Genomic DNA, 53,135 nt, shown 5'->3' with positions numbered 1-53,135 from the left:
TCTGCATATTAATTTTAATTTCTAATTACTTAATCATTGATTAGAAATTTGTTGCTTATGTTTCTACGCATATTTTGTTCATACTTTATTTAATAACAGAAACCCAAAAACTCTTATCATATTAAATCACTTTTTAATTTGCACTAACATTTCATAAAAATAATAAAATTCAAATTAGTAGTTATTATATATATATATATATATATATATGCATTAACCTTGAAACCGTACATGTTAAGAGATGAGACAAAAGAAAAGATATTGTATATGGTTTGCAGGTTTGGTGTTGATTGTAAAGACAAAAACCTCAAATAATCAACCAAAGTGCCAACATAGACGGCAAGCTCACCCTGTTTGTTTTAGAAAACTCTTCTCCATTATATTTGTTTAATCAATTAAATTAACGATTAATATCAATTTTGTTAATTGAGTGTTAGCTCGATTGATATGTGCATTGATGCTAATGTAGAAGGATGTGAGTTTAAGTGCGCTAAAGCGCATTATTCTCCTATTTATCTTAGATCCAAGTTCATCTGACAGTTAATGTTGAAAATAAAAAAAGAAAGTTGTTTTGATTTTGGTTCTGGTTCGCAAATTTGTGACGTTCAAAGTTGTTTCATGAAAAAATTGAACTATAGAAGAGAAGAAGAAAGAGAGCTTCTGATTGATGTAGACAACGCGAACAAAGGACGCCATACAACAACATTTGTAATAGCCTAGTGACTTAAATGAAAATTTTTGAACAATTTGACCATTTCGTAACCTTTTGAAGTTGAGTGATTAAAACATAAACTTATTAATAGTTTAGTGACATTGGGTGTAGTTTATCCTTAAATAAATACAAATATATATTTTTTGTTTCCCAAGGTATCCACTAGAGCAAGCCGAGTGATTAATCATCGGCATTATATAGGCTTATTAAAAGGTAGACACTGGCCATGAGCTTTAAAGTTGATTCATACCCAATGAGAGGATCGTACCTTCGACCATTTATGAAGGTAGGAGAAACCCTTACTGTCTTATTTAACTCGCATGACTAAGTATAAATATTTAATTATATTAATTTTTATGTTTTTTTAATTAAGGAAAGACGCAAATAACATCTAAAGATCAAACTTCTAATTGCAACATGATGTCAACTAAAAGTTCATTTCAACTAAAGTGGTATATATATATATATATATATATATATATATATATAAATCTTGCAGTAAAAGTAAAATTTTATTTATTTACCAACTGCTTTCTTTTCTCCACGTCACTGTCCTTACGTTCCCCAAGTGCTTCATCTTACTATTGCTTTTAAAGCTTTTGTTCAAAAAAAAAAAATATACTCTTGCTTTTAAAGCGATTTGAGAGTTTTTTTTAAGTAGCGAGACCCATTTCATTTCATTGAGAGAAGTGAGTGTGCAGCAGTAAAGTACTCAGACCAGCAATGGACATGATGGGTCCGATGTGGATGATGATCGCAGTCTTAGCGATATTAGGTGGTTTAAAATGGGTCCTTAGGAGAGTAAATTGGTCGGTCTACGAAACCCAGTTGGGCGATAAACGGCACGCTTTGCCGCCCCGGGGATTTGGGGTGGCCTTTCGTCGGCAACATGTGGTCTTTTCTCCGAGCTTTCAGGTCCAACGATCCCGATTCTTTCATTGGTTCCTTCGTTTCGAGGTAAGGGTGTAAATAAGATACATGTATTCGTAAGCTATACGAGTTTAACTCGTAAAAAAATCAAACATGATTTAGTAATCATCGAATCAAGCTCAAGCTTAGTAATAACCTAAACAGCTCACGAATCTTAATTGAACTCGAGTATGAAAATTGATAAATAAACTTAATCAAACTTGAGTAATTTGATCATATTTAACTCGACCTTAAAAATAAATGTTCGATCAAGTTTAAATATAATATTGAGCTTCAAATATTAAATTAAGCTTCAGCTTATCAGTATTCGAGTTCATCTAGACTCAATCACACCTCTATTTCCATATCGATCTTTTATTTGCTTCTTAATTCGATTGAATGATAGAGGCTGGCCTTCTTAAGTCACTTTTGTCGTCACGTAAGTTTTATAGTAATAAGTTAGGGCTTATTTAAAGAAAGTGTAATAGTTTAAGGAGTTTTTTGTACATATATATTTTTTTAATTTTTTGATAGAAATAAAATAAAACAATTAATGCAGATTCGGACACACTGGCCTTCATGTTTGGGAACCCAAGTGTAATCGTTACCATGCCCGAAACATGCAAAAGGGTATTAAACGACGACGATGCATTCAAGCCGGGATGGCCTACTTCCACCTTGGAACTCATCGGCAAGAAATCGTTCATCGGCATTTCTTACTACGAACACAAGCGTCTCCGCCACTTGACAGCGGCTTCCATTAATGGACACGAAGCGTTGTCCGTTTACATCCCGTACATCGAAGAAAACGTGGTATGTAGCTTGGAAAAATGGTCCGAAATGGGAGAAATGGAGTTCTTCTTGACTCATCTCCGAATGCTCACTTTTAGGATCATAATGTTCATTTTTCTTAGCTCGGAAAGTGAAGAGGTAATGGCAGCATTAGAGAAGGAATATACCGATCTCAACCATGGAGTTAGATCCATGGCTATCAATGTCCCTGGATTTGCTTACTATAAAGCCCTCAAGGTGATGCATGATTTCTTTTAAGTACTTTCTTATATTTCAATTGCATGCATGTGAAGATTATTAATTCTGAGTTTGGATGGGCGATGCATTTAGTTTCGATTAGTGTAAAAAAAGTGATAATAGTCGGATTAGATACTGTAACATAAGACAAAAAGTAAGCTAAACACACTGCACTGCATAGCATGAATGGCAAATCCTGAATAGATTTCACACTGCTCCAAATGTATAGGTATAGCATTTTTTTTTTGTAATTATAATATTTGCTTGCTCCATTCCACTCTGTTTGATACTTTAAAATTATTATTTTACCCTCATATATTTAGTTTTTTAAAAATAAAGAAGGTAGTTATACATTATAAATAAACACTAAAATATTTTAAAAAGATGTCCATATATCATTTGTTTATTTTATAGGTCATATGCACATTGAAATTATTAAAATAACTAATAAATAACAAATTTTGTGGGGGCGAAGTGTTTATGGGTGTATTCAACATCCATGAAAGTAATGGTGATATTCATGTTTTAACATCTACAATGGAACGAGATGAAAATCAACTTTAAGCATGTTAATAGTGGACTGGTAGTAGATTTGTCAATATTCACTGATACAGTCCCCTAAAAATTTTTATTTTTACGAGAAAGGTTTGCAGCTAAGAGCATAATGAATAATGTAGAGGAATTGAACCACCTTAAATGTTATTATTTTAATTTATCTCGTGTTGATTATATTTCTTCTCACAAATTCTCAGCAATTAATTATCATAAGCTACATGTATATATAGTAATGGGATTTTGTTTGTTTGGGCCAATTCAGGCTCGGAAAAAGCTAGTGGCAGTATTCCAATCGGTGGTGAATGAGAGAAGAAATGAGAGGAAAACAGAGAAGTGGTTAAAGAAGGAAGACATGTTGGATGCATTGATGGAAGTGAAAGACGAGAAAGGTGAAACATTGGAGGATGAAGAAATCATTGACATTATGTTAATGTATCTGAATGCAGGCCATGAATCTTCCGCCCATACCACAATGTGGGCCACTATTTTCCTCCAACAACACCCTCATTTCCTGCAAAAAGCAAAGGTATAGATTATTTTACATGTTGTAACCTTTTTTTTAAATAATGGTTAATATAACTTTTAGTCCTTGAACTTGATAATTAGGTCCATTTTGACACCCATGTTCTTTTTTAGTCCACTTTGATCTTGAGCTTGGTAGTCAAGCCTTTTTGATCCCAAAGCTTGGTGAATGTAAAAGATTGATGATGTGATATTTTGAGATTGTGCCACACCATCACTTAAAAATTTCTAGGGGATGATGTCCCACAATCTCGGTTACATCATCGAATTTTGATGGAATTCAAATTTAAGGATTAAACTGAATAAAAAAATGCTAGTACCAAAGTGGACTTAATTGCCAAATTTAAGAACAAAAGGTTATATTAACCTTTAAAGTAATTAAGTCTTTGGACATTTATAGAGCTAGCACTTAGGCAGTAAAAGTAATGTGTTACAGGCAGAGCAAGAAAGGATAGTGAAAGAAAGATCAACAACCAAAAAGGGTTTAACCCTAATGGAAATTAGGGAAATGAAATATCTTTCTAAGGTACCTCTTTGTGTTGTTATTTGAGTGAATTTTACATGAGTGATTTTTTTAATGATATGGAGAGTATAATTTAGAACCTTTCATTTTAGTCCATTAATTTGATTTTTGAAGGTGATTGATGAAACACTTCGCTTGGTAACATTTTCGTTGACGGTCTTCCGTGAGGCACTAATAGATGTTAGTATAAACGGTAAGTATATTGTAATCCTTTTTAGGGATAAAGTAACATTTAGATTTTGAATTTGACAACTTTTTAATAGCATGGCATCATGAATAAATTTCTCGACTTTTCAGGTTATGTGATACCCAAAGGATGGAAAATCCTAGTGTGGTTCAGAAGCATTCACTTGGATCCTCAAATTTATCCAAATCCAAAAGAATTTAATCTTTCTCGATGGGATGTAAAATTTCATAAATTAAGCTTTTTCATATTTTTTATATTAAATTAACTAATGTTTATTTTTTCTATATATGTATATATTCATCAACCATAAAGCATATATAAAAATAATCTATTTAATTAAAAACTAATTTAAAAATGTGGTGTAGGATTATGCAGCCAAAGCAAGTACTTTCCTTCCCTTTGGAGCAGGAAGTAGGTTGTGCCCCGGAAATGATCTTGCCAAGCTTGAAATAGCCATTTTTCTTCATCACTTTCTCCTTAACTATGAGTACGTTATTTTGTGATGATTTTGTTGGAAAGACTTTATTTGAATGCCACTCGAACCTCAACAGGATTAGTCTTAAACCGTAAAGCGGATGAGTTCATCCTTTGTTATACCCCAAAAATGCAAAAAGAATTCATTGTTTTGGTTGGAAAGCATCCCTTTGGGTTCCATGAGATTGATAATGTATGCTTTTCTTGTGTGGTGTTTTTCAGGTTGGATCGGGTCAATCCCGAAAGTCGGGTTCTGTACCTACCACATACAAGACCTGCAGATAATTGCTTGGCAAGAATCAAGAGACATAACACCTTCTCCACCCAAGAAAGATAACTGGAAATTGATAATGTTTCCTTGTGTCAGAAGCAACATGCTAGAAGCAGAAGGAGCGAAGCGGAAGAGAGAAGATTATGAATGCATTAATAACTTTGTTAGCTCGATACAAATGTATTGTTTGTACATTGCTATTTATGTATTTATACACATAGTACATGTTAAGACATAAAAGGGACACTAGATCAACGCAATTATTCTAATGGAAATCAAATTACAAACAAATCTTAATTGTAATCAATCACTAATATGCAGTATCTCCAAAATTTTCTTGGCATTCTTCCCTGAATTTAAGATGGTATAGTCAAAACTAGTCTGGTTTTGTTCACTGAAGTATGACAGCGGCCGGAAAAATGTTGCTTCGTGAAAAAATCAGCAGGCTAGTTAGATGATCCAATGAAAAGATGACGTATGGTATGAGTGAAATGACAATCTATCTCTATATGTTTTGTTCGCTCATGGAAGACATTGTGAGCACTTGCCTGGCACTGAGAGTCATAGTGCATAGACATAGCAATTGTCTGAGGAACATTCAAATATGCAAGCAACCAATGAAGCCAATGTAATTCAACAATAGTGTCAACAGAGACATGGTACTCATTCTCAATGCTCGAGTAGTAGGCTAACATCTATGTTTTACCCTGTTAAGAAGTAAGAGAATCACTGAGGAATATGCAATAACTAGTAATGGAACGTAGATCTATAGGATCACCGCTCTAGTTAATATTAGAATAAGTTTGTAGTTCAAGAGAAGAATTTATTGAAAGATGAAGACCATGAGACAAATTGTCTTTGACATAGTGTAAGAAGTCAATATATATTAACAATATAATGAGTACTTTGAGTAGTTGTCATGACCTGGTTGACCTAATGAACTGCATAGACAATGTCTAGACGAGTAATAGTAAGATAAATGACACCAGAGATTGTGAAAAAAAGTTAATCAATAGCCCTTGGGAAGCCAAAGTAATGACTATTGTGGAATCAAAGGATTTGGAGCATGGATAAGAGAAACCAAAGAAAGTGGGTGTTGCTATAAAATCCTTCATGAGAAAAGTGATCATGATCATGATCAGGATCATGATCATGAAGAGGAGGAGGAGATGGTCATGTTTGTCAAGAAATTCAAGAGGTTCACAAAGATGAGGAGGAAGGGAAAAGAGGGGATGAATATATAGTCATGCTTAAGAACTTCAATCACATTAAAATTTTGAACACATCCTTTTTTTTCTTGGCTTGATTCTAGCACAATTCACCTTGAATAATGGACTGTTAAAAAACTTCATAAATCGTAAATTAAAAGTGGAACAGTTTTTGCCTTTACATACCAACCAAATAGCTTAAGATAATTCACTAAAAGCATGTCACACTAAATCTACGACAATTCAGAATTATATGGATTGTTATAATAGTCTCAAAAAAAATGATTTAGGGTTCATTCGGATGAGCGGTACATTTACTTACGGTTAATGTAAAAACAACAATGACGATGAAATTAAATATCGTAACATAATACAAAATTACCCATCCAAGAACTCCCTTAGCACACATAAGTAGACGTTGTCAATCTCAACACCAGATATGATAATACTCCACTGGTTTCCAGCTCAAAGTAAGCTTTTAGAGATGAAATTCAATGGGTTATAATTCAAATTTTGAATTTTATAATTGTTTTTTTTATTTTTTTATTATTTAAACCACTCGGAAAAAGTAAAACCATTTTTCTTTTAATAATTTTGGGAAGTGGAATAAATTGGAGGAAGTCTTACTGTTCCATTTGTCAACGTATGGGTAATCCAACTCATGTCATTTTCGTCAGCCATTTGTTTGGAGAAAACTACCTTTCACTAAACTATTAATAACTTTATATTTTGGTCAATCAACTTGAAAAAGTTACAAATTGGTCACTTAGTTGTTTATATACTGCCTGCACCAATCGAAAACTCTGTGTCCCTTTCTCTTCTATAGTTCAGTTCTTTTCGTGAAATAACCTTAAATATTATGAATCTATGAATCAAAATCCAAATAGTTTTTTTCTCTGATTTTCAACACTCGTTAGATCAACTAGGATTTAAGGTAAGCTCTACTTATTGATGGGTATTGATCCATTGTATCGATTATTAAATCGTTACTTAGAGCTGCTTGTTGGACTTCTTAAAAAAAAACCTTAACAACCCAACGACTTAAATGAAAACTCTCGAATAGTTTAATGGCTATTTTATAACTTTTTTTAAGTTGAGTGATCAGTGTAGTTTTACCCTTTCTACTTTAATATACTATGTGGTACCTTAATTTAACTTCAATATTCAATTTAGTATCTAAGTTTTTTTGTCCCAATTAAATTTTGGTACTTGAGTTTTCTTAATCTCAATTAAGTACCTAAGTTTGGTTTCAATGTTCAATTCGACACTGAAATTTTTGTTCCAATTAAGCACTTATGTTTTTTTAGGACATGTATCAAACATTAATCGAGTCATATGATATCTTCGATTTTGATATCAAATTGAAACAAAAAAATCCAAAATACTAAATTGAACATTAAAACTAAACTCCCATATTAAATTATCTCTTTCAAAATCAATTAGCTCTAAAGCTGAAAATGTGGAAAATTTCAAAATAAACAACTATAAATTTATTAATAATTAAATATTCCACACATAATTGACAAAACGATGAAGAAATGTCGAACAGAGTAGATATAGCATAAAAATGCATAACCCTAATTCAATAAAATAATAACAAAATTTATAATCAATTTTAAAAATTAAATTCAATTAATTTATATAATTATATTTAAAATTTTAAAAGATTTGACATTTACAACATTTTCTTTTAAAATTAATGTCAAATCTAATAAATTTTTGACCAAAATCAAATCTAAGCCTGCTTTATTTAAAGTTAAAAAATTAAAGGGCTACCAGATACATACTAATAATATTTATGTAAGGCGTGAATGAAGGGTATATGGATTATATTTAACTTATAAACAACAACAAAATTTAAGGGTTAATGTTGGTTTCAATCCTTGCAATCATCACACATTTGAAATTTAATTTTGCTAAACAGTCCAAAACCAAAATTACATGCGTGGAAAGTTGAATAAGCAAATAAAAATATTTAATCTAGAATTGTAAACCTAGAATTGTAAGGTCCTTCAAATCATAAGAGTAAAGAAAGTTCCATTTGGTTTTAGGAAATAGAAATCATTTCCATTTTCGTTGAAAACGAAAAACATTATAGAAAATGTGTTTCGTTAAAAATATTAAATTTAATTTTGTAAAATAAAAAAATGTGAGGATTAAAAAAAAGGTTTTTCAATTGTTTTCACTATAAATGGTTTGTAAAATTGAAAAAATTTTAAAAAAGTTTTAAATTTAAATGATTTGACCTTTGGTTCAAACACATATAAACATATTTTCATGTTTTCGATATAGAAAATAATTTTTTTCTCTATTTATAAAACATGTTTATCAATTTTGATAGAAAAAATATTCAATGTATAAAAACTAAATTGTAAAGGGATAAAGAATGTAGGGACCAATAACACAATTAAACCAAAATTAATATTTAATTTAAATCCAAAATCGAAATATTCAAACGGAAAATTAGCAAATTAGCTGACTTATGGGTTCCCATTTCTCAGTTTCCCATGTTCCTTGCAATTCCATATTCAATACCTTTGACTTTTGATCATATCTTTTAGTTTAGAGTCGAATTGGACAACATTATTACACCATACATCTTCACCATCACTTTTCTTTATATATATATAAATATATATATGTATGTATGTATATGTATGTATGTATATATATGTATATATATATGCATGTAAGTATATATATTAATGGCATTTGCTTGATGTTTTGTTTTGTTTTTAATCAAAGCACATATTATTGGTAGTTTGCTATGGATAAAATGAATTGTCCACCAGATTTCAGATGCCCCATTTCCATGGAAATCATGAAGGATCCGGTCACCATCGTCACCGGAGTCTCTTACGAGCGGAAGAACATCGAGAAATGGTTCTTCGTCTACAACAAGAAGACATGTCCGACCACCATGCAATGCGTCGAGAGCTTCGATATGACCCCAAATCACACCCTCAAACGTCTCATTCTTGCATGGAAAGAAACACTCGTAGCCCCTTCGTCCACTTCATCGTCTATGCCGCAACCGTTGATCAAGCACGACGAGATGGTTTCCCTCTTCACCGCCCTCGAATCATCTCCTTTTAAAGTAAGTTCCATGAAGAAAATCCGAGCAATAGTCGAGTTAGGTGACGAAACAAAGTCCGATTTCATTCGATCCGGCGGGGTGGAGGCTGTTGTTGGAATGCTAATCAATCAGTTCGACAATTCCGATTTCGTTAGCTTTCAAGCATGCGAGGAAGCTTTAGGTATCTTACACTTACTCCCGTTATCGAAACAAGACGAAAAATCATTTCAGTTGATATCAAAGCCAGATCCAATGAGATCAATAGCGATCATCCTTCAACGAGGTAGCGCCGAAGCTCGATTTTACGCCATCACCATCTTCCGAAAAATAGCCAAAACCGGCTTTAATTGGAACTCTTTAATTGAAGATCAAGGTATCGACTTATTCAAATCCTTACTAGAACTAGTCTACGATGGGATATGCAACAAAGCAAGTTCATACGCACTCGAAATACTTTTCGAAATCCTATCATCATCCAAGAAAAGCCGATTAAAAGCCATCGAAGCCGGCGCCATTTGCATCCTCATCGAGCTTTTACCCGATTCGAACCGATCCAAATCCGAGAAAATGCTGCTTTTAATAAAGCTATTATGCGAGTCACCAGAAGGAAGGATGGCTATGGTGGATCATAGTTTAGGGATACCTGTAATTTCAAAAACCCTATTGCAAGTCTCAAATTTAGCCACTAAACTTGGGGTTAAGATCTTGTGGCAGGTATGTAATTTTCACCCAACGGAAAGGGTATTGGAGGAAATGTTGATGCACGGAGCTGTGAAGAAGATGGTGACATTGTTGCATTTAGAGGGACGATTATCGTCGACTAAAAAAAAGGTGTTGGAGATGTTGAAGATGCATTGTAATTCATGGAAGCGACACCAATGTTTCCCTTGTGATTTGAAGGATTATTTGGGGGTAAAATAGGAAAAAAAACATTGAGAAATGTTTGGTATACATCCTTGTTGAATTTTTTTTTGTCTATTACAGTTTGTTTTGATTGATGGTATTTTTTATTCTTTGAATTATATAAGTATTGTATTTTTTTCTATTACAATTTGTGTGTTTATTTAGTTTTATTTTGAAGATATTTGAATCGGATCAGATTGGTTGGTCGCATCGTTTGAACTGAAAATCATTTTAAGTATTAATCTAGAGAATGGTTTCGAACGATTTAGATCAAGAATCGGCACAATTTGATTGAATCGGTGATTAAATCAACTGAATAATTAGATTTTGAGTTAATAATATATGTTAACGAAAATAGCAAATTTAATAATATAAAAATACGAAAAGCTCAATTAGGCTTGTGAGTTGTTCGTCAAGTATTACTAAGCTCAAATTCGATTCGATATATAGCTTGATCTCAGCTTGATAATTACCGAATCGAATTCGAATTTTCTTCAAATCGAACTGAAGTAATTTGCGAGCACCAATGTTTTGTTTACAAACTTGATAAGATAAGGTACTGAAAAACAAACTATTAACAAATATTATTTAAATCATTTAAAATTATACTACCAACCATTTACGTCTTTCATTGTTTTAATTAAAAATAAGTTTATTTTAGTTAATTGAGTCTTAACTCGATTTATATGGGCATTGTTGCTAATGTAGAAGGATGTAGGTTCGAGTGTGCTGAAGCTCATTATCCTTCTATTTATGAGTGGGGAAGAGACTATGTGTAATTTTAGGCATTGTGTCAAAAAAAATGATCAGAACCTATAATGAAATGCATCAGAGACTAAGGGCTTATTAAAGTAAAAATTACTATAAAGAATTATTAAAATATGTTATTATGATTTAAGATTTTTGATAAATAACCCTTTAAATGATTATTTAATAAGATATTTTTAATATATTTTAGTTATTGTGATATATTTTTAATAATTTTATATTATTAAATTATGTTATTGTCTTCTATATATATATTATTGATCCTAAGCTTAATGATCGAGTTGAGCTCTTACAACTTAATCAAACTTGAGTTCAAGTTTAAGTACGAAAATTAATAAATAAATTTAATTGAGCTCGAGCTTAAAAATATTGTTAAGCTCAAACCAGATATTGAATTTCGAGTTCCGAACCAAATTCGAACTTACCAATAGTTGAATTCGATTTGGCTAGATGACACTCCTAGTGACACCCCATGAAGGTTTACCAAAAGGAAAGAAAAAAATGTTAAAATATGCCATAAACCCCTGTGCTCTTCATAAATATGAAATTTAGTCTCACGACATCTATTTTTTAGTTACATTGCTATCAAGTGAGTATTTTTTTTCAAACTACCGTACCAATGAATTTATCAGTGTTAGCAATTAGACACGAATTTCAAAATCTAAAAAGTAAAAAGATTAAATTCCTAGAAATAAAAATATAAGGACTAAATTCTAAATTTGTAAGAGTAGAGGAATATATCATATATTTGTAATAGATAAATCCACCGCCCCTTTTTTTTCAAAACTGCATACGGAAGAATGAGGTTTGTCAATAAATGAAAAACACTAGGTCAACATCTACTTGCGGTAATGTGATGGTGATGGTTTAAAGTCAAACCCCATTTGTTTAGTTTTGGTTAAACCAATCTGCTTTGAATAGTCAAAATTAAATTGGTAAAGCTTCGTTGCAAAAGAGTTAAGTTTATCACAATTTAAATGAATAAAATTAGTAATAAATAGGTAAAGGAAGACAAATTGGAAGCATTGTGTTTTAGTTGACTTGACTTTTTAGGTTTGAGAGAAAAATATTTATAATATTTAGTAATTAAAATTAACCTGTCAAAATAAACATATTTTATTCTTCAATATATATATTTAAAGGTCACATTCGGGTGAGTTGGATTTAACTATTTTCGAGTTTAAGTTTTTTCGGCTATAGATGTTTTGTGTTTGAGTTTCCTGAATTCAAGGTTTTTAAGTTTGAATTTTGGATTTGGGTTTTTCGAGTTTGAGTTTGGGTCAGATCGGATCAGTTCAAGTTTGTTTACGTTAGATGTAATTAGACTTGTTCATGGGTTAAACTATTTGCCCAGGCCCGAAGGTCTGCCTAAAATTTGGGAAGGTTTGGACAAAAATATTAGACTAGAAAAATGGGTCTGAGAAAAAAAAGGCCCGTTTAAAATATGGGTCGGACTTAGCCTATTTTTAAGTTGATAATATTTTATATTATGTTATTTTTATATATTATGTAATTTAGAACACATTAAAAAAAACTTATACTAAATATATAATACTACTCTAATGTAAACATTAAAACAATGTTAAGATGAATATATAAAAATTTTCAATAAATAAAAAATATATAAAATTATTAAATATTAAAATAAAATAAAATATTTTAAATAATAATAATAAAGGTGGGCCTAAAATGGGCTTACGTTAGTCTTTTGTAAATATGGACGGATTTGAGCAACATTTTAAGCCCATAATTTGGACCGAGCCGGGCTTAGACAAACATAAAGTATGTTAATATCATATTTAGGCCCGACCCGACCCATGAGCACCTCTAGATGCAATTTGTATTTTTTTATTCATAAATGTAATTTTCTACCTAATTTAAAATGGTTAAATCTCAATATGAATGTTGTCCATTGAGCCTTCGTTCAGTTGACATCATTGTTATTACAACAATAAAGAGAATATGAGTTTGAGCATTCTTAAACACATTTTTTTCTCCTTTTTAAGGGTTTGACCGTTGTAGGTAAAAACGAACATTATATTATAAAAAATCTCAATATGACTTTTAAATTTATTATTTTTAAGTAAACTTTTGTTATAATATAATATTTTAAATTATATAATTTTCAAAATCAATATTTGTTAGCATAAAAAATGATATAATATTAAGAGGGATTGAAATTGATTTAAATCATCAAAACGTTTTCCCAATTCCTTTAAATAATTTTATTGCCAAAATTGTATTCTAAAATGTGGACAGCAATGATTTAATATATTGTTAATTAGAGGCTTACAAGTATAAAAATCTCAAGGTTTTTCATACCTGTTTTACGATCTATGTTCGAGGTTCATGACTGTCCCTCCTAAAAATGTCATCTTCAAGGTTCAAACATGTATATCCCATTGAGAATATAATGTCTCTTACCATTGCACCTAATTTATCGATTTTATAAATTTGTTACATATATATTTTCACCGGCATCAATAATAAACATTGCCAAAATTGTGAACAAATACAAATGCATGCAACAATGTCAGCATACCATGTACTTTAGGAGTTTGCAGCCTATGATCTTGGAGGCGACGATAAGAAAGGCTTAGGTGGGATAGTGAGCCAATTGGTGAACCCTTCCAACATTTCTACCACTCTACTCATTGTTGGGCGATTTGATGGGTCAATTTGTATGCACCACAAGCTCACTATTATCATCTTTCTTGCTCTCTCTTGATCATCTTCACTCTCAATATCTTCCAATCCTAATTCTTCATCCAACTCGATACGATTATAGATCCAGTATGGAAAATATATTTCACTTGTTCGATCAACTTCAACACTAATGTTTTTTCTTCCCCCGACCATCTCTAAAACCATCATTCCATAACTATAAACATCAGACTTGTGAGACACTCTCCCGAAGTTTCTCGAGAATACTTCGGGAGCAATATACCCAGCAGTTCCTCTTGCACCTGTCATGGATATGGCACTTTCTTTTTCGAGACACAATTTTGCAAGACCAAAATCAGATATTTTTGGAACAAACTCATCATCTAAAAGGACGTTGTGAGGCTTGATGTCGAAATGCAGAATACGGGTGCTACAACCTCGATGCAAATATTCTAACCCTCTAGCTATGCCAACTGCAATTTGGTACAATTTATCCCACTTTAATCGGCGATCGTTATTCTCTTGAAATATGAACTTCTCAAGTGATCCATTTGGCATAAACTCATAAATGAGAGCCCTACAACTTCTCTCAAAGCAGAAGCCCAAAAGAGAGACTATGTTGACATGAGAAGTTCTACTAATGCTTGCAACCTCATTGATGAATTCTTCCCCATTACTTTGTGAATTATTTAAAATCTTCACTGCTACATGTCTTCCATCAGGTAGCTTACCTTTGTAAACATCCCCATAGCCTCCTTTACCTAATTTGTCTTGGAATGAGTTGGTTACCTTTTTAATATCTGAGTATCTATACCTTCTAGGAGCTAAACATTCATGATCCTTTAAAAAGGCTTCAATGTTCTCATCTATATTATCTGATGAGAATTTTCTTATAAAGTAGTAGAAGGCAAGAATCACCAATACTATTCCAACAATTGAAGAAGCTGCTGCATTGGGATAGATATTAATGTTGTGTGTCAAATATAAATGGGAAACTGTAATTTACTAAAGCAACTATTTTATCCTTGATAATAAAGCACAAATTGTTTTCAAATTTTTAGTTTGTCAAAATAATCTTTATTTATTCATTATATACCCATAGTCCCTTTCCAACTTATAAATAAGAGGATAATGCGTTTTAGTGCATTCAAACTCACTTCCTCTTGTATTGACAACAATACTCATGTTAATCAAACTAAAAATCAATCGTATTTAATAATACATACTTTGCATAATAGCTTTTTTAAATATTAAGTGTATCAACTAAAAGCTACATTCTTATAGTAATAAGATCCTCGCATTGGATTCCATCATTGCAAGATGATGATATGATGAATGAAATATAACACCTAAGGTGTTGCATTATATTAAAACTAATTAAATTGAATAGGTAAAAGTGACCATTAACCTTTAAAAAAGAGTTAAATTGTTTTTTCACGAAAATGATGACGAATACATTAATTTTTAATGTTGTCGTCTTGGAAGCTTGAATGATAGTCAATATGCACATCATGCTAACAGAGCATCATTTGTCTTATATGTCACGTCAATTAGAATTTGTGATTATACTAAAAGATTTAATAACTTTGAAAATTTCTTTAATTCTTTTCTTTGTTAATATTTATATAATTTTATAATACTAGCTTCCGATATCATATGCGAGTTTACGCGTTTAATATTTAATTTTTTAAAATCTTTTATTTTTAATTGCAACAATTAACGTAAAATAATATTTATTATTTGAATTATTGAATATAATTAAAATCTATTAACTTATCAATTCAAATATCATCACATAAAATCCATAAATCATAATTAAAGCATTTTAACATATTCAACCTACAATATAGTTTTGCTTTATGTAATTAATGCAAAATAATATTATTCAACATAATATATGGTTAACTCTAATATATTAATTAAATAATAACTTTATATTAGCACAATTTTTTACTAATAATTGTAATTTAAATTATAATTATCACAACTTCTTTCTTACATCTTATACTTAGTGTTCTATTCAAATAATAACTCTATTTTAAAATTAGCTTAATATTTATTTAACTAATAATTGTAAATTAAATTATAATATTTTTAAATGTGTAATCATCATCATAATTTTTATTAAATTATAGTTATTTTTAAATATGTAATTATTAAAATTTTTATTTTATTTTAATTTTTCATTTTAAAATATAAATTTAATTAATATAATAAAAATAAAGAATATTTTCTTCGGTATATATTTCGATTCCCTTTTATCAATACTTTTCAGAATATAGAAAGATAGGGTGTAGGCTTACCAAGTCCCAGGCCCAGCTTGAACCTCAATTCGTTCTTGTTCTTCGGAGTACAGTGCCAAGCGTGAGGCCTGTCTCTGCAGAAGCACTTGAAATGGCTGGTAGCATTATCAAATCCACACTTACCACCACTCGCCTCACAAATGCTACAGTTGCTCGCCAGCCATTCCACCATAAACCCTCTATTCAGCATGCCTTCAAGACTTCCCTCTCCGCTGGTAAAAGCCACAGGCACCACCACCCTTGTATCACAATATTCCGAAGCGAAATTCAGCATAGGATCGTTACTAAACAGTGCCAACGTCGCATTACTTTCATTTTTAGCAGCACAATGAATATTGTACCGTGAAAGATCACGCGAGGACGACAGGTTGCAATTGAAGAACAAAAACGTTTTATTTTGTAGCGAAGGGAGTAAAAACCGGTCGGATGGAAGGGATATATTACGGATCGAATGACTGCAAATGGCATATTTATCAAAACTAACAGCTCTAGACAAGTGACATGATTGGTTATGATAATAGATGTCATTGATGATGTAGTCACCATCACCAAAGCTAAACGATGGCAGATAGTTATTTCTGCAGTGGATTTCGAAACCCGGATAGCCACATCTAGGATCGTCTCGACCCTGGATGAAGAATGGGAACTTTATGTTCATCTTACCGCAATATCTAGGCACGCTGCATATTCTGAAGTTTTCGTCCACGGCTGTAACTTTTCTTGCTTGGAAAAAGAACGTGAAGAAAACCAAGTACAGCATTGGAAAGAAGGTTGATGTAAGGTTGAAGAAATGAATTTGGTTCATTTGGAGATCTTTGAAGTTTTTGGAAGAGAGTGATGGTGGCGAAGAGGATGGATATTAATGTATGGATGTTGTTAAATTGACCCAAGTAAAGTCGTTAAAGAAATAATTGCATAATGACAGTGAAAGGTATTGAATGCAATATTCAATATTCAAAGAAGAAGATAGATATCCTGCTAAAGAGGAAAGAGCAACTAATTACAATTAAAAGGTATCGAATGCAATATTCAATATTCAAACACATTGGATGCAAATATTCAATGCCTAACTTGATTGTCTGGTGTAAAATGTCAAAAAAGGGAAATTGTTCATAGCCAGAAAGCATAAAGCAAGGATGCAACAGGAAAAACATTTTATTAAGTGATAATCATAAGCTTACAATTACAAAGCTTTAGCAATATTACATTTGTATTTGCAAACAACTCTTCTCTTCCCCCCCCCCCCCCAAATCCCCAGCTAAGGTACCCACGCTTGACTCCCCACTCGTTGGCTCTATGCCTTTCCCATCCTCTTTTAACTCCTTTAGGTAAGATATTGACCTCTAAGTCTCATCTTCAATGGAGTTACTTTTTGAAGATTCATCGAAAAATGAAAGGTCACATCCCCTAATGAAATAACACCAGCCATCTTTGAACGAGCAATTAACGTTTAAATCCAAGTGGCGACCACACTTGATTAAATCAAAGAATAGCCTAAAGTCCATCCTATGTGTGTAGATGAGGCCAAGGGCCACTTGCATAGCCAACATGAAGCCATCCACGACGATAGTCGAGATAGTCACTTAGACATCTTTGAGCCTTTTCTAGTCTTTCTCCTAAGCAGCACACACATGTTGAAGTTGAAGGCTCAATTAATCCTTAACTTCAACATCACGCTCCAATAGAACTTCCAAAGTTTTTGCTTGTCTTCAACAAATTTGCCTTTACTTTCTCAAATAGCTTGGCACGCAAGCAAAGCTCCACATTCTCCCCCTTCAATTGTGAATTTTCCCTTTTATGAGGGAATTTTCCTTTTAGACCCTCCGTAGAAGCTCCCCCATTTGTTGGTACTACTCCATCATACTAGTTATACTCTTTTAAACCAGACGTTCATTTTTTAAAAAGGCATCAGAAAGAGCATAAGAGGTCCCAATAGTCTGATCAACCTCACAGAAGGGGACAATCTCTAGCTCAATACATGTTTCAATTAAGCAGTTTAGTCAAATTAGAAAACTGGATCAACCAATGATGTTGATACCTAGAAAGGTTACTTGCAGAGTTTCACCTTTCTTTGCTTTGAACGGAACCCTCCCAGGAAGCTAGTACTGAATTTAACCCATCCTCAAGAGATTTTACATCTGGAAGAACCACAACAAATACCTCACGGGGTAAGGTTTCTCGCACTTTGTAACACCCCATGCCCAACTTGTTCACCTGATCAGATTATGGAGCGTCACAATGGACCTATACTTAAATTTGGCTAACTTAGTTGCTATAATCAGTCTAAGAATAAAACTACATGATAATGAAGTTTAAAATAAAAATTCTTACAACTAAGGTCTTAAGCCATCGAATATTTAATCTCTTAAATTTATACCCCTAATCTAATTTTTTATATACAATGGGCCCCCTTACAACCCTTAGCCAGGATGATTATTTCAATTGCCTAAATTCTAAAGGCGCTATCCGACCACAATATCATAATTCTTAAGGCAAAGCCTCCAGTGGTACCCCATTTCCTATGTGCATGACTTGATCTATCGGCGATCCCCGCTCTCCGCTCTTTCTGGTTTGGTCCTTCTTTGAAGTCCTTAATCAAACTCGCAAACTCTGGGAACATCAACAAAATTCGTAAGTTCAACAAATTTAATAAGTTCTTATATTGCCTGTAATTAACCCTACGACACATGGGTACTGAATGTAAAATAAAATAATACTCCTTGTTCGCTTAACGCGAGCGTTCTACCTTGGGGTGGTGGACTCCACCGAGCCTTCGAACTACTCTGCTCACTACTCAACCTTCCTCTGGACGAACTCTCCACTGGAACGTGTCGTGGGCACCTTTTCATTTCAGCAAGTCCTATCCTTACTTCTTATTTTTCCTCTCTTTCATACACCCTGCCTACAGAATGTTCGTTGCCCTCTAGCTTACTTGGCTATATGTCTGACCCTCCTGTATTATACCTTTGTATTCCTTTCCTCGTTTATCCGACCAAGGGTCCTTAGGACATACCTTCCTTGGTAGACTCTTTCTTTCCATACCTTAGTTCCGAAGGATTCGTTGACATTTCTGAATTTGCTGATCTTCAGCATAACTCGCCTCTTTGGTGAACCCTTTCTCCTTTTACCTTATTATTTGCAATGTGGGATTACTTCCAATAATCCGTGTAATGGCCCAAATTCAAGGTTATCGGAATAGTGGTTTCGTAACCACAAATTCGATTTAAAGAGAAATATATTTTAATATTTTTGCATGAATATTGACATGATAGGAAAATAGTAAGAAAATATCGATAGAAAAAGTTTACCGATTTAATGGTTAGTTAGAAAAAGAAATTATTGAAGAAATTGGGTAAAAATAAGGTATCGAGACCTCGATCTCGTAAAACCGAGTCAAAAATATTTTTATAATTATTTATGAAATGTTAGTAATATGGTATTAAAATTTCGTTAGAAAATTTTAATGTTTGGGTAGTCAATTAAGTGAAAAGGACTAAATTGAAAAATATGTAAAAGTTACTAGAAGGATTAAATAGCTCAATTGTTAAATGAGGAGGGACATAAATTGAAAATAAGCCCAAAATGAGATATTTTGGGCGGCATACGGTGAGAAAAAAATCAGGAGAATTAAGGGTAAAATTGGAATATTACAAAATTTACTTTAAAAGTTAGGACTAAAGTGGAATTATCTAGATTTCTCTTTATCTTTCTGCATTCCCATCAGCCAAAAACGTCCTAAGGGTTTCTTCAAGCTGGTTTTCATAATTTTTGCACCAAGTGAGTTAATACTTGCCTTTTTCTTGTAATTTTTGTGTTTCTAAAACTTTTACAACTAGGTCCTATTACTAAATTCATTAGTTTTTGATTTTATGAATGAAATTGAAAGTTGCTATGAATATGTGCTGAAATTTTATGATTAAATAGCATGAAATTGAAGCTTTAATTTGTAATGAGATTTTTATTAGGTAATTTCAATAGAAATTGAATTGTAGGACCTAATTGTGAAAAGGTTTGGAATTAAAGTTTAGTACTAAAATTCTGATTTCCAAAGCTTACAAAGTAGTTTAAGAGTGATGGGATAAAGCATTAATTGAGAAAAATCAGCTCAATTGAGAGGTTAATTGAGTAGGGATGAAATTATCATTTATTGAAAGCTTAGGGAAAAATGGTAATTAACATCATGCACTAAAACAGTTTTGGACAGCAGCAGTAGTCTAACTTTGAAAAATCACCAAAAATTGTGGAGATCGAATTAGAGGATAAATAAAATATGAAATTAAATCTTATTGAGTCTAGTTTATTATAAAAGAAATGGTGCAAGCAATGGAATTGTAAATCATGAGATATAATAGATTTTGTGAGACAAGGTCAGAATGAATTCGGGTTCCCTGTTTTGAATTTGGAAAATCATTAAAAATTTTACAAAAATGATTATGAGTTATAATTTATATTCTTAGAATCCTTAATAAGTCTATTTTTAGAAGAAATAAACGGAAGCATCATCCAAATTTTGTACAATGAGATAATTAATTTTTAGTGAAGAGGGGTCGGAACTGTCAAAAAGTGAAACAGGGGAAACTTTAATGAATAAAATGTACTTATTGGATAAACCAAAAATTCTTAAAATTTTATGGTAAGAAGATATGTAAGTGTAGTTTCAGGGAAAATTAGAGGATCTTAATTTAGAGTTCTGTAGCTCAAGATATAAATAATTAAGCGACTATGACTCAGTGAGACAGCTTTGAATGCACCATAAATAATAATGAAATTATAGAGAATGTTACATATGAACATGAAATGTATTAGATTAATAATTAAATTTATTTATTTAGATCTAGAAAGTTCAAATACGAAGCTAGATCGAGGAAAATGAAAAATTCGGGATTAGTAGATTTTTGTTTACGAACAAGTATCGAGGTAAGTTCATGTAACTTGAATTATATTCTTAAATGCTTGAAATATATTTTTCTTGATGTGAATATGATTTGGATGTTTATTGTATGATAATTGATGAAGTATTGGTATTCTTGATGAAAAGAGAAAATAAATCCCGGTTGAATGAAAGGAAAATTCGATGGATCTCTGAAAAGGAATTGATGGTAAAAGGATCGGCGGACGGGTGATCCTATCTGATATAGCCCTCCGAAGAATATGTGGAAAATGGATTTAGCCGGACGGGTAATCCAAATTAGGGTCTCAATTTAGCTTTGGGTGGTAATTGGATCCAAGCTCATTAGAACAATTGTCGTTCAGTGAGATTTAGCTTTGAATCGGTAATCCGGACAATACTCTATGAGTTTATATTATAGGGGATTTAGCCTGGACTGGTAATCCCACTGTAAGGATGAGGTTCGTGGGAGTGTGCTCTGTGAAATGGAAATGTGCGCACATGAATATGAATTGACAGACCCGGATTTGTACACTAAAGTGTACCCCTGAAAATCCATCGAAATTTCGAGAAATTCAATGGGATAAATATGAAAAATAAAATAACAAGGGAATGAAAAATATGGAATTGATGAGCTCATCAATCATTTGTCTTTGTATGAATTTATACGATGTTTACTTAACTAATACAAAAGTTGAGTTTGTATGTGATAGGTATATGTTTATGTGAATTGGATGTGTGCTTGGGTTATTAAATGATAGGTGTAAAATATGGTAAGTATAATTCTTGTTGCATGAACTTACTAAGCACGAAGTGCTTACCCTGTTTCCTTTTCCCCTTTGTAGTGTTAAGAGCTCGGAGGTCGGATTTGGTCAGAGACGTATCACACTATCAACCTCAAGATCTCGGTATATAAAGAAACTTTATTTTGGAAATCAATGGCAAGTATAAGCTAGTAAAGTAAATGTTAATGTGAAATGGATGTATGGTTAGCCATTGGTATGGCTAACAAATTTTGGTTTTGGTATGTGATGAGGTTATCTTATGAATATGTTAAATCTGTCTTGAAAATATGTTGGAATGAATTGGTTGTATTGGATTGGTCTCGGTTTAAAATTGCAGGGAAGATTAAATACTTGTAAAGGGGTTATATTAAATTTCAAAAAAAAATTTATTCGGTAAAATCTAGTAATGCCTCATACCCTATTTTGGCGACGAATACGGGTAGGGGTGTTACAATCCGCCTTATATACAATGCTAACCTAAGACCTTACTTGTCCCATGTGAGGATCACCTAACTTATCGTCTTAGGGCTATACGAGCCTACTAGCTTTGCTTGCTTGTTTCTTCCTTACAGTTTTCATTGTGGCGGTGTACCCGTAATAAAGCATTATTAACTTCCTTACTTGCAAATATTGGATTGTGGTTTTTAAGAACATTTATCAAAAATTTTAAAATGCTTGAGAAGTACCTATATTATAAGGAATAATAGAGGCTCTTCATTTCAAATTCTTACTTAAGATCCACAGATATTTCCTTTCTCTATTTCCATGGAAAGGTCAACTCTCGCTTGTCCTATTTTCTTCTAAACATCGTTGGGACTTTGTACATGTCTTATTAACTTTCCACTTATTCTTTTGGCAGATTCCTCCAGACTAGAGGTACTCATGGTAGGCGGCCCTACCTGGCTTGGTCAGTCCCCGAAATATAGGAGGGTTTGGGTAAAAATATAGCCCGAAAAATGGGCTTGGGCAAAAAATGAGGCCCGATTAAAAAGGGCAGACCTCGGGCACCACTTTTTGGCCGGGCCCCTACCAATATAATAAATATTTTACTTTTAAAATCCTTTTTTAATTTTTAAATTTTAAATTTTTTAAAATACTTTTTAATTTTTTAATTTTAAAATATTTTTAAAATACTTTTTTAATTTTTGTTTTAATTTTAAAATAAATTTTGGTATTTATTTAAAAAACGGGCCGGGCCGGGTCGGGCCCGGGCTTATGAATTTTTTCTCGGGCCTGGCCTGGACAAAATTCTAGGCCCATATTTTGGGCCGGGCCCGGGCCTATGACCTGGGCCGAAATTTTTTCTGAGATCGGCCCGAACCCGGCCCGGCCCATGAGCACCTCTACTCCAGACCCGCTTCCCATACCTATGCTTTTCTTACTCTTCTTCCAACTACGTGGTCTTTCATGATCAGATGCATAAGCCTATATACTTCATCTGAGTTCTTGGTGGACTTTTCGTATTTTTCCCTTGCCGGACGCTATGGGTTTGGTTTACGGAAACGAAGTCCCAGAATCATATTTTCTAATACCACTGACTTTTGGGTTGTTACGTAAAGTCAAGAAAGAAAAAATTAGCATGCAATCACATAAGTTACTAGACAAGTGGTTGAGCACTACATACTCGATAAGGACCTAGCAGGAATTGCATCATACCCGCCTGAAGAAATGCTGACACCAAGAGAAGAAACTGGTTCCTTTAGGTCTGGTTTTCAACATGGGCACCATGTGTGGCGTCCTGAGAGGAATCTGCTACCTACGATTCGAAAGCCTCATATACTACTTGTTAATAAAGTTTCATGGCTCCAACCGTAGTCCTCGAAGATACTTGGCAACAACATCCCTAGAGTCAAAGGTCCATGAGTGCTCATGTTGTTCCAGCACTTAACATTTCTCATGTCATCTAATGGGTCTGCGGGTACATACCCCATTGCCCCTTTGACATGGAGGCAATAATGAAATACTTCTTGAACAATGATGTCCTAAAGAACAACCAAATGACCATTATGATTGAAGATTTCATAAGTGTTGGCCCCATCGTGAATTTCCTCCAACTTCAGACGATAACGAAAGCGGGAGGGCATATGCCTCTTCCATTTTATAATTATTAATGTTAAATTTTATTAAGAAAATAATATTTTAATATTCAATAATTTCATTAAAATAATTAATTATTTTAATTATATTAATAACTTATTATATTATCAAATATAAGTATGTATGTTTAATAATATTGTAAATTATAATATCTGAGATTAAAATTAAAATTTAAAACTACTCTTAATATAATATTATTTAACTCAATTCAAGTTAGTTTTTATTTAAAAATCAAGTGATGTTTTACTCTTTTCAAAAAGGAAAGACGATTTTCAAAAACAAATTGCTTTTTTAAAAAAACTAATAAATTATTTTCCGTTAATTAAATCATTTTCATTAAACAAACACAAGAAAATGTGAAAAAAACACACCTAATTGAAAATTAATATAAAATGTCAAAATTTTAATGATTTAGAAGTCAAACATAATAATGATTCAGAATAAATTAATAATTTAAGTTCTATTAATTTTATTAAAATATACTTTATTTTATATTAAGTTCAAAACTAATTTAGATTCGTGTTAAATGAATTTAAATTATTAATTTTTATAACAAAACCAAATTTAATTGAAATGAAGGTAATTAAATCAAAATTTGAAGTTTAAATTAAAATTGATGAGCTAAGTGTAAGGATGAAATTTAAAATTAATTAAGATTGCATTTGATTGCATGAGGTGGAAATAAAAAATGATGAATACGTAACAATAAAGTGAAGAAATGAAGGAGAAATTCCCTATCTCCATTGCGCCACCAACCTTTAGCGCATGACCCGGACGCGTTTCCCCAATCACAGCAGCTCCGCCAACCACAAAGTTCAATGTAGCCCATCATCACACCCATAATGTACGCAATCTAGGCAACGGCTAACACACATTTTCTTTTAAGTCGTCCCCCATTAAATCAATAATTACAATTTTATAATTTTCAAAATCGCATCCTACACCAAAATACCCCACTACAACTAGAATGCAATTCTTAAGGATATATTGAAAAAAATGTTATTTATGACAATAGATTTTATTAAATTCAACATTTGTGTTTTTAGATCAACGAGACTTACTAAATTATGGCTTTCTACTAAATGATATCTTCTTTTATCCTTGAATTTTCAGTTGCTAAGTGGATGGCACTGGAAAGTTCACTTTCTCTATGAGGCACCAAAATCGGAATTCACTATCATGAGTACTCGTGAAAAATATAATTTATTTTGTATCTAAGTAAATTTTCCTAAATGTCGGCATAGTATCCATATATCAATTGCATAGCACTTGTATATGGGAAAAATCATAAGAGTTCTACTTGAACAGGAGGAGGGAAGATAATATTTTAATAAAACCCCAAAATCTCTCTGGACTCAATGTGGTGGGCGGCACATAGATTAGAAACCCCAATGTGTCATTCACTCTTACATCAAATGGACTTATTGGGTCTTTCATGTATTAGGTAGAATTATATGTGGCTAATTAATTTTATTCTTACTCTGAATTCAATTATTAAAATTTTATCCAAAATTATTGAAAATAAAATAAATAATATCATATTAATAAGATTAAAATTATGAAATAATTACCATTATCAAACAAGATAATTATATTCTGTGCTATTAATTCAAATATTATCCGAATTCAAAAAAATAGATTAGATATACATAAATATTTAAATCTACAATTTGAATTATCAGCAGAAAGAAAAACTGTATAATGAGACTAAACAATAGTTCCCAGTGCCACTACTGTTATATTTACAAATGAGTCTATATTCATGAAAAACTAACTGTAGAATTCTGATTTAAAAAATAAAATAAAAACCCCACAGGTAAAAATCTTAAGATAGTGGTCCATAAAATTAAAATTTTTTGATAAAAGATGATTCTCAATTTGAAACTGAGTAAATTAGCTCATTTTAAAAGAAAATTGGAGCAATTAATCATTGTCAATTTAAAAATGAACAACTAAGAACAGTTAAAGGCGTTAATGTATTTCATCAATTATACATAATTTTGAATTGGTATAGTAATAAATATAGCCTTCGATATTTACATATTTTGTCTTTTTTACTTAATTTTAAAAATTTAACAAATTCAACCTCAATATTTACACATTTACGAGATAAATTTGTTAAATTAAGAACTAAAATTTTAAGACTAACTTCATTATTATACCAACAATTTAGAGTAGCTAGAGAAATCCTTTTACTAATCAGTTAATTTCATACAAAAATTAGTCAACCATCCATACACAATGCTAATTCCATGCAGAGATCAAGATATAAAAACCTACCATCGGCCATAACCAATAGTTTAAAGCTCTTTCGGTACAATATTACTACAATAGATTAGAGAGACAAAAGAAAGGAAAAAGAGCTAAACTTGTTTCATATGTTACTGGAATCTTGGTTCCAAGCTTGCCCTAAACTGTGTATCAAGCTTGAGATTCCTTGTTGAGTGTATCCCACAGGCCTTTCAGCTGAAGATGATGATGATGAAACTTCTAGTACTCTTTTCCTTGTAAAATTCTTAACAACTTCCATTAAAGCAAAATCACGAGCTTCAACCCAAGCTCTTTCCTTAACCCAAATTTCATGTTCTTTATCCAACAAAGCTGTCTCTTGTCTCCTCCATTCTTCTTCTTTAGATAATCTCTCTTGGTCTTTATCTTCAATGGCTTTCAACATTCTTTCCATCCAAACATCTTGTGAATCAATCAGTTTATTCATTTGTGATTCCATAAAGTCCTTCACCTTCGTAAAAGCCGAAACTTCGTTGTCGGCATTGTTTTCGGACGATGAAGTCTCGAATTCAGATGAATTGGAAACACCAAGGCTTTGATCACTTGGTTTCTTTTCTTCTTCATGGTGGTTTCTTTGGTTCATTGGGTTGTTTGATGTCTGATAAAGAACAGTCGGACATTGATCCGTTGTTTCACCGTAAAGGAGTTCAAGTTGTCGGAAAAACCTGTAGTTTTTGCCATCTTGTCTCCCAGCTTTACGTTGTTTGGTTTTCTTGTAGTATTTGTGGAGATTCTCAAATTTTTCTCTACATTTCTTCCCACTTCTTTGGTACCCATATTCCTCAGCCATTATTCTATAAATCAAGTTAATATAACCAAAAATCAAACACAAAGTAAAGTAATTCTATTTAGTCTTAACTCAGTTTGCATCGACATTATTATTGATTTAGAAGAACGTGAATGTACTGAAACATAGTTATTTTCCTTTAAATGATATAAATAATGTGTAAAAAATTTAAAAACGAACTCAAATCTTAACCCTAAAACAATATTATTTAGAACATGCATTCTAAGGCTAATTAAGAAAAATTGAAAAATCGAAAATTGTTTTTTAAAAATATTTATGAAAAAAAATATGGAATTTTTTTAAATAATATAAAAAATTAATACGAAATATAACTTGCATTCCAATTCGAAAATGACTAGGGAAATAACGAATTAGGAGCCCTAAAACGAACCCTATTTTGATAAACAAATAGGGTTCTTAAAGGAAAATGTGTTTACCTAGAGAGTTCATCCCACAATGGACCTTTTTGATTGGCTTCTTTGAACTTAGGATCAAGTCTGATTCTGATCTCAAGCAAAGTGAGAGTCTCTTGTCTAGGCCATCGACTGTTTCCGCCATTCGTGATGTTTCCCCATCGGGGACCTCCAAACAGTGTCGTTGCACTAGGAATAGAAGCTGAAGCAGCAACACCAGTGGTGGGTGAAGCACTTGGGTAATGATTATGGCTAAACCTAACCAAACGGTTTGGCAATGGTGCCATGAAGGGTTCATGGTATGGAACTGGTGAAGGTGAAGCCATGTTTATGTGAGCAAAGTATGGTTCAGTGGGTTCAGGATGGGGTACCGGAAAATGGGTTCTCATTGGTAGAGAACGCCGGAGATGAGGCAGGCCGTTCTGATCAACCATGTCCATTTGGTTTCCTTAGAGTGAAGGAAAAGAGAAAATGAAGTAAGAGAGAGTGAAAATATTTGTCTTAAATTGATAAGAAATTTGATGTTACGTAAATAAAACTAGATTTATACAAATCGTGATAAAATTAAAGGTTTGATATTAGTATTTTTAGTTCGTATATTATTATAGATAATTTTAGTGATGAAAATATTTTTTAATTAAGTTAAGACATAGTTAACATATAAATATTAAATAATACTTTGGTTAAAACGATATGCATGATGTTTTTATTCAAGCGGTATTATAGGAAAATTTTTTATTGGTTTATAAAAATATAAAAGAAAAAATACTCCGTAATAATATAATTACATTTGTAAAAAATGGTTTTTCTATTGGTTTTCGTGTTTGAGTTGAGATTCGATTTATGAGTGTTACCAACTCAACTAAAGACTTTATAATAGAAGAGATATCGAAATCAAGTATTACTAGATTATGATACACGTGTAACAAACTTATTAGAACAATTGATATAAACATAGAATGTCTCTTTAGTTGAAATAATAAAGTTGAGATAAAGAAAATTAAGATGTATTTTTTTATATTTTCATAATATAAAATATATCATCTCAATAAATTCTTAATAATAGCATAAATAAATGGATAAAAAAAAACTAAATTTAGAACCTCAATGTTTAGGGAGTATTTGCTCCACAACTCACTTCGTATATTTATTTACTCGTGTCTGAGTTGTTTATAAATTATATTGGGTTAAATCATTATTTAGGGTTTGAACTAGCCAACTGATCGAATCAAGCTCAAGTCTCAATGCGAGAAAAATTAGTTAGTTGAGACCCAAAGAGTGAAATAACCCAGTTATATTTGAGTAGGTTAGAAAAGAGTTTTGTCTTTTACATATTCAGAGGAGACAGGATCCGAGTCTACCGCAACTTTCGTCACTCTTGCATCGCTTCAGCTTTTCTCTCTCTCGTGGAAATGAGGGAGCCAATGAAATGTTGAAAAATATGGAGACAGTCCCCAAAACTGATGAAACGACTCTGTTGCAGTGCTTCCTATTTGTCTTTTGACCAAACATTAGAACTATGAGTTGGGGACCCCCCTCTCTTTTCATTTCATTGTGTTCAATCACTTGAATTATTGTATTTGATTCAAACTAGTTTCATGGCTTTCTTATTACAAATTATTTATAATTTACCTAAGTTAATAAATTATTACATAATCTTAAATTATATAAAACTATGGAATATAAATTTTAGTAAACGAGATGTAGAATTACTTAAAAGCAGTTTTTACTACGTTTTCATTATTATAGATTTTGTATTTACAAATTCACTTCCTTTAATATTTTTTGTACTTGTCAAAATATTTTTCAAATTATAATAACAAGAATATTTCAAATAAAAAAATATATATTTATGAGCTGATAATTTAGTTATAAAATTCAAATATTTATTTATTCTGCAATTTTGACTTCTACTTAAATTTTAAATTTTAAATCTCGAAATTATTTTATTAAATTGAAGTAAGACACATTTTAACCAAAAACTGATTGAATCAGCAATAAGTAGCAAACTGATTGAATATTTTGATTATATATTGAAATTACATATAACAAAATTTGATTCCAATAGGGGGTCTGGTCCTAACAGGATCCAACATTATAAATATAAAACTTCCTACTTGTTGCAGAGCCAAAGGCAATATAGCTTGTCACCAGCTCAACTACACATTAAACTTGCAATTTTTTAGCATCTCAGGAGGACTATATTGTGGAAGCCATTACCTTCATAGTCAGCATTTGGTAGTAAATCTGTTTGCAGGAAATTTAGTATTTAGAAACCCATATGGTCACAAATCACTAAAAACAATGTCATGGATGCAGCAGGGGATAGAGCATAACTACCTTAATGGTGCCTAATCTTCGTCGAACTTTATCTTCTTTGGAGCAGACTGACCGCTACCCACCTGCAAAAATATTGGTCAGCACAAGTGATTATATACAGAAAATCTTGTTAATTAGAGACAAGAGATGCAATATCTTAACAAACAAAAAGACCGTATCACGGTATCACGATTTCCAGTCGAATTACACCCATATTGATGGTTGTCACAGGTGAAAAAGAGGAAGGACCAGGTTACAAAGCCCCTTCAGCTAAAAAACATCTTTGATGAATAGTATCGCTTTCCATATTGGATTCCTCTGGTAAAAGTACTATGGAAGACCTTGCATTATGCCCTCCTTTACTAAAAATGGATAAATTATTCCCTATACATTAGAACAAAAAGTAAATTGATCCTTTTTGTTAAAAATTTTATCCATGATTGATGGAGTAACCAAACAACTACACATGGCTAGTCTCGTGTACCTCATGCTGAGGTACAAGGACCGGTTTAGATGGAAGTTTTAACAGGACTACTTTACTTTTGATCTAATGTACAGGGACGAATTTGCTATTTTTCTAAGTAGAGGGGGAAAAATACAATTCGACTCCTAGTACAAGGGCCTCAATATTTATAAGGATCAATATATAAGGATCAATAAGGATCAATATTCGACTCCTAGTACAATTTCTGTTCATAACTAAATCATCCTTAAAATCATTTATAAGGATCAATATCTTCCATGTCAAATCCAAGGAGGATCAACAATCCAGATGGTTAAAGTGAGAATGAAAGTGGTGCACCATATTAAGAATTAAACAGACACCATGGAACTTTTATTGCACAAATTAAAGCCCCGATGTTCATTCTTCATGCACAAGTGTTGTAATACTAAATGTTCATTCACCTTCAACCAATGTGCTCCTAATGATTTATCTATTTTCAGAGATACAAATTAAAGCAAGTAGAAGGTTGAATTCTTACAATTTCTGGGCATTCATAATCAATGCCAGCAGCCTCTATCCTCTTTCTACGCTTCGTGTCTCGTTTTATGATCTTCTCCACCAACTTTTTATGCTCTTCTAATGTTCTCACCTGAATAACAAAAATAGAACAAATTAAATAAAATTCTGAATCAACTCATTCACGCTTAAATATGGCAGATAACTTCTCTATGTCTATTGAGCACCTTATTATGCCGCTTTCGTTCAATTTGCACATAGTCCACTGGCTTGAATTTATAATTGAAACCTCTCCATCTACATATCAAAGAGCATAAGTAATCAATCAGAGAAATGAGCGGAAAATGCCTACATCTTCTCTTAGTATTTTAATCAACTACTGCGTTGCTTTCACATATCACCTCGTCCTCACAAATAAGTTGCCTTCCTATTCACTAATTTGTTTGTTAGGATAAAATATATAAATAAAGAACATATAGACATTAGCAACTGTTCACCCGGCTAATACATGCATAACATTAGGAATCCACAGAATCATCCTTTGAGGATGCTCAAAATTCGCAAGGGTATCTATGCTCAGAATTTTCTTAAAAATTCTTTTATCCCAATTTTTTCTTCACAGAAATATTAGCTAATTATGCACGACTCTGACTCCTTATCCACTTAAAATATCTTTCCTATCAATCCAATTTCAAGCAAAGACAAACAAGGGTTAAAGGTCATCATTTCCCCAAATTCATGTCAGTACAGTGGCACACAAGGTCTTCCCATGTTATAAATTTGGGTATATCGCACAGTAATAAAACATAACAAGTGCATCATTAAAACACCACTAGAAATTTCCTGAAAAATCATGCATGAATTAGAAACTTAATGAAAAACAAATCATTGCTTACAATTTTGGATGAACATGCTCCGGAGGAATAAGATGGACTTGCAAAAGATGCTCGAACAACAGATAATTATGCATACAATCAGCTACAACTTCAGCCACCTACAACCAACAAGAATTGTTATCAGAAAAACCAGAATCATGATAGCCCTATTTCATTAGACAAAACAAAAACCGTCTCCAACCTGTGGATTCTCAAATTCGATGAAGCCAAAGTGCTTTGATTTTCCTGTCTGTTAAGCACCAATGATAAAAATTGCAGAAGAAAGTGAATACTCGGAAATTATTTTAGTCAAAATGCAAGAGAACAACAACAACAAAAAAGGCATGAAATGGCAACACCATAACCAGCAGATATAACATTCAACCAAATAAAACTAGAATACTAGTTCTTCAAAAACAAAACCAATATTACTACCTTTTTTCAAAAAGAAATTCAAATAAAAGAAACCATCCTCTATAGTTCATAAATAAAATATGCTAGCAAAAACAGAAATATAAACAAATGCACATAATAGCAAAACTAATGCAACTGCTTAAAACCTTTTTATTTCTTGCAATCCTTAATCTCTTAATGGCACCAAACTGCTGAAAATAAGCTGCAAAAGGAAAAAGAAAAAAAACCGTCAGTTAGGAAGAACTTCAAAGTATGGTTGTAATCCAACCGAGTCAAACTTGAATACTAGCAAGCTCGAGCTCGATCAAACACATCTATTTTTTAAGCTAGGGTTATACTTGAGTTACATGAGTTCGATTATCAATTTTCATACTCGAGCTTAATTAATATTGTAAGTATTCAAGCTCGAGCTCGATAATTAAACTTCAGGTAATAATATATATTAAGGGCAATAACATGCTTTAATAATATAAAAATATTTAAAATATATATTAAAAACGAAAACTCAATAAGGCTGTGGACGTTCGATAAGTATTACTAAGCTCAAATTCAGCTTGACAATAGCTTGAGCTACTCGAGCTGGGCTTGATAATTACCAAATCAAGTTTAAGTTTTTATCGAGTCGGACGAATAGCTTAAGAGCATCAATATTTCATTTATACCCCTATTTCAAAGAACAAATATCACCTCCTTTTATACAAAAATTCTTTTTACCTTCCATCTCTTTCTCATAAAACCCATGTGGGATTCGACCAACATACAAGACAGTAGCACTGTTTTGAAGGGGTTTGGTTTCTGGAATTTCACGCGGACCACCTTCCAACGGCTTCATATTCATTGCATTCAAAACCAATTTAGGGTTAAAAAAACCAAAAACAGAAAAAAAAATTAAATTCAAACAAAAAAAGAAGAAGATACCAGGAAATCGGCTGAAGCAGTCTTGGAATCAGAGTTAGGGAATTGAGAAGAAGCCTTCTTTATTGCTTTCTTCGACGCTTTCCTCGCCTTCACCCCCATTGTTTGTTTGAGTGTGTGTTTTCTTCGGCGGCCGTATTTGACGGAAACGGTGGCTGCTTAAACCTTCAAGAGAAAAATATGTCAATATATAACTGAGGGCTAAGCTTTATATGGGCTGAGACTAATTATTGGGCCTTAATTTCAACCCAAATTTGACCTAAAGGAAATTAAGCTGATAAATATATTATTTAATACCCAAGTTCGGTTTTATATTTAATTTTCAATTTAGTATTTAAGTTTAATTTTAACATTCAATTCGGTTCTTGAGTTTTGTTTGTGTCATAATTGAGTTTGGCTTTTGTAAAAATTTCTTGTGTCACATGATGTCATTTGATCGGGTATTAAATTTAACATTAAAGTTAAATTCAAGTACCAAATTAAACATTAAAGTCAAATGCAAGTACCAAATGGCATATTAACCCTAAAATCTATAATAATACTTGGGATAAATCTCAAAACTACACATGAGCTTTGATTCGATGCGTAATTTGATACATAAACTTTGATTTGAGGTAGTATACATATGAAATTTTGATTCGATTTAAATGTATACATAAAATTTAATTTTGTTTCAATTCTACACATTTAAAAGAATAATTACATCAATTTATTTTATATTAGATATATATTTACTTGTATTGCAATATGTATACTTAAGATGGTGTTATATCGATAATTAGGTTAGTAGTTAGTGAAAATTGAATTAGATTAATATTTTAAGTATAAAACTACACAAAATTAAAATTCATATATAATATTACACATTGAATTAAAGTTCATAAGTAGACTAATCGGATACCAATTTAATTGAAAATTTATTATAAAAACTACTTTTGTTTTTATACAAAATAAGTCGTATTATTTTTATTTAATAACCAAGGTCCTTAAACTCTTTTAAAATTTAAAATTTAGTCCCTATACTTTAATTTTAAAATATTTATCTTTCAAATAATACAATGTCAAATTGGCACAAAAATCTTTCCAAACTCTGTTTTACAGACACACACACAAAAAAAAAAAAAACAATATGTATCACTCATCACACACAACACTCAAAAGGGTCTTCCTTGTAATATGAAGCTATATTCTATTTCTTGCATATACAGGCAAAAAGAAAGTTTGTTCATAGGGAGACTTCTTCTTCTCATTGATACTTGAATGTTTCACCATTATATGTAGACCAAAGAGAAAGTCCACCCTTGTATGGCATGTTATGATCGAAGCATGTATCGGATAATCCGAGCCGTTGCCTCGGTGTGCTCATTGACCTTACCTTTGCTTTTGCTGATTCAGTTGCAGCCATATAGGTAGGAAAAACCGTAGAGCTTGGGACGGAACTGTCATTCCCAGCGGGATTCTGGTTCTGCACACGACAAAACGATCTCCTTGGAAACAAATACGGCGAATTCAATCCCTGCAGACCGTGTACTTCCCATGTGCTCGAATTCGAAGCTACATTGTGTTTTAAAATCATCATTCTTTCCCTTCTAGTTCCCTCACTATTTGCTTCTGCTTCCAAGAAGCTGTTCCTTCCGGTTTCTTTGACGTGCACGGATTCATCGAGCATATACGAATTCACTCTCTCCTATAGGAAATGAAAGGATAAATAAACGATCTGCAAAGTATATGGTATTTTCTCAACAGCAGAATAAAATCAAGTAGCAAACATCGATATGATATGAAAAATTACCCGATGAGAATACGAGTATTTCTTCATACGCTCTCGTTTGGCCATTGCCTCTTGCCTTCTTAACCATACGGCTTCAGCGTCTTCTTTAGAGAACACACTATCATTCCAGTTCCTTCGGCTATAGTATTCGTGCTGGCCATGACAAAATGTTACGAGGATAGTAAAAGCTAAATTCCCGATTTATGTGTCGGGTTCCGAGTTATTTGCATATATTTGAAAGATCATATTGTCTATGTAATGAAGAGTAAAAAGAACAGTTAAAAAAATAGTTCGACTTGAATTACGAAACATACTTCAATAATGTCCTTGACTTGCAACTGATCTTTATGTACGAGGCTCTGATTTCTCCTGGTGTCTTGACAAATTACTTTCTCCTTGATCCCCGGGTACATCTCCGTACCAGATTGCAAGCATTTCATATTTTTCATTGCTCGACGTCTCGTGACTTGGCCACGGATAATAGCTTGGAGTAACACCAGTCCCTTTAGTGCCCGTAGGGCTTTCCTTGCCTGTTCAACAGCAACATGAGTACCATACCAGTCCAAATTGAAGAACATCTAAAGTAATGATGCTTGATATCCTCGAGTTATATATTCAAAGGTAAGCTCACCAGATGTGCCCGGAAAGCGGTTTGGATCTTAATAGCAGCTCGGTTCCTATCCTTTGTTGTGAAATTACTGAAATGGTTAGAGGCATTAGCCAGACGAACGACCTCGGCTGCCGCTCGTGCTGCAGCAACCGCAACTTCAGCTGCAGCAGCTGTCGCAATGGCAAGATTCAAAGCATGCTTTCTTTGATCCTCGGTTGCTTGACATAACGATTTCTGCTGGGGTATCGCCGGTAATGCAGGGCGGCATTGCTTGAGCTTTAGTTTTCCGAAAATCCATCTCCACCTCCTTGATTTCTGAAAAGTAAAACCGAAATTATTACAAACAAAAAGGAAAAAAGAACCAAAAAGATGAATCAAAAAGCTATTAATTATTCAAAAAGAAAAAAGAAAAAAAAAAGAAGAAGAAGCAAAAGTTGAAAAGTAACAAGTACTGAAAATGAACCTTCTGTGTTTTTGGTTGTGCATTAGAAGCAAAAATCTTTTTCACCCAACTAAACCAGCTCCTTTTCTTTCCCATTGACAGAATTCATTGAAGCATTCTAATTAAAAAGAAACAAGATTTTAACAATATAGGAAATTTGAAGAAACTGGGAAAAGTTAGATATATCTATGAATGAAATCTACACATCCAAATCCAACCCAGAATTGTTGGTAGTGTCTCGACTCTACCAAGAGCCTTACGTGCCATAAGTGATTGAGCCGAGTCTAACCATGAACAACCATAGTTCCATATTTTGTGAATCTGTTGAAAGACAAAACCTCGACCAAGACCTGACTTGTGTACACATCAATTAATATACACAAAAAGTTTACATATTTATCAAGGGCAAAACTAGAAAATTACTTTAAAAAACTAGATTTTTAGGACTAAAATGCAAATTTACCATTATACTAGTAATTTTTTAAACCTGCTCGATATTTATAAATAATATCTACAACATATTGTAAAGAAGAAATGGCTAAAACTCCTAGACAACTATTTCACACGGATTCAAATTATGTTACCCATCCCCTACCCTAATATTGTATAAATAATAATAATCCAATGAAAAATAAACATCTTGCCTATGAATGAAATCTACAACATCTTGCAAGTAACCTATAACCATCAATGAAAAATAAACATCTTGCCTATGAATGAAATCTACAACATCTTGCAAGTAACCTATAACCATCCTCACATCCAAATCCAACCCAGAGTAATTTATATTATCTCGACTCAACCGAGAGCCCTATATACATTATAGGTGATTAATTCTGAGTCTAACCATGCACAAACTCTTAAAACACTTTGTATGGCATATATCATTGAGTCGAGTCTGACCATGCGCAAACTCTGCGCTTTGACATGATTTCACCCCGAACCCGTTTACATCAACAATACCAGCTAGCTATTTTGTGAAACATGGTAAGTTCATAAAAACAGGAAAGCAGCTCGAAAGTTACCAGTACAAGCTATAAACTGCATAAAAAATCATATGTTTAAAGAACCTGAAAAACCAGAGAAAAAAGAAAAAGAAAAATATGAAGATTAAAGAAGCAAAAAACAGACCTGGCTTCAAATCCTTTGTATCATAACAATGACATATGGATGAATAAAAACCACAAGGACAACAATCAAACATATATATATTGAAGATAAATCTAAGTTGGTCAATGGTGTATGCTTGAACCACATTGAAATCATTTACAATGATGTGGCAAATGCAGGCACTTTGATGAAGAGTGAGTCATGATCTTTAAAAGAGCACAAGCGACTGAGTGTTGGTTTCTAATCCCCCATCTGTCGCTATCATAACAGCCCCATGTCTTCAAATGTTTGCTTTTCTTATTTTAAAAGGAATTTACAGACAGGTCCTCAGCTCACATGGTGTTACTTTCTTCATTGAAATTCAGCACATTGGCCCCTTACCTCTTTTTTTGCCTTTATTATGATAATGATAAACATGACCCCATGGGCTATTTCATCCTTTCCAACTCTCCGTTTTACTTTCGCACCAAGTTTTCCGGTCGAATCGGTTAAGTAATCGGTTCGTCTATTTTAATTAAATAAATATTTAAAAATTTTATAAAAAGATCAATTTAACTGTTTTAATATTTCTTTTCAAACTAAAATCCGTCATTAAAATCTTAATAATTCAGTCCGATTAAAACAACCGTACTTTAAATTCCATGATATTTTTAGAACACTCAATTTGGATCACTAGAAGTGAGGTGAGTTTCCCTTTATCCCTCCACATTTTTATTAATTTATATTATATTATCTTTTAATATATTTCATAAATTAAAATAAATAAAAATTGAATATCATTAATACAAATATAATTTTATTATTTTTAACATAATTTTAATAATTCATAATTATTATTTTAATTCATAATATGCTACTTAAAATAAATTTATTATTTTAATTACTAAATACTATTTAGCATAGTAATTAATGAACATTATCGTAACTTTTGATTACGCTTATCTTACCGATATTCGATTGAATTCAATGCTATAATTTTGGTAAAAGTAGTAAAAGTATTATAGAGGCCTTCTATTAAAAGTCCAATTGCATTTTACTCTCTCTACTAAAATGAGTAAATTTATTCCTATAAAGAGCAAATTGATCCGTTTTATTAAAAATTTCATCCATTTGTACTATTAAAAGCGATATGGTTAACAAAAGAATTAATTTACTTTTTGATCTAATGTACGAAGACTAATTTACCCTTTTTTAATAAAGATGATAAAATAAATGTTGACTTCTAAAAGTAGCCTTCATGATACTGTTACCCTATAATATCTGATTTTATCACTACAATTACTAATTTTACCACGACCATTGTTTTCAACTTTTATCAAAACCAATCTCATCAACCATCTAAATTAAACCTTCGTTTATTCCACATTCCAGAATCAATATAGTTCAAAAAAAATTTACAAGCGCCAATTTAGTCTTACCTCGATTGGTATAGATTAGAGAGGGAGCTATGGATAATTTTAGATATTATATCAAAAAATTCATATATTATCAAAATCTATAATAAAATTGTTAAAAAGAAAAAATTACAAGCAGGAGGAAAACACCGTTTCATCCTTAGTAATATTTAAAAATAAATAACTAAATAAAAATATAGGCATATCATTCATTCTAGACATTATTACAGATAGTTATTTTTAACTAAATTCATAAATAGCTGCAGCATGGAAAATGTTCATCAAGTAAAACCAGCAAGACATTTCGAACCTAGGGGAAGATTGAATATGCAGAGAGCTCACATTAATAGATTATAGATCTCCCAAGTTTAATAATATACTGAAATCCAAAGAATACAACGCCGAACTCAATTACATTCCAGATAATTAACATATCAGAAGTTAAAAATTTTCTTACATGCGTCTCGATTTTTGCTGCGGTGGGTATCCGGTCATGCCCATTCCCGGATCTTTCCTTCTCAACTGTTGTTGTTGATGAGCTTGGGTTGCGAGGTTTCGTTGCATTGGCATGCCTCCTGGGTTTATTCCACCACTCACTCCAGCCTGAGATGGGAAATTATAAGCCATAATGCCTTGTGGCATTCTTTGCATAGGAGGTGGCATGGGCCGATTAACGGATCCATTTCTCCCTAGGTGAGCACCCATGCCTCCAGCTACATTCCCAGATGACACGGATTGCGGGGGTTGCTGAATGCTAGCTGTCCCTTCGAAATCAGTGTTCTGGTCCACCGGACGAGTAGGATAATTGATTATTTTCTCTCCTGGTTGGCTCGGTACCAGTGCATTGCGACCTGGTAAGGGCTCCATTTTGAAGTACTCATGCTCTAAGGCCTGTGCAGCTGTTATACGCTTACGAGGATCATATTCAAGCATCTTAGATAACAAGTCAAATGCAGGACTCTTCGGAGAAAGATGAACAACACTATGAAGTCCAGCATTTTCGTACTTGTGTGTTTGAATGTGTTGTACATCCGATTGCCAATGTGGAAGACTTGCAAGTGTAGGCCACTTTTCCAAGGTGGGATGGCCTAAGATCTTAAATATCTTGTCCAGCTGGTCGAGTTGAAAAGGATTTGGTGTAGATTTAGCTTCCGCACCTTGAAAAAGTGGCTTCAAAGTCAAAAGCTCGGCAAAAATACACCCAACAGCCCACATATCAACTGCACTGGTATAGTGCTTGGCACCAAGAAGCAATTCAGGTGCACGGTACCAAATAGTTACAACCACACCATTTTCAAATAATGGCTTTAATGGAGCTTGATAAATCCTAGCAAGTCCAAAATCAGCAATTTTGACAACCCCATGTTCATCACCATCACCCATAACCAATATATTTGACGGCTTTAGATCTCGATGTATGATCCAGTTGCTATGAAGATAGTTCAATCCATTAAGCAGCTGCCAAAGCAATGACTTAACAGTGTATTGGTTCATGGTATGATTAACTTTGTCCCTATGGTGCTTAATGATTTCATAGAGGTCATATTCAGCATAATCGAAAGCCAAGTACAACGACATATCCGCATGATTAATGTGCACATTAACAAGCTTCACAACATTCTCATGAGAAATCTCCCGAAGCAACATGATTTCTCGGATAGCAGTAGGGGAGACACCATCCCCATCCTTAGACTGTTTGAACTTCTTTATAGCAATGCATTTTCCACGATTTGTCGCTGACTTGATTCTTGCAAGAAACACGAGACCATAAGTACCTTCACCAATTTTGCCGAGCAGATTGTATTGTTGCAACCACTCCGGCTTCTCACTGTTGCTGGATGAAGTATTATTGGCTCCAATGCCTCTGCCTGAGGTGTTATTGCCATCTCCCATGGTTTCTGTGCTTTACAACATTCGGCACCTAAGTACGGAAGGAAAAAGACGATAAGCTCATAACGCCATTACCGTGTTATTGCAACTCGTAAATGTACTAATTGAAGAACTCATCAAATAGCTAAATAATTGACTTTTACCATTAACCATATAAATAGGGATCTCTTAGTAAAAGGGCAATCAGATTCTTTTAACATCAAACAAAGCTAAATAAGTTCAATCATGGTTAAGAAACTTGATCAACTATTACAACTCAAATCATAGTTAGCTTCTATAATTTCATCAATTTGAAATTTCCTATTGCATTTTACCTAAGCACAACAAACACCGAAAATATCTTCACAAAACCTAGAAGAAATCCGATTTTTTTTTTCCACAATTATTCAACAAACAGATAAGAAATCTGAGAAAAATACCACAAAATTTGTTGACCAAGAACAACAACGGCGTCGTCCCACGAGTTTCACTCGCCACGAATTCAATCCAAAATCTCCTTACTGGAAATCAACTGTTCACAAGCTTGAACTTTTCATTTAAGTTTCGTAGGAAAAGAAATTTGACCTTCTTGCATGAAAATATCTGAACAAAATTACAGAAATTAGCAAAAAAGGGAATCAGATTATTGAAATAAAACCGTCGCGTTATTACCTTTCAAGTTGGGTAAACTAGGGTTCCTCAAATTACTTCAAAAATAAATTCAAAATAACGCTGAAATTAAAAGAGAATTTGAATCAATGTTTTGCATGACCCTGATTCTTGCCTGAATGGCGGTCACCTGGAAGAGCAGGGAAAGTGGGGGGTTTTAATTAGGAAATTCTGTTTGGAAAAAAAAAAAAGGGAAATTTTATTTCCTCAAAAATCAAAGGGTAAAATGTTCTCAAAGTCCCTGTTCTCTTTTTATATTTAAAATTTAGTCCTGCATTTATTTCAAGATTTTAGGCTAATAATGTGACCCATTGGTTGGCACTTGGCACTTGGCACATTGGCAATGATGATTTAAGTTTTGGATTGGAGTATCCGGGTTTCATCCATACTTAGAGAGTAATCAGTTTAATCGGTCTGTCTAATCGGAGTTTTTTTTAATCAACTTCAACATGAAAAAATCGATCAATCGACTTTAGTTGAAAAAATCGATCAAATCGAACCAACTTTGATTCGATCAGTTTGATCGATTGCTATTGAGTAGGCTTACATAGTTATTTATCTATTATATATATTATAAATTATAAATATATTTTAATTAATTTAAAAATAATATAAAATAAATCGATTTTTTCAATCGGTTCAATTCCAAGATTCAAAAACCACTAATCAACTAAATTAACTGACTAAAATGGTTAAAATCGATTATCCTACCCCAACCGACTAAACTGAAACAAAAAAACTGAATGAGTTAATTTTTTTTATTAAAATTAAAAATTGCTCTCCCTAACTGATGAAGGGGGTTCTTCAAATAAAATCAAATTGTTTTTTTGGTAGAAAATAACATCAATAAGCGAGTACATCAAAATCAATCAAATTCATGCAAAGAGAGTATTATCCGACAACAAAGCCTGTTAAACTAATGAAAGGGGTTCTTCAAATAAAATCAAATTCAATGGACTATTTGACTCATATTTGGCCATTCAATCAGCAACGGTATTTTGACTTCTCGAAGTGTGATGAACTTGTATCTTTCAATCTCTATTGAAGCTGTCTACTATTGACAATGCATCCTACCTATAAACACTCAACAAGCAAATAATTATCACGTTCAATCTCTAATTGCTGATGACCCCTATCCCATGCTATACACAAACCTTCTAATATAGCACATGCTTCAAACTTGGAAAACCATGTCCTTGGCAACCATCATTGAGAAACCACACAACCATCTTGCTTCCAAATCCTTAAGAACCCCTCCAGCCGAAGCATTATTGCTATTGGGTGATATTGCTCCATCTGTATTAAGCTTAACTCATCCTATTTCCGGTGGCAACCAATGCAAAGAAATAGAAGCAAATTTACATAAGATTGAAAGTAAGAGATTGGGGTTATAAAGATTAAGTAATTTGGGTATTTAATATTTGTTGTTCTTTCCATTTTTAGAATTTTTTTTTGATGAAAAGCACTCAACAAATTTCGAAAAATGAATATCCAAAATTTTAAAGTGAATATTCTCTACAATTCTTTAAGAAAGAAAAACAAATACTGAATATTTAAAGTATTTAATCTTAATAACCCTAATCTCTTACTTTCCATGCCATTGTAGATTTGCTTTCAATTTTTCTTAAAAAAAAATCCAAAGTAAGAGATTATTAAAATCTCTTTGTTCCTAAAACTTTTAATTTTTTAATTTATAAAATTATTTTACTTTTAAATATATTCTAATGAGTATGCATTAATTAAAATTTTAAAAATAAAATAATGCCTAAAATATATTATTTAAAATTGAATAATAGTATTTTTCCATTTTATTACTTTTCCTAAATTAAATTTTAGGAACTAAATAATTAGAAACAGGAAAAAAAAAGTAATAGCAAATTTTTGTTATTTTTTTGTTCCATAATGCACTATTTATGACCATCGCTGTAGTTGTTTAAAAAAAAAAAAAAACTGTCTTTAGCCATGGAACAAAAGTTGAGCCTTTTGAGGAATATTGTGGCATATGTTCTTTTATTTGGTATATTGGTGACGGTGATCAGATTTGCCTACGTTGTCACCACCATCGGTGAGTCCTGTAATCTCTACAACTTTTGCTTCTTCAAAAACAATGTCGCTCCCCAATCTAATCCTCACAACCAGCTCTATGCTAGCAGAGAATGGGATAAGGCTATCCATTTCTATTCTTCAATTTTCCAAGATATGATTTCCAAGGGTTATCTCTCGCCTCATTCCAAGTCTCTCTGCGTTGAGGCTCCTAATGGACATGAAGTTTTCGCTTTGAAGAAGATTGGAGTGGAGGACTCCATTGGGATTTTCAGGAAAGCGGCTAAACCTTTGGTTATTAGAGGGGAGGATGATCGAATACCATTCGATGATAATACATTTGACTTCATATTCTCTGGTGGTGCCCGTATCGAAATGTCAGCTCGACCCTTTGATTTTGCATCAGAAATCGTTCGGGCCTTAAAACCTCAAGGGTTTGCAGTGTTCCACGTCAAGGCGAATGATACATATAGTCTGAATTCTTTTCTTGATTTGTTCCATTCTTGCAAATTGATTAAAGTGCTTGACATTGATGGCTTCAATCCATCAATGCCATATATTAGAGAAATTGTATTGAAAAAAGCGAATCATGGGTATAGAAAGATACCTGGTGATGATTCTAAGAACTGCTCCTTTCAAGCTCATAAGCAAGAACTAGTCCAGAAGGCGGAGCCATTGATTGAGGAAGAGCCCTTGAAGCCATGGATTACCTTGAAAAGGAATATCAAGAACGTAAAGTACTTTTCATCCATGGTTGATATAAGTTTCAAGAATAGGTATGTTTATATTGATGTTGGGGCTAGGAATTACGGTTCTAGTATTGGAAGTTGGTTCATGAAACAATATCCCAAACAGGGTAAAAGCTTTCATGTCTATGCTATTGAGGCTGACAAAGCTTTTCATAAACAATATGCATCGAAGAAGAAGGCGGTTACGTTGTTACCATATGCAGCTTGGGTCAGGAATGAGACATTGTCTTTTGAGATTAACGACGGCCCTGCACAAGAAAAAGTGAATAAGACTAAGAATAAAGGCAGAGGGATGGGCAGAATTCAACCTGTGAAATCAAGTAGAGGTGAATTTAACAGTGAGGTGAATGAGATTCAAGGGTTTGATTTTGCAGAATGGTTGAAGAGCACTTTTACAAAGAGAGATTTCGTGGTGATAAAGATGGATGTTGAAGGAACTGAATTCGACTTGATTCCAAAGTTGTTTGAAACGGGAGCAATCTGCCTGATCGATGAGATTTTTCTTGAATGCCATTACAATAGGTGGCAGAGATGTTGCCCTGGTCAAAGGAGTACAAAATATAAAAAGCATTACCGCCATTGCTTAGAGCTGTTTACTTCTCTCAGAAAAAATGGAGTCCTTGTTCATCAGTGGTGGTAACTTCTTGTAGCTTTGTATCTTTCAATTTTGAATCAAATTAATTTAGAATGTATATATTTTATAAAGAGTACAAATTTATAAAATAATATTTTTGGATAGGTTAAAGGGGAAATATTTTGTTTAAATATTTTTTTAAAAAAATTATATTTAAATCACTTTAAAAAATCGAAAATATTAAAAATAAGTAACATAAAAGTAGAATGGGGTGGGGTAGGACGAAAATGGATCCTTCGGACATCCATGAAAATAATAATAGTTTTCAAAATTATACATACGTAACAAAACAAAACAAATGATGAAATAGAATATATCAATTATAGAACGATAATGAATTTAACAAGATCTACACTTGCTCTATTGCAATTCCTCTCCATTAGTCTCAAGGTTTATCTTATTCTCGAGAACAATGATTTACTCATGCCTGTCCCTAGGGTAGTTTGGGAGTACAGTCGCCTAGGGCCCAAGGAAGAGGTTCAAAAAAGAATTTTTTCTTCAACTTTTAAATTTTTTGATCACGCTTCATTGCAAGCGGGAAAAAAATAAATAAATAAATAAACAAAATGGGCCCATTTTTTATCAATCGAGAACGGTTGAATGGTCTGATAATTTTATCAATCGAGAATGATTTTTTGAAAAATATTGATGTTGATGTTATCATTAATGATTTTGCATCTTAGAATGCTTGTAGAATCCATTTTTATGATTTTTGTTTGATTGAATGACTTTTTTAAAATTTTATTAAAAATATATTATTTTTTAAATTTATTATTTCGCCTAATACCCAAAAATATTAAAAACGAAACTGGATTTATTAATAACGAAATGAAATGATTAATTGATCTCTATTTTGGAATTGAAAAACACTCAAATAGAAAGGAAATGATGAAAAACGACCTGTCCTAAATTCTCATGCTGCCATGAACATGGATCAATCAATCATCTTTTGCCATCATTTTCTATTTCATTTTTCTTCAAAGAATGATGATTCAAGAATATTATAAAACCCATTTGCTAAAATCAATGAGTGCCATCCCTTGATTGCTTATTTAGAAAAAAATTATAAAAAGAAATAATGAAGGTCTTATAATTAAGTATTACTTTCGTCTCTGGATTTGTCTTGAAAAATGGGATTGCCCTCTGGTAATAATACCAAGGAGAAAAAGCTTCGACCAAGCTTATAAAGTTTGATTTAAGATAACATGTAAATATCATAACAATGAGAAAGGGACCCATAGCCGAAAGAGCATGCATGCACATGAAAGAAAACCCTAATGTACAATGAAAAAGAAAGACATCCATAGCTATCGTTGCACCTCACCTCGGGAAGATGCCAACTCTTCTTCCATTTCTAATTGATAGTGAAAAGCTCCAAGAAATCTCCTAGCCACTATCCACTTTGAGTTCTGACACCCCCAAATGTCCGTTCTATTACTACACAAGGCCATGCTATCTCCCAAGACTTCCCTAATCTACTTTTCATCCCACGATTTACCATTATTTCCCATAAGGTCACAAATAAGGAATCCAATGTTGAAGTTTTTATTTAATCTAATGATTCTCCAACCATTGCTCATGATCGCACCCATATGAGTTACGTTTCCCTTCCAGATTTGCGAATCTACACCTAGCAAACAATCTCTCGTCCTTTGAGTATACTCCTTTCCAAAACCATGAATCTGAAGGCTTTCTCCTTACCACACCAAAGGTGATCTAGTTCAAATAAACCCTATTTGTGTGTTTATTGACTAGAAATGGGTCTATTTTATTCTTAATGCTATTAATAAATTAAATCCTAGGCATTGGTTATAGGACTATTTACCTATAAAGGGAAGTAATCGGCAGTGTTTATCTTGGTTATCGAGAATGTAAGAAAAGATTGTTTGTTAGGCATTCGTTGACAACTATAATCAATTTATTATAGAATAAAAAATTTATCTTTACATCGATGATCAAACCAATGAATTATAACTAAGATTTTGTCTTTGACTAGATTCCCATTATATTGAATTTCTTATATTTTATTTTGGATCTCCTTTTACATGGTTTTAATTTTAATTTTTAATTTTAAAACCCTCTAATTTTTTTATTTTACTTGTTTTCTTTATAAAAGATATATAAGATTATCACCAGTTTTGTGGTTCGATCCGCTCACAACTATCTACAAGTTTATTTTTTAGTAGAAATTTATTTTTATTGGATTCGACACCCATCAACATATTATAAATAAAAAAGCATGATTACATTTGCTAGCTACACAATTAACAATTAAAATACTTGAGTTCGACTCTCTCCATAGCTCAATCTACTCGAGCTTGAGAGAAAATCAAATTTGAGTTTTTCTTTTTCAAATCAAACTCGAATAGTTAGAGATAATTTTTATAAAATCAAAGGTGGATATGATCTATTAGGTCTTTATGAAAGAGTGGTTATGTCATTGAATAGATTATCCAAATTTCACATAAAAGGATATTAAAGATTTTATCAAGAGACCGATGTTGAAAATTCTTTTAAAAACAAATTTACTCTCTAAGTAATACCACAAACAAAGTGTTAGCGTTATTTATATCTGCCGGCTACAACGCAAGTTGCATTGTAAGGAAAAGTTGGTACAACATTATAATTTACCTTATTTGATTGATATATTTTGATCAAGTTTGCTTGGACCGTTAATTGTTGATTTTTGAGAATTGTCAGCATCGTATTAGTGAAAACGTCATGTGAAAGAATCAAGTCAAACAAGAATCGGATTCGGGCTTTCAATTTAATGAAAATTCCCTTAAAAAATTTCAATCTTCAAAGGAGTTTGATATTAAAAGGATTGCGGCGAGTAAGCTAATTATTTGGAGATTTTTTTTACGTGACTATTTTGGAGGAATTAGTGATTATAACTAGTTGTATTTCAACAAGCCTATTTTGTATTTATATTGAATAGCTTGTTTAGGTTAATAGTAAGAATTGGAGAGCATGTTTCTTGGTCAATTAGTACTTATCTTGAGTGCAAATCTTGTAAATAAATTGGATTGAGTCAATCAATTTTCAGCTAAGCTTTCACGAGGAAAGTCTCAGAGGGTGAATGGCCTAATTTGAAGTGTGGGAGTAAATGTTGCAATTTAGTGAGTGAATAGAACTAAAATCATAGCATGTACTCGTTGCTGATAATAGATTACTCTCTAACAATGCCTCGTAGATACGAGAACAATATTTTAATATCCATGTTCTATTTTTTATTAATCATTACAATTAAACTAATAGCTAAAAGAAATCATTACAATTTCTATGGTGATGGAATGTTACTTTATATTATATGAAAGATAGTTTTTAGTTTAATGAAATAATTTTGCATATTAAAAACATTCATCAATAGAAAGTAATAAAGGCAAAAGAATGTAGAGTGTCTTCTTTATATATATAGCTTTAGGATTAGTTGGTTCAAGTGAAAATATATGTCAAAATTAAATGTTGAGTAAGTATGAGCTTTTATGTAGGTTTTTTTGGATGTTATTAATTTGTCATAAAAATAATACTACCTTTCTCTTTAATTTTAACCAAAATTATTATGCCTCAAAACATATTTACCATGTGCTCAGGGACTGTTCAGCTGCGAAGGAAGTTTGGGCGCAAATCATTCTGGTAAATCAATCTAATCTCCATGAATGGTTTGTTTCTAATTTATAGAATCTTTCGGGATGTTAGTTGGCCTTGTCTTTTTGGTTTGATTGCTTGGCGCGTTTGGAAAAATAGGAATCTCCTCATTTTTCAAGGTACAACTTGAAGTTCTTTTGAGATTGCTAAAACATCGTACAGTTGGGAAAAACAATACATGTCAATTCATAAAGATACTCGAAGTAGTTATCAGGAAGATAGTCGTAGTTAGTCTTTATCAAGAAATTGGGTCCATTTAAATTATGATCAAGAAATTAGGGGGTGTCAGTGGAATGGTGGGAAATAGGGTTGGGGAGTGGATTTTCGGGTATAATAGGCATGTGGGGAAATGCTCAGTCTTTGATGTGGAATTATGGGGTATCTTGGATGGCTTGGTCCTTCTCCAACGACAAGGCTACAACAAGATAGTGATTCATTCTAATAGCTTGCAAGTGATTAAAGGTATCTGTGATAGTTCATTAGTAGATTCAAACTTTGCTTTGATTAGACGAATTCATCATAGTATGTCGCATGTTGAGCATTGGAGTCCAAGACATGTCCCTAGAAAAAAGAATCGAGTTGCTGATTGCCTAGTCAAAATGTCAATCAACAAGAAGGAAGATTTGCAGGTTTATGACAGTATGTCAAGGGAGGTTTTAGAACTCATATGTTCTGATACAATTGATGGTATTTATGAACAGTTAATTTAAGTATAATCCTTATTTCTTTTCACACAAAAAATTATTCATAAACATTGCACCACTTCATTTCTTTTACTAATAAAATTTCAATTTAATATTGTAAAATTATATATTTATAATTTACTCATGAACATAATATTCAATATATAATATTTTAGTATATTTATAACATAAATATAAAAAACATATAACATTTTCACATATCTATAATTTTAATATATATACTAAATTATATAATATTAAAAAATACATAAAATATTAAAAGGGATAAAATAATAAATTTAGAAGTCAGAGATAAGGTGAATTAAAGCAAACATTTATGAACCCCATGTGATACTTTCTCCGGTTCCGTTGCTACCGCGGGCTTTATGCAATCAATCAGATTATATAGACATCCCTTCAACACAACATAGGTCGTCGAAAGAATCTCGGAGACTCACCAAAGCACGAAAGTCAGGATCTTTCAGAAAATAGATTCATTTTCAAAAAGTGCATAACCGCATGGATAAACTCACACTAACACGTCAATTTGGGATTTTCCTCGGGGGTATCAGTAAGGAATTAGAATGTAATAATATTGATTCCTGATGGTCAAGGGTGTTCACCGTTCCAAATGTGGCCTAGGTTTGAGCAGCACTAGTCGCGTTTGTTGTTTGGGTTTTGTCCTATTATTGAGATTCACCAAAAAACAACACACATTTATTAAAACTATAATAGGATTATTACAAAATCAGTTTACATTCATTTGTGTAGATTTCAAATTGATTGACATAAATTTTAAAATTCGATCTTGTATTTATAAACCCTTTTCTGTTTCAATATAATGTAATTGTTAATTTATATAAATAATAATAATAATTAGGCTCCCAAAATTAAGTGTAAAGTGTAAAGATGTCATGATTTTTCTTTAAAACAATAAATATATTGTTGGACCATGTTAACCGTGGGTATGGATTTCTGATTATAGGACTTCGGCCTTTGGGTTAAGCCTTTTGGACTTATATATGTGCATGATTTTGTGGTTAATTGCTTTTTTCTTTTGGGTGTAATACATAAAATACTTTATATGACAAGACATTGTATCTTCAACTTTGGGATTCATTTTTATTTGTTTATATTTTGTGAGAATATATAAGTTTCAGTGCGTTGAAGTGTAATATCCTCCTATTTAAAGGCTATTTAGTCTCTGTATATTAAAACAAAGTGTAAATTAATCGTTTTAGTTAAAATATATAATCCATTTCTGCCATTAAAATTTGACATAATTGACAGACAAAATAACACATAACATGCCATACAACATAACAGGATAACCAGATAATTACACATAATATATCATATATATGTTATATTAATATGCATGAACTAATTTTTAACAACAAAAATACATTTCACGTTATCATATTGTTGTGAAGATTGAGAAATGAAGAAGGGAATCATGATTCAGCTAACAACCACCATCCGATAGGCCATGCATTAAGTGCTGACTTTTAATCTCCTATGCTCCACCCATCAGACAACTTAAACAGACATGTCTGCTTCTGTATGTCTTAAACATTTACCTTTTATATATTTTTCAGCTCTGAATATATTTATGTATATATATATATATATATATGCTAAAAAAGATTGACTATGTAAAATTATATAATTCAATATCTTTTATAATTAATATCCATATATAAAAATAGAATGTTAATAATGGCAAGAAAATTAGAGAGAAAATAGAACATACATATTTTACGTGAAAACTCTTTTGGAAAAAAATCACGAGTAGAGAAGAAGAAAATTTACTATGTTGAATTTGAATGATTACAATGAGTATAACTGCGTCTTTTTATAGGTTTAGAAAATCTTACTCTAATCAACATCTAATAGAAATAATACAGTAAGGTTAAAACACCTTATTCAAATGAATATTAAACAGAGGAAGTAAACTTCTATATAGATTCTTCTTGTGCGGTGGATCTCTCTGATCATATCTATTCTTTTTGACGTAATGTTTAGAACTACTCAAAGTCTCCTAACCCATAAATAGGAGAATAATGTACTTTAGCACGCTCAAACTTACGTCCTCCTGTATTTGCAACAATACCCATATCAGTCGAGTTAAAACTCAATTGACATATGATGATATTTGAACTCAAAATACATTCATATTTACTCCCTCAATTTCATATCTTAATTAAAATATTATTTAGTTTTTATATATATTTTTATTATATAATTAAAAATGGTGTTGCTGGGCTGGCATTTCCGAAAGGGCGGCGAAGCCTTGTTTGGAAGTAAATTACGCGTTTCATTTCAGCACGTTTTCAAATGGAATATGCGAAAATCAATATGAATGGACCAATAAAACCCTCTATCTCTGAAAAAAATTTCGAAGACCTTCGCATTACCAATTTGAAAGGTTTGGGGTATAAATGTAAATGTCATAAAATAGGTGTCGGCGTTAGGACAGCGAAATCTGCTTTGCTGTGGGCTAGCAAGTAAACGCGTCAATTTCTAGATGGTTCCTTAAAAGCAACGTGGCGATGAGCTAAAAGCTTTAGATATGATTTGTATATATATTTCGTGTAGAATTGCATTTTTAACAGAAAGATTAATTTGCTCATTGATATTAATATATAGGGATTAATTTATCTATTTTTTGAGTAAAGGGATAAAATATTATCTGAATCTTAAGACATGGGACTCTATAGTACTTTTACTATATATTTTATTTTATATTTAACATATGTACTTTTATAGAATTTGAGTTTTAATATTTGTATTTTAAAAGTTAAAATTTTAATTATCCTATTTTTAATTTAAAAATCTTAATCTAACCATCATCATCGTCGGTAATTTTTTTCTCAAAATTTATTAATTTAATATATTTATTTCTTATCAATCATATGTCACATAATATGGAAACGACTTGATAAATTTTGACGAAAAATATTAGTTATGATTGAACTAAAATTTTAAATAAAAAAAAAGTAAAAGACTTCAATTTTAGCTCTTTCTTTTGAAAATTTTTGTACTTATTTCATGTTTCTTGTATTTTTGGCTAAAAAGAACATAGCAATCTTTGTCATTGTATGTGTTTTCAATTGATGGGGCAAAGGCAATTTCACAAATCTTTATCACACCAATATTGGGAAACCTTTGTTTCATTAAAAATATAACATGAAATATGTCCAAAAGACAAATCCATACCTATGTTGTTGCTTAATATATAAATTCTCTTATCGTATTTACTCCTACAATGTTTACTATCTTTGCATTTTAGTCCTCTAAACAAGATTATAGGGACTTGCTTCATTTGAGTTTTGGTTTAGCATTTGAGCAACTTATAAGTTAACCACGATTTCATGCCAAGCTTACGTCATAAAGGATGTCCCAAAGCTCTGACTGCAACATCGAGAATGTTGATAATGCAAAAAATATTTTTAGAATGTTTTCGGTTAAGGAAAATTTTATGCTATTTTTGGAAATTGATATTACTATTTTATCATTCTGTCCTTTCAGAAAGCAACATAAATAACAAGTTATTCTTCTCATTTTACACAACATAAGTAAACATAAGTTCTCCTTTTTCTCTCGTCTATTTCTTTTAGTAGTTTTTTCGGTCAAATTTTTTGACTAAATTTTTGCTTTTTTGTTTCTTTTTATGTTTCATTTCGAGAAGAATAATACCAATTGACAAGTTAACCACGATTCCATGCCAAGCTTAGGTCATTAAGGATGCCCCAAAGCTTCGATTGCAACACTGAGCATATCCCAGCACTTCGATTATAATCCTACAGCCATCATCCCTGCCAATCCCTAAAAACTCTTCATGCTCCCCCTCCATTAATATCAAATTGACAAAATATGTAAATACTAAGGGTTAAATTTGTTAGTATACCAATTAAAATTATATACAATCAATGTAAGTTGATTAGTTATTTTTAGTTGCTCACTTTTAAAATTGACAGAAATTAAAATTATTCTTTTTGAAAGGGACCAATTAAATTAATATAGAATTTGAAAAGAATTTGAAATGTTATTTTGCCGTGGTAAAAACCTTGCAACTCTTTCTCTCTCTATACTTTTACAGACATGGTAAATTGCATTATCAACCACATGTCTTTGTTACATCTTTCAAATTAAGTAGGCTAAGAGTTTACCATACAAATGGATTGATATTAACCTTTCATTCACTCATATAGCATCATTATCCAATAAAACCAAACTGCCAGCTAGAGGCGAATTCAAGGGGGCTGGCAAGGGTCTCGGCTCCCTTAAGATGGAAAATTGTTGTTTTGGTCCTTTAGAAAATTTTAAAATTTTAAATTAATAAAGGTAAAATTACACTTTGCCCCCTAAAATTATGAAAATTTAATTTAATCATTTAAAAATTATAAAAATATAGAGTATTAAAAGTTAAAATTTCATTTCGCCCACCCTAAAAAATTTTCTGGCTTCAACCCTGCAGCCAACCACATCTATTACACGAAATAAAATGCATCCATCACCTAAAAAATGTAGATGAAAAATGTACCAACAAATTAAAAAAAATGTTATAACTTTTTTTTGATTGAAATGGTAAAAGTAAAATATCAAAGATTATAATATTTTAAGTTCAAATTACTCTTAGAGGAATTCTCTCTCTATATTTTTA

At 32.1% G+C, this 53,135-nt stretch overlaps 7 protein-coding genes and 1 pseudogene across 12 annotated transcripts; 3 read left to right on the top strand and 5 right to left on the bottom strand.

The window, feature by feature from the left end:
- Positions 1-1,435: 1,435 nt before the first annotated feature.
- LOC105784306 (ent-kaurenoic acid oxidase 1-like) lies at positions 1,436-5,248 on the top strand (annotated as a pseudogene).
- Positions 5,249-9,061: 3,813 nt separating this feature from the next.
- LOC105784307 (E3 ubiquitin-protein ligase PUB23) lies at positions 9,062-10,517 on the top strand. Its single transcript, XM_012610150.2, has one exon. It carries the CDS (start codon positions 9,158-9,160, stop codon positions 10,385-10,387), a length of 1,230 nt encoding a protein of 409 aa, XP_012465604.1. The 5' UTR covers positions 9,062-9,157; the 3' UTR covers positions 10,388-10,517.
- Positions 10,518-13,348: 2,831 nt separating this feature from the next.
- Positions 13,349-16,942, bottom strand: LOC105784305 (LEAF RUST 10 DISEASE-RESISTANCE LOCUS RECEPTOR-LIKE PROTEIN KINASE-like 2.1). 3 transcript variants are annotated; one of them, XM_052626289.1, is made up of 3 exons: positions 16,768-16,942; positions 16,105-16,343; positions 13,349-14,748 (listed from the first exon to the last, which is right to left on the bottom strand). In XM_052626289.1, the coding sequence occupies exons 2-3, from the start codon at positions 16,292-16,294 to the stop codon at positions 13,703-13,705; spliced, it is 1,236 nt and encodes a 411-aa protein (XP_052482249.1). In that variant the 5' UTR covers positions 16,295-16,343; positions 16,768-16,942; the 3' UTR covers positions 13,349-13,702. The 3 variants fall into 3 exon arrangements, with proteins under 3 accessions (XP_052482249.1, XP_012465601.1, XP_012465602.1); XM_012610147.2 differs by having other exon boundaries at positions 16,105-16,942; XM_012610148.2 differs by having other exon boundaries at positions 13,349-14,745; positions 16,105-16,942.
- Positions 16,943-26,049: 9,107 nt separating this feature from the next.
- LOC105781936 (trihelix transcription factor PTL) lies at positions 26,050-27,856 on the bottom strand. Its single transcript, XM_012606456.2, has 2 exons — positions 27,388-27,856; positions 26,050-26,957 (listed from the first exon to the last, which is right to left on the bottom strand). Exons 1-2 carry the CDS (start codon positions 27,801-27,803, stop codon positions 26,249-26,251), a joined length of 1,125 nt encoding a protein of 374 aa, XP_012461910.1. The 5' UTR covers positions 27,804-27,856; the 3' UTR covers positions 26,050-26,248.
- Positions 27,857-29,361: 1,505 nt separating this feature from the next.
- Positions 29,362-33,013, bottom strand: LOC105783939 (uncharacterized RNA-binding protein C1827.05c). The gene is made up of 9 exons (XM_012609652.2): positions 32,851-33,013; positions 32,647-32,758; positions 32,079-32,134; positions 31,721-31,768; positions 31,540-31,637; positions 30,871-30,940; positions 30,666-30,776; positions 29,704-29,765; positions 29,362-29,610 (listed from the first exon to the last, which is right to left on the bottom strand). The coding sequence occupies exons 1-8, from the start codon at positions 32,947-32,949 to the stop codon at positions 29,715-29,717; spliced, it is 645 nt and encodes a 214-aa protein (XP_012465106.1). The 5' UTR covers positions 32,950-33,013; the 3' UTR covers positions 29,362-29,610; positions 29,704-29,714.
- Positions 33,014-34,016: 1,003 nt separating this feature from the next.
- Positions 34,017-37,006, bottom strand: LOC105783749 (protein IQ-DOMAIN 12). 3 transcript variants are annotated; one of them, XM_012609383.2, is made up of 6 exons: positions 36,802-37,006; positions 35,692-35,788; positions 35,250-35,543; positions 34,933-35,148; positions 34,640-34,771; positions 34,017-34,534 (listed from the first exon to the last, which is right to left on the bottom strand). In XM_012609383.2, exons 2-6 carry the CDS (start codon positions 35,764-35,766, stop codon positions 34,094-34,096), a joined length of 1,158 nt encoding a protein of 385 aa, XP_012464837.1. In that variant the 5' UTR covers positions 35,767-35,788; positions 36,802-37,006; the 3' UTR covers positions 34,017-34,093. The 3 variants fall into 3 exon arrangements, with proteins under 3 accessions (XP_012464837.1, XP_052483185.1, XP_052483184.1); XM_052627225.1 differs by lacking the exon at positions 36,802-37,006 and adding an exon at positions 36,696-36,775; XM_052627224.1 differs by lacking the exon at positions 36,802-37,006 and adding an exon at positions 35,931-36,670.
- Positions 37,007-38,490: 1,484 nt separating this feature from the next.
- LOC105783556 (cyclin-dependent kinase E-1) lies at positions 38,491-40,884 on the bottom strand. Of its 2 annotated transcripts, none has more exons than XM_012609093.2 (3): positions 40,716-40,884; positions 40,484-40,646; positions 38,491-40,095 (listed from the first exon to the last, which is right to left on the bottom strand). In XM_012609093.2, exon 3 carries the CDS (start codon positions 40,065-40,067, stop codon positions 38,628-38,630), a length of 1,440 nt encoding a protein of 479 aa, XP_012464547.1. In that variant the 5' UTR covers positions 40,068-40,095; positions 40,484-40,646; positions 40,716-40,884; the 3' UTR covers positions 38,491-38,627. The 2 variants fall into 2 exon arrangements, with proteins under 2 accessions (XP_012464547.1, XP_012464548.1); XM_012609094.2 differs by having other exon boundaries at positions 40,484-40,575; positions 40,716-40,880.
- A 1,790-nt stretch (positions 40,885-42,674) lies between these two features.
- On the top strand, positions 42,675-44,144 carry LOC105781895 (uncharacterized). Its single transcript, XM_012606422.2, has one exon. The coding sequence runs from the start codon at positions 42,675-42,677 to the stop codon at positions 44,142-44,144; it is 1,470 nt and encodes a 489-aa protein (XP_012461876.1).
- The last annotated feature ends 8,991 nt before the right edge of the window (positions 44,145-53,135 follow it).

The sequence above is a fragment of the Gossypium raimondii genome, chromosome 13, assembly GCF_025698545.1.
Source record: "Gossypium raimondii isolate GPD5lz chromosome 13, ASM2569854v1, whole genome shotgun sequence".
Taxonomy (NCBI): Eukaryota; Viridiplantae; Streptophyta; class Magnoliopsida; order Malvales; family Malvaceae; genus Gossypium; species Gossypium raimondii.
Note: the sequence above shows the minus strand (reverse complement) of the source record. Positions and strands in the feature narration are given on the sequence as shown.

Bases quoted from the DNA above. Each gene is read 5' to 3' on its own strand.
- LOC105783749 (XM_012609383.2), bottom strand. From the start codon at position 35,766: ATGGGAAAGAAAAGGAGCTGGTTTAGTTGGGTGAAAAAGATTTTTGCT. The intron at 35,149-35,249 runs GTGAGCTTACCT...GCTGTTGAACAG, and splicing joins CCGCTTTCCGGGCACATCTG to GCAAGGAAAGCCCTACGGGC. The intron at 34,535-34,639 runs GTAATTTTTCAT...CATTTCCTATAG, and splicing joins AATACTCGTATTCTCATCGG to GAGAGAGTGAATTCGTATAT.
- LOC105781895 (XM_012606422.2), top strand. From the start codon at position 42,675: ATGGAACAAAAGTTGAGCCTTTTGAGGAATATTGTGGCATATGTTCTT.
- LOC105783556 (XM_012609093.2), bottom strand. From the start codon at position 40,067: ATGGGAGATGGCAATAACACCTCAGGCAGAGGCATTGGAGCCAATAAT.
- LOC105783939 (XM_012609652.2), bottom strand. From the start codon at position 32,949: ATGGGGGTGAAGGCGAGGAAAGCGTCGAAGAAAGCAATAAAGAAGGCT. The intron at 32,759-32,850 runs GTATCTTCTTCT...ATGAATATGAAG, and splicing joins CTGCTTCAGCCGATTTCCTG to CCGTTGGAAGGTGGTCCGCG. The intron at 31,769-32,078 runs GTTTTAAGCAGT...GGTGCTTAACAG, and splicing joins GGATTGCAAGAAATAAAAAG to ACAGGAAAATCAAAGCACTT.
- LOC105784307 (XM_012610150.2), top strand. From the start codon at position 9,158: ATGGATAAAATGAATTGTCCACCAGATTTCAGATGCCCCATTTCCATG.
- LOC105784305 (XM_012610147.2), bottom strand. From the start codon at position 16,909: ATGAACCAAATTCATTTCTTCAACCTTACATCAACCTTCTTTCCAATG. The intron at 14,749-16,104 runs GTAAGCCTACAC...ATCCCAATGCAG, and splicing joins CAAGCTGGGCCTGGGACTTG to CAGCTTCTTCAATTGTTGGA.
- LOC105781936 (XM_012606456.2), bottom strand. From the start codon at position 27,803: ATGGACATGGTTGATCAGAACGGCCTGCCTCATCTCCGGCGTTCTCTA. The intron at 26,958-27,387 runs GTAAACACATTT...CTTGATTTATAG, and splicing joins TTGTGGGATGAACTCTCTAG to AATAATGGCTGAGGAATATG.